This window comes from Pelobates fuscus, chromosome 1 (assembly GCF_036172605.1).
Source record: "Pelobates fuscus isolate aPelFus1 chromosome 1, aPelFus1.pri, whole genome shotgun sequence".
NCBI classification, from domain to species: domain Eukaryota; kingdom Metazoa; phylum Chordata; class Amphibia; order Anura; family Pelobatidae; genus Pelobates; species Pelobates fuscus.
This window is the reverse complement of record NC_086317.1, coordinates 209,679,293-209,751,381: the sequence shown is the minus strand read 5'-3', so window position 1 is coordinate 209,751,381 and position 72,089 is coordinate 209,679,293. Positions and strand designations below refer to the sequence as shown.

General features: G+C 41.9%; 1 protein-coding gene across 1 annotated transcript; it reads left to right on the top strand.

The window, feature by feature from the left end:
• Nucleotides 1-21,383: 21,383 nt before the first annotated feature.
• LOC134609396 (receptor-type tyrosine-protein phosphatase V-like) lies at nucleotides 21,384-69,960 on the top strand. The gene is made up of 8 exons (XM_063453080.1): nucleotides 21,384-21,498; nucleotides 26,970-27,046; nucleotides 27,960-28,094; nucleotides 29,686-29,802; nucleotides 30,862-31,022; nucleotides 62,978-63,113; nucleotides 68,431-68,503; nucleotides 69,896-69,960. Exons 1-8 carry the CDS (start codon nucleotides 21,384-21,386, stop codon nucleotides 69,904-69,906), a joined length of 825 nt encoding a protein of 274 aa, XP_063309150.1. The 3' UTR covers nucleotides 69,907-69,960.
• Nucleotides 69,961-72,089: the final 2,129 nt, after the last annotated feature.

Sequence of the window (72,089 nt, the reverse complement as noted above, 5' to 3'; positions counted from 1 at the left end):
CTCTCACTGTCTCTTACCCTCCTGTGTTATAAGCACCTTTCTATCCTTGAAGTACTATTTCTCTGTCTATTGGTGCACTACATAGCTATTTTGGTAGTTTGTACACAGGAGGCATTCCTTTCTAAAGGAGCAGACTCTTTACTGCAGGAGAGTTCTGAGAATAGATGAATGCACACTACGTTCCCTCCTGTTATCCTGTGTAGCAATTGTTAAATTATGACTTATTAAGTATCTTTTTTTTTTTCCACTACCATTTGCAATATTTACCATTTGAGAGTTTTGAGTTAGCTCTAGCTATACTTCAGGACATTATACAGCCTTGTGCTTTTAGTTTTTAGTATTACACTTCGTATTAATATAGCTATTAAAAGTTACGTTTTATAGTTCATTCTACTGTGACAAATACCCATTTTGAGACATATATTGGTAGTTTTTTATTTTTGTTTTTGTCATGTCCACCAGTTACCGATTTAGGGGTTACCCCCCATTTTCCACTACCACTCTGTCTCATATCTTTATCTAGGCTCCAATTTTTTGTTTCTTTCTACTATTTCCAGACAATGGTTTGTATTGGCCCGAATCTATTTGTATAATGCTATCATATCCCCTCTGAGGTGCTGTTTTTCCAAACTAAAGAGATTTAAATTTGTTAACCTCTCTTCATAACTAAAGTACCTTTTTATCACTTTTGTAGCCTGCCTCTGCCCTTTTGTGTCATAATAGGTGTCCCAAATTGCACATCATATACATATATGTTCTTACCAGTGATTTGCAAAGAGGCAAAATTTAATTTTCATCCTAAGAATTAATGCCCCTATTTTTACATGACAATACCTTACGGACCTTGGCAACTGCCAATTTACATTGCATATTGTTGCCTAGTTTATTGTCTATATTAATTCCCAAATCCTTCTCATTTGTTGTTATCACAAGCAACCTACATTACCATTTAGGGTGTAGGTTGCTTGTGCATATTTACTCCAAAGTGCATAACACTACCTTTTTTTCACATTCAATTTAATCTGCCATTTTAGTGCCCAGTCCCCCAATCTATCTATATCCCTCTGCAGCAAAGCTATATCTTGCTCACATTTTATTACTGTACAAAGTTTTGTGTCATCTGCAAACACTGAAATATGGCTTTCAATGCCTATTTCAAGATCATTTATAAAAATGTTAAATAGAAGCGGCCCCAGAGCAGAACCCTGAGTCACACCACTTACCATTTTTGTCCAGCTTGAAAATTTACCATTTATAACAACTCTCTGTGTTCTTTCTTTAAGCCATTGTTCTACCCAAGAACAAGAATTTTCATCTAGACCAGTTTCTTTTAGTAAGTATACAAAGTGATCTGTGTTAACAGGCGCTTAAAATGATTTCCAAAATAAGGTGCTCTTAGTGCAGCAGCTCACACACAAAAAATAGGAACTCTCCAATCCTATTATAATCCAGTACAATAAATCCACTATATACACAACCAATATGTGATAGTGAGAGTGTGTAGCGCTTAGTAATTAATCACTTACTCCCCGGCAATTTCTCAAGGGTATGTAGGTTATCTGAGTAATATCCAATCCTTTTGTTGTGTGTTCCTCAAGAAAGAACAAAAAGAGAAAACAGGGAAAATTCGCCCTGGTGTTGAAATCCTTATAACTTTAGGTATCAGAAATAAAGGTGGAGGTATTCTTCTCACCTGAATAGGAGCCTGTAACCTGGCTCTGAGTATAATGGCCCGTGAGTCCTTTTTAGGGATGACTCTTTCCCCCTTTCCAGCAGGATAGAAGATATACCAGATGCATGTAACTTGATAAAGGTTTATTCATACGAACATTTAAAACCATTTAAAATACATACAATATCCTGGTAGTTGTCCAAAACGCGTTTCGCCGATCTCACCCGGCTTTCTCAATTGGTGACTTCCATCCTGGTTTGTTATACTTAAATATCCCTCCTTCCGTCCTGATTGGAGGAAACGGACCGCATTCCAACCAATCACGGGCGTTCTTATGGGGGAGTATGAGGAAATTCAGCTGAAGGTACTCTATCCCTTATTGGTGACGTCATCGCGCACGCACGTAAAAACGAGCGCGTGATGTCACTTCCGGGAATCTGAATAGTCTCTATCCATCCCACTACTTGATAATGCCTCCTTCCCGGTCACGTGGGATCCAGCTTCCTCTTCTGTGATGTGGATTCGTATTCAGGTTTCCACACTTGTAGAGGGTGATTTCGCCATTTTATTCGAGGGCAAAGTGTTGGCAAAAGAATGTCCTTAATAATGTCCACATAAAAGTCTATATTCTTCCCTTTATTTGGGTGGTATGCCCATATTGGAGCATTGTAAACACATAGATAAAAAGATACAGAGTATTAGTCAATCCCAAAAGCATTAAAAATAATTTTATCATCTCCACCAAAAAGCAACCCAAAACACTGTGCAAAAAAAGGGAGGGGGGAGGGGGGTCTTTCCATAATGGTTACCATGATGATTTCTCCACCTCAATTTATAACAATAAAATGCACAAAGTTATTATATAGATTAAAAAATAGTAAATAGATAAAAAATATTATTATAAAAATCTGTAGCTAATAATTTTGTTAAATATATATAAAAAATATATATATAAAAAATATAGTAAAAAGGAGTTATAAGAAGTGGCATATTTCAAAATCATCATTAAGACCATAGGGTTGCATAGTGTTTAAATTAAAAATCCATTTCATCTCTGCTTGTCCAATTAGTTTTATGGGATCCCCGCCTCTCCAATTTCCAATTACTTTTTGTATTCCCATAAACTCCATTAGATGTGGATTACTATTATGATAATTTTTAAAATGTAAGGATACACTATGTTTTAAAAACCCATTTTTAATATTTCTGATGTGTTCCTGAATTCTAGTTTTAAGGGTCCTAGTGGTCCTCCCTATATAGGCTAACCCACAGGGGCATGTAATCATATAAATTATCTTTGTAGAGTGACAGGTAATAACTTGTTTTATTTTAAACTTAGTGTTTTTATCTTGTGGGTGGCAAAATTCTCTTACTGCTCTTTTACTGCTTTTAGAATTTCTACAAGCCCCACACATCCCGCATCCATAAAAACCAAACTTTTCTTTAAAGAACTGGTTTGTCAATTTTCTTGTAGGTATATGGTTCTTGACTAAGGTGCTTTTAAGGTTTGGTACCCCTCTATACACTATGTCTGGTGTGTTCGGGAGTATCGAGTTTAAAACTGAATCATTCTTTAGTATTGGCCAATATTTTCGGATAATCTTCTTGAGGCGTCCACCACTATAATTAAAATCGCAGATAAACTTTACGTTTTGTGGTTCTGTACTGTCCTTAGTGTCTTTATACTCTATTAGTTTCATCCTGTCCTCATCCACTACTTCAGAAAGGGCTTTCTCTAGGATACCATCGTTGTACCCTTTTTCTTTAAAATCATTAATGATTTTTACCGCCTGTTCGTGAAATTTATGTTGATCAGTGCAGTTTCTTTTAATTCTAAGCAGTTGTGCCTTTGGGGCGTTTAGTAGCCAAGGGGAGAAGTGGCAACTATTCTCCCCTATGTAACTATTAACGTCAGCCTTTTTAAAATGAGTGCAGGTTTTTAATACATTTTGCTCCACATAAATATTAAGGTCTAAAAATTCCACGGAATTCTTGCTAAAATTACTTGTAAGTTTAATGCCCCATTCGTTTGTATTAAGATGATTTAAAAACACTTTTAGTGATGTCTCGTCTCCATTCCAGATAAAAAATATATCGTCTATATATCGGCGATAGGTCACGAGGTTCGCATCCCATCTACGGTCATTCTGGATAAACTCCAATTCCCAATGTGACATAAATAAATTCGCATAGCTGGGTGCGAACCTCGTGCCCATCGCCGTGCCGCAGATTTGTAAGTAAAATTCCTCCCTATACCAGAAATAATTATTGGTTAAAATCCAGTTTATCCCCTCTACGATAAAATCGATTTGTGATTGATGAAATCTTTTGGAACATTCTAGAAAGTGCTTAGTTGCATTACACCCTCTCGTGTGTGAAATAATTGTGTATAGGGAGTTTACATCGGCAGTTACGAGGTAGTAATTATCATTCCATTCTATATCTTTAATCACTTGTAGAATGTTGATAGTGTCTTTGAGGTAGCTAGGGCATGTGCGAACAATAGGCTGTAAGCATCTGTCAATATATTGAGATAATTTACTAGAAATGGAGCCTATCCCGGAGGCCAATAGAAATGAATGGAGGGAAAGTAGAGATCAGGTGGTAAGGACCCCCGGCTATAGGGGGTATAACCAAAGAGAAAGGTCATCATGGAGAGTTGGGAACTCACCAAGACGTGACAATAGAAGGTGGGAACCAGTGGTTAGGAAAAAGCGGCCTGTGTCCCCAGTGAAGGAGGGGACAAGACCACCCAGATCTGGTCTGACTACTGTGAAAGACCAATCTGAGATTGCTGCGAGAAATAAATCTGGGGCCACACGCAGACCACACCAAAATAACGATAATGAAGTCACCTTACGGAATAGATTTCAGGTTCTCTCCGCACCCTCGGTAGATGAGGATTTTTGGCACAGACAGGTGAGGGGTCGTCACAAGGAATCCCCAATGCCCCGATTATCCCCAGGGAAACGGGGACGCAGTATAGAAGAAGGGGAGCTAGAGGAGGAACATATCTACAAAAAAGAAAAGAGAGAAAGATATCCAAACAGAACGGAATCTTCAATCTCTCACAAAAGGAACTGACTAAATCTCAAATGAGCCTATTGGCGAAGGGTTTGAAATTTGCCCCAACGAAGCCAATAGACAGGTTCAGCGTTTACCTAGACTTAAATCGTTTTAAACGTAAACTTTGTTTAAAAAAATTTTTTTTGAAACATCCTGCCATCCATAACTCTATAGGTGAACATAATTCTAACATTATCCATACAGACCTAAAAGAGAATTCCACCTTTTTCCCTCGCCACTTCATTTCTGAGGAAATGGTGACGTTTGAAAAAATGGTAATGAATGACATTAATAAAATTAATAAACCCAAATCAAGTAATTACAATCTGAATATTCATGAGAGACAGGCTTTGAAGGAACTAAGAGAAGATGAGTCCCTGGTAATTAAACCAGCAGATAAGGGGGGGGGGTTGTCGTTCTAGACTGTGATGATTATAATAAAGAGGCACAGAGACTGTTAGGAGATGAGCAAACATACCGTATTCTAAAAACTGATCCCACTAAAGATTTTAAAAAAAGTTATAACATTTTAATTGAGAAAGGTAAGATTTTAAATATTTTAAATCAGAAAGAATATAAATTTCTAAATATACAACACCCTAAAGTTCCTGTATTTTACTATTTACCTAAGGTACATAAAAATAAAGATCAACCACCCGGAAGACCCATAGTCTCCGGGATAGGCTCCATTTCTAGTAAATTATCTCAATATATTGACAGATGCTTACAGCCTATTGTTCGCACATGCCCTAGCTACCTCAAAGACACTATCAACATTCTACAAGTGATTAAAGATATAGAATGGAATGATAATTACTACCTCGTAACTGCCGATGTAAACTCCCTATACACAATTATTTCACACACGAGAGGGTGTAATGCAACTAAGCACTTTCTAGAATGTTCCAAAAGATTTCATCAATCACAAATCGATTTTATCGTAGAGGGGATAAACTGGATTTTAACCAATAATTATTTCTGGTATAGGGAGGAATTTTACTTACAAATCTGCGGCGCGGCGATGGGCACGAGGTTCGCACCCAGCTATGCGAATTTATTTATGTCACATTGGGAATTGGAGTTTATCCAGAATGACCGTAGATGGGATGCGAACCTCGTGACCTATCGCCGATATATAGACGATATAATTTTTATCTGGAATGGAGACGAGACATCACTAAAAGTGTTTTTAAATCATCTTAATACAAACGAATGGGGCATTAAACTTACAAGTAATTTTAGCAAGAATTCCGTGGAATTTTTAGACCTTAATATTTATGTGGAGCAAAATGTATTAAAAACCTGCACTCATTTTAAAAAGGTTGACGTTAATAGTTACATAGGGGAGAATAGTTGCCACTTCTCCCCTTGGCTACTAAACGCCCCGAAGGCACAACTGCTTAGAATTAAAAGAAACTGCACTGATCAACATAAATTTCACGAACAGGCGGTAAAAATCATTAATGATTTTAAAGAAAAAGGGTACAACGATGGTATCCTAGAGAAAGCCCTTTCTGAAGTAGTGGATGAGGACAGGATGAAACTAATAGAGTATAAAGACACTAAGGACAGTACAGAACCACAAAACGTAAAGTTTATCTGCGATTTTAATTATAGTGGTGGACGCCTCAAGAAGATTATCCGAAAATATTGGCCAATACTAAAGAATGATTCAGTTTTAAACTCGATACTCCCGAACACACCAGACATAGTGTATAGAGGGGTACCAAACCTTAAAAGCACCTTAGTCAAGAACCATATACCTACAAGAAAATTGACAAACCAGTTCTTTAAAGAAAAGTTTGGTTTTTATGGATGCGGGATGTGTGGGGCTTGTAGAAATTCTAAAAGCAGTAAAAGAGCAGTAAGAGAATTTTGCCACCCACAAGATAAAAACACTAAGTTTAAAATAAAACAAGTTATTACCTGTCACTCTACAAAGATAATTTATATGATTACATGCCCCTGTGGGTTAGCCTATATAGGGAGGACCACTAGGACCCTTAAAACTAGAATTCAGGAACACATCAGAAATATTAAAAATGGGTTTTTAAAACATAGTGTATCCTTACATTTTAAAAATTATCATAATAGTAATCCACATCTAATGGAGTTTATGGGAATACAAAAAGTAATTGGAAATTGGAGAGGCGGGGATCCCATAAAACTAATTGGACAAGCAGAGATGAAATGGATTTTTAATTTAAACACTATGCAACCCTATGGTCTTAATGATGATTTTGAAATATGCCACTTCTTATAACTCCTTTTTACTATATTTTTTATATATATATTTTTTATATATATTTAACAAAATTATTAGCTACAGATTTTTATAATAATATTTTTTATCTATTTACTATTTTTTAATCTATATAATAACTTTGTGCATTTTATTGTTATAAATTGAGGTGGAGAAATCATCATGGTAACCATTATGGAAAGACCCCCCTCCCCCCTCCCTTTTTTTGCACAGTGTTTTGGGTTGCTTTTTGGTGGAGATGATAAAATTATTTTTAATGCTTTTGGGATTGACTAATACTCTGTATCTTTTTATCTATGTGTTTACAATGCTCCAATATGGGCATACCACCCAAATAAAGGGAAGAATATAGACTTTTATGTGGACATTATTAAGGACATTCTTTTGCCAACACTTTGCCCTCGAATAAAATGGCGAAATCACCCTCTACAAGTGTGGAAACCTGAATACGAATCCACATCACAGAAGAGGAAGCTGGATCCCACGTGACCGGGAAGGAGGCATTATCAAGTAGTGGGATGGATAGAGACTATTCAGATTCCCGGAAGTGACATCACGCGCTCGTTTTTACGTGCGTGCGCGATGACGTCACCAATAAGGGATAGAGTACCTTCAGCTGAATTTCCTCATACTCCCCCATAAGAACGCCCGTGATTGGTTGGAATGCGGTCCGTTTCCTCCAATCAGGACGGAAGGAGGGATATTTAAGTATAACAAACCAGGATGGAAGTCACCAATTGAGAAAGCCGGGTGAGATCGGCGAAACGCGTTTTGGACAACTACCAGGATATTGTATGTATTTTAAATGGTTTTAAATGTTCGTATGAATAAACCTTTATCAAGTTACATGCATCTGGTATATCTTCTATCCTGCTGGAAAGGGGGAAAGAGTCATCCCTAAAAAGGACTCACGGGCCATTATACTCAGAGCCAGGTTACAGGCTCCTATTCAGGTGAGAAGAATACCTCCACCTTTATTTCTGATACCTAAAGTTATAAGGATTTCAACACCAGGGCGAATTTTCCCTGTTTTCTCTTTTTGTTCTTTCTTGAGGAACACACAACAAAAGGATTGGATATTACTCAGATAACCTACATACCCTTGAGAAATTGCCGGGGAGTAAGTGATTAATTACTAAGCGCTACACACTCTTACTATCACATATTGGTTGTGTATATAGTGGATTTATTGTACCAGTTTCTTTTAGTGCCTGGAATTTGAGATAAGTGCTTCTGTAATTTTGGTCTTAAAATCTCCCTGTCAATCAATTGTAAAGATGCCCACAATCTATTAAAATTGATATTAGTGTTTCCTTATGTCAATGTTTTAAAAATTATTGATTTTTTAAATGATTATTATTACAACCATCATTCTAGATACTGCTACATGAGACGTTATAATTACTGTAAACCTGTGAAAACATGTTCGATTCCTGTCCACTGCACAAAAGAATTAAATGAGAACAAATCTGAAAGGACATAGACAATCTCGTATTACCTAGACACCTAATACACTGTAATCCAAACCTCACTCAGGGCCAGTTTTTTAACCAGTGATGTGTCAGGATCACATTCACACACTGTTACATCATGATGAATACATATAACATGGAATTCTATTATCTTCAGGTATTAAACAACTATATGTTATATACAACTATCAGTCGAATTACTAGCCATCGTCACATTTATACAAATAGTGCCGGGCGGCGTAGACACAATCAACCCGGTTTAACAGACTACCTTATTCAGTGCACGCTAACACTATCGTTAGAATTGATGCTCCTCCTTAGAGCTAATCCCCTGTTACAAAGAGTCCCACAGGTTGCTACAGAAGCACCAATAAAGGTTTTCTTTCCACAGCAAAGAACTGTGGACAATAATTAAGAGCTGGTACCTGCAAAAACCAGTTGTGACTCCATTACTCCAAGAAGAGGGCAAGTAAATCCATTGCAGGTAATCCAAGAATTCTGATGTGGAATATTTAAAATGTACTGCTTGGTAGACTAATATATTATTTTATAGATGCCTGTTTAACAGGGCACTGCCTGTCTGTCTAGGATCCTATGTAAATGTGGTGGAAGCTCGGTAGAAATTAAATTTAGTAGGCCGAGATTTCCACGTGGCATATGTGTATGTAGGTGTATCAGTTAGTCAGTTACACGTAGCTAAGATACAATCAAGAGTGACTGGGACATAGCAATACCAGGGTACTGAGCAAATGCAGGAATGCAGAAACTGAAAACACTTCCCCTCCTCCATTGTTCTGGGTGAGCATGTGGTCTAACAGGTAAGGGAAGTTAGGCTTTGTTCAGCTGATTGGGTAAAGAGTATATGTGGGTAGAGTTAACTATAGGAGGAGCTATAGGTCTATATCATGCATTTACACAGTCAGTTCTGGGTTCAGATCTTGTTGTATTTTGGTGACATTAGTCCCTCTGAGTCCCGGTCGGTGAATGGGCTAAGGAGGTAGGACACTGAAAAAAGGGTACATTGTCACAACAGAAAGTCTTGTTTATTCCAAAAGCATCAAAACAGGTTGGGTAATGCAAAAAACAAGATCAGGAAGGCAAAAAGTCAGTCCGGGTGGCACAGATTACAGTCAAGAGCAAGCAATCAGCACAAAGGAAATCACTGAATGAGCGTTGTCTGTGTCACACAGATTTACACACACGTAATATATTAAAAATAGGACAAGCGCTAATAATCCAACTAACAAGATAAATATAGACAGCAAACACTGATAAAAGGGGTACTCTCAATTCCATGAAGGATAAAGGAGCAAAATATAATGTAACTAGTACAGCTTGTACCAAAATATAATAAAATAGGAAAATTCTGGAAAAAGGACCAAAATGTTCACAGTACTGCCAGGTGGTGGGAGATTACACGCCTACTAAGGGAAATGTCAGAGCATCTATAGTACTGGGGAGTGACAACAAGTCTACGCACTGCCAGCAAATGTACACCATCTGTTTTTACCAACTTGGATATTTAAATGATGGTTGCCACCTTAAAATCCTTTTTAATATGCTAATCCTTTAATCAAGTATTGAAAGGAAATAGATTTGCTTAATTAAATGAAGTATATGTAAAAAAAAAAAAAAAATTAGGAAATCTTGTCCCTGCCTTTAGAGTATGACAGGATCCTTCAGCCATATACATTCACCTTGCGTCAAAAAGTATTTCACAGTTATTCACTAAAGTCTTAGTGGCCATGTACTGAATGGGTAGCTATCTGGACTGCAGTAACTGGATTTTTCAATTCAGACCCCAAGCAGGCCTGATTTTTTCCAGATTTCAGTTGGACTGAACACCTAGTCTGAATGCTTCAAATCTGGTCACAGATTATAAATAATCTGAACTATTAGCAAAAACACACAGTGGCAAGAGGGTCAATTATATGGTGGCTGGCCAGCTCTTGCTAGCCAGCCACCACATTAAATTGTTTACAAAATATTAAATAAATATAAAGCCTATGGAAGTCAATAAGACCCCATAGTAATATAAGGGAGGTATTTCACCTTCCTCTGCCTCCACCTGAAATGTGTGAGTGCTGGGAGGGAATCATAAGGTCCTTCTCCTGAATAATACTATTAGAACCCTCACTGCTAATGAAAGGGGGCTCGGAGGACTAAGCCCGCCTCCTTAATATTATTCATGTGGAATGCCGAATGGGCAAAAAAGCAAGTAAATTATATTTTGCAAATGTGCATCCTGCTGGGTGCATTGTGTTCCGTATTCTGTAAAACCGGTGCTTTGTGAATCTTTTGAATCTTATAATTGCCTCCAGGTAGATCAACCACACCGACCATATTTGGCTTTAGTAACTCTGCAAAATTCCAATGTGATCTAATGCGGTCATTTTCATGTCCATCCAGACAAAATCTGGTGTTTAGTGAACATAGAAGCGGGGAAGACTATAGAGACCAAGTGTTGGCTTTCAAACACTGTCTGACCCAACGTACATGTATATGGCTGAAAAATCCAGTCCAAACTAAAGGTTTGTTAAGTGTACTTATTTTGTTAAAATGTATTTTCTTTCAAAACGTGATGAAAACTGGATTATATTAAAAATAGTTTTGAGTGACAGTTTTCCTTTAATAATCGCAAATCATCAAAGTTAGATTTGCCATTTGGCAGAGTAGTCAGGTACTACAGATGCCTATTTATTAAGGACACCTACCCAGACTACAAATGTGTGCTTTTTTCCTGTTTAATATTGCTACCTGGTAATTGCTTTTTTCATGGTGGGAATAAGAGACACACTTAATGACTCCCTTATGAGTCTTTCAAAACTTTTACTAGGCAACAAATAACTGGATTTTTGCAGGAGAGGTAGAGTGTGCCTCACAATTTTACACCTACAGACACCTGAGATGTAAACCTGGCCCTCTGTGTTGGTGGCAAACAAATGTATTGTATTTTTTAAAATCAATGGGACAGGTGCTGCCTGAGAAACTGAATCTGAATTCAGAACTGAGTTTCACTAAAAGAAATGTCAGTTCATTTGAGCTAGGCCGGCATTACATTTGTTTGTCTAATTTGTTTTGTCATAATTACTTGTTTCCTTTCAAACCCTTAGGACAGTTGCATTATCTATCGGTTCTTTATAAATTGAAAAAAATTATAAATTGGATCTCATCTCTGTCTTGTTTGCTTTCTTGTTGACTAGGGCTACAACTTTACAAATTTTTGGCGTGCTTATGAATACTACATTCTGTGGGAAAAGAGCTTAAAAGTGCTCTCCTGAATAAAAGTCAAATTTATATGCTTTCATTGTGAAATTAGGTAACTCATTTACAGTGATTATTTGGGATTGTAGTTTTGAATAATGAATTAATTTCACGAGAGCATAATAGGTCCACATTCTTTAGTGTGACACTATTATTCCTCACCTTAAAAATGAAGATTTTAAAAGAACCCTTCTCCCTCACCGAACACAATTTAATGGTTACAGCTATAACAATAACACTTATCAGTTTTCACAGAGAACAAAACAAAAAACGAAATTCAGTAGCTTTTTCAGTAAATGTCGAATAGAAAATTCAGTATGCTGCTAGCAAACGACAGGCATATACTGGTTTCTGATCGAACTGGCACATGAAGATGAATGCAAAATAATTTGGTTTCCATTTACAGGAAAAATTATCATTGTTTGATCTCAGTCTCAAGCTTCCAGCTGATATTTGAACAAAAACAAAAAAGCAAGGAATTTCATGAAGAATTTGAGGTGAGATATCAAATGTGTGGAAAAAAAACTTCACTGTGACACTTTGGGTCATATTTACTTGACAAGGTAGAGAATATGCACAGAATTTACATTAGCACTCTAGACACTCTAGTTCTGAGCTGGTGAACGATGCCCCTTAGATGTTGCCACAGATGGAGTTAGTCCAAAGGGATTAAAGTAGTTATGGTGCTTGGAGTATCCCTTTATCATAAATATGGTGTGAAAAATCTAATTAAATGTACAAATCCACACAATCCTATGAATGCTATGCATGCTATCCTTGAACGTAGTGCCTCCATCTTATACATATACTATTAACACAAATTAAAAGTACATTTCAATGTTTTATTTTATGGTGTCAATTTGGAATGTGTGGATTTGGGACATTTCAGCCCACTATTATATGAATTGGAGCCCATACAAGTTTTTTTTCCCATATTTAGGTTTACCAAAAATGGGCTCCTAGATCGTGTCTACCATCAGAGGGGGTGATGCAACGGCCTTTGTCAGGTGCAGGCCTTGCATATCCTTCTCGCTATATTTGGCACTAACATTGATAGTTTTACAGCATTACCATGATAATCTGCATCAATGCTTTGACACTATCAGAGATCTGTAACTCGCAACAAGAATATAAAAGGACCAGAAGAGCTCACCACTGTGCCACAGCAGAACTTTATTGAAATTTTAAATATTAAAAATATAAAAAAATATCTAAACTTGATCACCCACCTACCTCACCCACACACAGCATTAGTGATGTACCGAACTGTTCGCCAGCGAATAGTTCCCGGTGAACATAGCGTGTTCGCGTTCGCCACGGCGGGCGAACACATGCGCGGTTCGATCCGCCCCCTATTCGTCATCATTGAGTAAACTTTGACCCTGTGCCTCACGGTCAGCAGACACATTCCAGCAAACCCTCCCTTCCAGACCCTCCCACATCCTGTACAGCATCCATTTTAGATTCATTTTGAAGCTGCATTCTTAGATAGAGGAGGGAAAGTGTAGCTGCTGCTCATTTGATAGGGAAATTGATAGCTAGGCTAGGGTATTCAGTGTCCACTACAGTCCTGAAGGACTCATCTGATCTCTGCTGTAAGGACAGCACCCCAAAAAGCCCTTTTTAGGGCTAGAACATCAATCTGCTTTTTTTTTTTTGGTGTAATGTAATTGCAGTTGCCTGCCTGCCAGCTTCTGTGCCAGGCTCACAATGGATACTGTGCCCACTTGCCCAGTGCCACCACTCATATCTGGTGTCACAATAGCTTAAGCTTGCATTTAAAAAAAAATAATTTTTCACTGTAATAGATTGAATAGCAGTTAGTTGTCTGCAAGCGTCTGGGTGTCAGGCCTTCAGCGTGTGCTCTGCCAACCTCTGCAAGTGCACTTTGCCACTCATATCTGGTGTCACTATAGCGTGCCTTTAAAAAGATAAAAAGGTTTTCACTGTACGCTAATAGCAGTCAGTGTCCTTAAAGCGGGTGTCAGGCCTTCAGCGTGTGCTCTGCCAACCTCTGCAAGTGCACTTTGCCACTCATATCTGGTGTCACTATAGCGTGCCTTTAAAAAGAAAAAAAGTTTTTCACTGTAAGCTAATAGCAGTCAGTGTCCTTAAAGCGGGTGTCAGGCCTTCAGCGTGTGCTCTGCCAACCTCTGCAAGTGCACTTTGCCACTCATATCTGGTGTCACTATAGCGTGCCTTTAAAAAGAAAAAAGTTTTTCACTGTAAGCTAATAGCAGTCAGTGTCCTTAAAGCGGGTGTCAGGCCTTCAGCGTGTGCTCTGCCAACCTCTGCAAGTACACTTTGCCACTCATATCTGGTGTCACTATAGCGTGCCTTTAAAAAGAAAAAAAGTTTTTCACTGTAAGCTAATAGCAGTCAGTGTCCTTAAAGCGGGTGTCAGGCCTTCAGCGTGTGCTCTGCCAACCTCTGCAAGTGCACTTTGCCACTCATATCTGGTGTCACTATAGCGTGCCTTTAAAAAAAAAATGTTTTTCACTGTAAGCTAATAGCAGTCAGTGTCCTTAAAGCGGGTGTCAGGCCTTCAGCGTGTGCTCTGCCAACCTCTGCAAGTGCACTTTGCCACTCATATCTGGTGTCACTATAGCGTGCCTTTAAAAAGATAAAAAGGTTTTCACTGTAAGCTAATAGCAGTCAGTGTCCTTAAAGCGGGTGTCAGGCCTTCAGCGTGTGCTCTGCCAACCTCTGCAAGTGCACTTTGCCACTCATATCTGGTGTCACTATAGCGTGCCTTTAAAAAGCAAAAAAGTTTTTCACTGTAAGCTAATAGCAGTCAGTGTCCTTAAAGCGTGTGTCAGGCCTTCAGCGTGTGCTCTGCCAACCTCTGCAAGTGCACTTTGCCACTCATATCTGGTGTCACTATAGCGTGCCTTTAAAAAGAAAAAAAGTTTTTCACTGTAAGCTAATAGCAGTCAGTGTCCTTAAAGCGGGTGTCAGGCCTTCAGCGTGTGCTCTGCCAACCTCTGCAAGTACACTTTGCCACTCATATCTGGTGTCACTATAGCGTGCCTTTAAAAAGAAAAAAAGTTTTTCACTGTAAGCTAATAGCAGTCAGTGTCCTTAAAGCGGGTGTCAGGCCTTCAGCGTGTGCTCTGCCAACCTCTGCAAGTGCACTTTGCCACTCATAACTGGTGTCACTATAGCGTGCCTTTAAAAACAAAAAAACGTTTTTCACTGTAAGCTAATAGTAGTCAGTGTCCTTAAAGCGGGTGTCAGGCCTTCAGCGTGTGCTCTGCCAACCTCTGCAAGTGCACTTTGCCACTCATATCTGGTGTCACTATAGCGTGCCTTTAAAAAGAAAAAAGTTTTTCACTGTAAGCTAATAGCAGTCAGTGTCCTTAAAGCGGGTGTCAGGCCTTCAGCGTGTACTCTGCCAACTCTGCAAGTGCACTTTGCCACTCATATCTGCTGTCACTATAGTGTGCCTTTAAAAAGAAAAAAAGTTTTTCACTGTAAGCTAATAGCAGTCAGTGTCCTTAAAGCGGGTGTCAGGCCTTCAGCGTGTACTCTGCCAACCTCTGCAAGTGCATATTGCCACTCATATCTGGTGTCACAATAGCGTTGATTTAAAAACAAAAAATTTTTTTTCACTGTTATAGATTGAATAGCAGTTAGTTGTCTTCAAGCGGGTGTGTCAGGCCTACAGCGTGTACTCTGCCAACCTCTGCCACTGCACAGTGCCACTCATATCTGGTCGCACAGTAGCTTGCACGCATAGTACCACTAATCCTAAAAAAAATGACAGGCAGAGGCAGGCAGGGGCCATCGTGGTCGCGGAGCTGTGATTCCCTTTTGCCCTAGAATAATGCCCAGTTTTCAGAGGCCACGTGCCCTGAACTTGAAAAGTTCTGAGGATATAGTTGACTGGCTGACACAGGACACCCAATCTTCTACAGCTTCCGCTCGGAACCTTGACGCACCATCCTCCTCCAGCTTAGCTTTGGGCACCTCTCAAGATACCACTCACCCGCCTGCCGCCACCAGCAAAACTAGCACCACAGCTGCTTCACTTGGTATGTCAGAGGAGTTATTTACACATCCGTTTGAAGAAATGAGTGATGCGCAACCATTATTGCCAGAGGATGTAGATAACAGGGATATATCTCAGGCAGCATTACACACATGGACGTATGGTGTGATGATGATGATGTTGTACCCGCTGCTGCTTCCTTTGCTGAGTTGTCAGATACAAGTGAAGCGGTTGATGATGACGATGCGTCCATGGATGTCACGTGGGTGCCAGCTCGGCAAGAAGAAGAACAGGGCGAAAGTTCAGATGGGGAGACAGAGAGGAGGAGGAGGAGATGAGTTGGAAGCAGGGGGAGGTCATCGCAAGGAGCTAGTGGCACAGTCAGACAGCATGCATCGGCACCCGGGGTCAGCCCGACAGCACGCCAATCAACGCATGCTGTGTCCACCACCAGAATGCCGTCATTGCAGAGCTCAGCAGCGTGGCATTTTTTTTGTGTGTCTGCCTCTGACAACAGCGATGCCATTTGCAACCTGTGCCAAAAGAAACTGAGTCGTGGGAAGTCCAACACCCACCTAGGTACAACTGCTTTGCGTTTTCACATGATCGCACATCACAAACGCCTATGGGATCAACACATGAGTACAAGCAGCACACAAACTCAAAGCCACCGTCCTCCTCCTGGTCCAGCATCTTCAGCCACGTCAACCACTGCTGTCCTCCTTGCCTCCTCTCAACCATCCGCCACTCCGTCTCTCGCCTTGAGCAGTTCCCGCTCATCTGTCCACAGTCAGGTGTCTGTCAAGGACATGTTTGAGCGTAAGAAGCCAATATCAGAAAGTCACCCCCTTGCCCAGCGTCTGACAGCTGGCTTGTCTGAACTATTAGCCCGCCAGCTTTTACCATACAAGCTGGTGGAGTCTGAGGCATTCAAAAAATTTGTAGCTATTGGGACACCGCAGTGGAAGGTACCCGGACGAAATTTCTTTTCACAAAAGGCAACCCCCAACCTGTACTCGATTGTGCAAAAGGAAGTAATGGCATGTCTGGCACACAGTGTTTCGGCAAGGGTCCATCTGACCACTGATACCTGGTCTGCAAAGCATGGTCAGGGCAGGTATATCACCTACACTGCGCATTGGGTAAACCTGCTGACAGCTGCCAAGCATGGAATGCGTGGCTCTGCAGAGGAGTTGGTGACACCGCCACGACTTGCAGGCAGGCCTGCTGCCACCTCCTCTACTCCTCCTACTCCATCTTCTTCCATAACCTCCTTGGCTGAGTCCTCTTCTGCTGCTGCGTCTTGCTCCACATCAATGGCACCCCCCAGCTCCCCAGGTACTATTCCACGTCCCGGATACGGCAGTGTCACGCCATCTTGGGTTTGACTTGCTTGAAAGCAGAGAGTCACACCGGACAAGCACTCCTGTCCACCCTGAACGCACAGGTGGAAAAGTGGCTGACTCCGCAGCAACTTGATATCGGCAAAGTGGTTTGTGACAATGGAACAAACTTGTTGGCGGCATTGAAGTTGGGCAAGTTGACACATGTGCCGTGCATGGCACATGTGTGTAATCTGATCGTACAATGCTTTGTGCATAAGTACACAGGCTTACAGGACGTCCTGAAGCCAGCAAGGAAGGTGTGTGGCCATTTCAGGTGTTCCTACACGGCCATGGCGCACTTTGCAGATATCCAGCGGCGAAAAAACATGCCAGTGAGGCGCTTGATTTGCGACAGCCCGACACGTTGGAATTCAACACTCCTAATGTTCGACCGCCTGCTCCAACAAGAAAAAGCCGTTAATGAATATTTGTATGACCGGGGTGCTAGGACAGCCTCTGGCGAGCTGGGAATTTTTTTGCCACGCTACTGGACGCTCATGCGCAATGCCTGTAGGCTCATGCGTCCTTTTGAGGAGGTGACAAACCTAGTCAGTCGAACCGAAGGCACCATCAGCGACATCTTACCATTTGTTTTCTTCCTGGAGCGTGCCCTGCGAAGAGTGCTGGATCAGGTCGTAGATGAGCGTGAAGAGGAAGAGGAAGAGTTGTGGTCAACATCACCACCAGAAACAGCCTTATCAGCATCGCTTGCTGGACCTGTGGCAACGCTGGAAGAGGATTGTGAGGAAGAGGAGTCAGAGGAGGAATGTGGCTTTGAGGAGGAGGAGGAAGAGCAACCACAACAGGCATCCCAGGGTGCTCGTTGTCACCTATCTGGTACCCGTGGTGTTGTACGTGGCTGGGGGGAAGAACATACCTTCATTGAGATCACTGAGGAGGAGGAACGGGAAATGAGTAGCTCGGCATCCAACCTTGTGCAAATGGGGTCTTTCATGCTGTCGTGCCTGTTGAGGGACCCTCGTATAAAAAGGCTGAAGGAGAACGACTTGTACTGGGTGTCCACGCTACTAGTCCCCCGGTATAAGCAGAAAGTGGCGGAAATGTTACCAAATTACAACAAGTCGGAAAGGATGCAGCATTTGCAAAATAAATTAAAAAGTATGCTTTACACAGCGTATAAGGGTGATGTCACAGCACAACGGGAATCTAACAGGGGAAGAGGTGAAAGTCATCCTCCTCCTCCCACGACCACGCCGGCAAGGACAGGATGCTTTAAAGACGTGTTGTTGATGGAGGACATGCAGAGCTGTCAGAAAGGACCTTCATTGCAGCAGGAGGTATTGTCACTGAGAAGAGAAGTCGCCTAGGTCAAAAAAGTCTAGATTACCTCACCTTTATTAAGATGAATGAGGGATGGATCCTGAAGGGACTGACAGTGGGCGATACATTCGACTAAAAAAGGCCTGATGAGATGAGGTGCCTCGGGCTAAAAATGGTCCACACGCTGCTAGATTTTAGCTCTGAATGCCGGTTGACTTGCGTGACTTATCCGCCACCAACTAGGGTTCAAGCCGCAATGTTTTAGGGCACTTTCTGCCTGGGAAACAAACATCAATTTTTATGACCGCTGCTACAGCAGTGGCTGCAACAATACCTAATTTTTCAGGTATGTGTACATGCCTCATTTTTAGACCCTCTGGTGCTGCACTGTGGCTTCAAAAACTAAACCAAAAAAAGGCACATAACAGGGATTAAACTGATAGGAATAGTACTACTTAACACACCACTCCTATCTGGTGGCACATTAGATTGCACGCACAGTGCCCCAAATTTGAAGTAGGAGGACCGACCAAGCATCTTTTTCCATCTCACGGTTCCTATAATCGATGCCATATACACGTCCCCTGATAGGGCGCCATCTCGTTATTCTCTTGGGTGCCAGCTCGTTATTCTCTTTTTCACTTCACTAGGGACACTTTACTGCACTATGGGCACTTAGACCCACTCTTTGTCTTGCACACTGTTATTCCTAGCCAGCATCTGTGATGGGAAATCAGGCAGTCATCTAAACGTTTAGATTGAGCTTTAGCTTAGAACACCCTTGAAGGTGTTTAAGGAGATTAGGGCTAGTTTAGAGGATTCTTCTTAGACCTCTCTGTGTCTTTATAGCCCTTCTACCTATCCAGCATTTCTGGAAACTAGCTAAGAGAAAGGGTGGCTGTGTGTCTGTGATACATTTAACTTTATATCACCTTATTGACACTTTATCACATCTATTTAGGTAATAGTATTACCATTATTACACAATTAGCCACTATAGGGGAATGAGTATAGTATCCCTTTGTTATTTATAAATGATACAATAAAGACTTTTGTCCATTACTCAATTTACTTTAACAAAGGGTACTAACCACGGTATTAGGAAGCATTACTCTGCTTTCCCTTTCTCCCTCTATTATACACCTATGCTCACTAGGATTTGTAGGTATCACTTTATTATAGTTGTCTAACCTTTTCCTATGCCAGTTTTAGATCTCCTTCTTGGGAGATTTTTTCTTTTTTCAGTTTATTAGCATACTTTCAGGGCCCCTTTGTGTTGTACGTGGCTGGGTGGAGGAAGAGACCTTCAATGACATCAGTGAGGACAAGGCTAGGCTAGCTTGGTATCCAACCTTGTGCAAAGGGGGAGTTTGCGGTTGTGCAAATGGACTGTTTGCGGTTGTTTGCGGTGCGGTAAACGGGGAGATTGGTCTGTCACTGTGAAGCGGGCGTAACCCTTACACTACCTGATCGATACAACATCATACAGTAGGTCCCCCCCTCATTATTTTTATGGCCCCCACCCACCGCTCACGGGTGGGGGCGGGCGGGAGGACAGTAGGTCCCCCCATTGTGATTTATGGCTCCCACCCACCGAGCAGGGGTGGGCGCCGGGGGGGAGGACAGTAGGTCCCCCCCCCTTATCCTTATTTACTGAATATTCCCCTGTATAACAATGTTTGGCATTTAGTGAATATTCCCTATTCTGCTCTGTGTCAGTGTGTATCAGGGTCCCTGAGGACAGGTGTCAATCCATATCTGCCAAGTGACCCTATGTAGGGGGAACAGTCCCTATTCTGCTCTGTGTCAGTGTGTATCAGGGTCTCTGAGGACAGATGTCAATCCATATGTCAAGGTGTCAATATGTCATATGTCAGGTGTCAATCCATATCCATTGTGATTTAGGAATGTTAGGTGATTTATGCCCTTTATGGATTAAAACCAGACTCTGCATCAACTGTGTAATTTTCCATGTGAGTTTTGCCATGGATCCCTCTCCGGCATGCCACAGTCCAGGTGTTAGTCCCCTTGAAACAACTTTTCCATCACTATTGTGGCCAGAAAGAGTCCCTGTGGGTTTTAAAATTCGCCTGCCCATTGAAGTCTATGGCGGTTCGCCCGGTTCGCCGGTTCGCGAACGTTTGCGGAAGTTCGCGTCCGCCGTTCGCGAACCGAAAATTTTGTGTTCGCGACATCACTACACAGCATATCCTACTTGCAGAATGCATTTGGCAACAGTTCTTTTTTAAATTAGAATCCTATACTTTTTATAGGGTTTGGATGCATAAAGCACTTATTATAATCTGGTCACCAAATCTATCCGTCCAACTGGTGCAGTTTTTTGTCGGTATGCCAAATACTAACGGAGTGAGCAATAGTAAATATAAGAATTGGCATTCTGATTGTAATTCACCCTTTTCAGCAGATTTTATCTGAATTGATAAAATCCTGCATTTAGCAAATAACCCTGTAGATTTTCCATGTCATCTCCAAACAATAAATTGTATTTAGAAAATGTTTGACAACACAATCATTAAATACACACTCTCCATGCTCAGAAATCTGATACTGAAAATAGTGTGTTCTTTAGATTCATGTATAACTTAGAAACAAAACTTTTTTTTTAATTATTCTCAATTCACTCTATTAATATGGTCAATAATAGCACTCTTACTGTTTATGAATTACAACTCTCTATAAATTCAGAATTTTCCAAGAAAACTGGGATTAATACTAACTAGTATTTATATAGCTCCTATCTCCCTGTGGGACTCAGAGTGCTGTTCAGCACCCACTCTTGTAATTAACCAAATCAGCAGCGGAATTGTAATAGATATTATTCTTACCCAATTGAAGGCACTCATTTTATCAACCTTGGAAGGATGAAAGGCTGAATTGACCTTGCCAGGATTTGAACCTGTGACCATGCATTTTTGAACAGGCTTTGTAGTCAGGGAATTGATCTACTGAGATACCTCACTGTCTAATAATGTTTATATTTCTACTTCTGCATGAGTTGAAGGAGGTTGGAAACAGCCATCCAAAGATAGAAGCAGAACTTCCAGTTAATGCACTGAAGAATCGATATCCACACATTCTACCATGTGCGTAATAACTTTTGCATCAACAAAAGTGTATTCTGTAATTAATTGCAAATGCTTAACATTGATTAAAAGGTTACTTCAACAAACACATAGTGTTTTCATAAAACACTGGTTTTGTTAGAGTAACACTTTTTGTGTTTGTCCCCCACTCATTAAAAATAAAAAATTAAATAAAGCTAAAACTCACCTCTATCCAATGATCAAGTGATCCCTGCAGCCAGATCCTCTACAGCTGATGTCACTCCTCCCCACTAGTGGGGGTAGGAGTGCAAGTTGAGGGGAAGTCATGGGTGGCACTGAGGGATGGGCTGTGCCGCCATTGGATATCTGACGCCAGCACACACAGCAAGTTGGTACCAGATACCCAATTTTTTTTTTAATTCTTTATTTTGTTTGTGCATTATTAGGTTTCATGCTTTATATTGACATATACAGGAGATAAAGCAATCCAGGTTATAAGAGTATGCATTTCACAGTATTTAGTCAAGTTGGTCAGCACATATTTTTCTTTTTATACATGTTGCGTAATAATTGCGGATATTAGTGCTTACAAATGTTCCTGGGTTTGTAGCCCTTCATGGAATAGTGAAACAAAGAGAAGAGTCTGCGCTAAATAACAGAAAAAGCTGCAACCCTAATTAGGGAATCCCACAAAACCCTAATAAAACAGACTGGAGATAAAAAACGGGGGGAAGGGCTGCGCTAAAAAAGTTAAATACAGTGAAATACAGTGTATACCAGACCAAATGGTCACAATCCGATAATGACGGAAAACATAAGTCTCTAGAACCAAGTATCTATGAAAAAATATCTTTGAAGAGAGTCTTTGCAGATAGTAAAAAATATATACAATGGAAAAATTAAAAATAAAAATGAATAAAAATAGTCTCACTAATATGACTTGGTGGGATATCTGTACAGTCCTCAGGAGTTGATCCGTCCGGGTAGTAGGATAATCCGTATATGTGGAGACAAAATAGGAGACACGACAAACTGCCAATAGTGAAGAATTGCGGCTCCAAGGATAAAATGAAAAAATAGTATGATTATACACTCACATTTGTAGGAGCTTTGGACCAGCTCTAGACTTATAGGCGTTGCAGCGGTATGATCCCCGCTACCAGGATATACTGGAGGGAACGTCTGTCAATCCAACCTTGGTACTCCGAAATGTATAGAAAACAACAATAGTGCTCTCAGTAGGTAAGGTATGTAGAGTAATAATAAATAAAATATACTTACAAGTATAGAGCAGGAAATACTGCTCTATTAATAAGGCGCTGGTGGAATAATCCCCACCTAGGATTTCTTTGGCTCAGGATCCGAGTATGAGAGGTAAAAATAGTAATATGAATAGGATAAAATAATAATAAATAATATATAGTGGAAATAAAAAAATAAAAAAAATAATATATATATGTAAATAAAAAATATAAAAATGCCAGGAATAATAAAATAGTATATCAAATAAAGTAGGAGTTGGTCCTATGAAAAAGGTAACCAAAATCACTTTTATTATTAAAATACACAATGTAAAACCATTTCATAGATACTTGGTTCTAGAGACTTATGTTTTCCGTCATTATCGGATTGTGACCATTTGGTCTGGTATACACTGTATTTCACTGTATTTAACTTTTTTAGCGCAGCCCTTCATGGAATAGTGTTTGCCCTTATTTCTACTCGTTGTCATTAGGGTCACAAGTTTGTACCATTGGTGAGGCTACGTATTGCTATGTGTAAGTGCACTAGTTTGTGGTGGTCATGAGTAGTCAAGGGTAGTCTACCAGTGGTTTTATATGAGGTGTTAACACCCTTTATGTGCTGGTCGGCTTTGGTGGAGCCTTAGTGTGAGGTCACGTCTGTTACCACGATAGTGGGAGCCCCTAACCTAGGGGAGCTACGGGGGGGTGGGGGGATGTAGGGAGCTTGTTTGGAGTTTCCCTGTGTTAATGAGGTGTTGTGTGATCGTCACCGGGTGTGTGTACCATGTGGATGAAGAACACAGGTTATAACAGTTATAACGAAATAACGAAAACAGCTATACTAAAAGAATAACAGTTCTGTATGCAGGTATAATAGAGTCCCGATTAGCCTGGTTGGCTAGTTTCGCTTGCAGACAGTGTCAGGTTTCCGAGTCTGTGCTTGGGGCTCGGGGGGTAAATGGACTTGTGGTGGCTGGATCCCCCATCTGGGATGTTCCTGTCTGGGCAGTTGTTTGGAGAGCGTCCGATAGTCCCAGGAGTGTGAGGACTGCAAGTATGTCTCTCTCCGATGTGGCTCTGTGGATGGTTCCGTTGTGCGTAATCAGCAGGGTTCGCGGCATGCCCCATCTGTACTGTATGCCTGCGGTTCTCAGGCGGCTTGTTAGGTGCTTTATCGATCTTCTCCAGTGCAGTGTCGCTCGAGTCAGGTCTTGGAAAAAAAACAGGTTGGAATTTTCGAATGGTAGGGGAGTCTTGCCTCTGACTGCTGCCATTATTGCTGCCTTATCGTGTGTTGTGGCACATTTCAGGATAACGTCTCTTGCCTCTGCGGCAGGTGTGTTGTTCCCTGCTGGCAGGTGGAATATGCCCTCTAATGTGAGTTTTCTGGCCATAGCTGGTGGTAGTATAGTGATTAAAAGCCTTCTTATAAAGTGGGGCAGCTCCTCTGAGGTGATTCCTATCGGCACTCCCCTAAGCTTAATATGATTGTGACGCAGGCGGTCCTCCTGGGTGGCCACCTGTGTCGCTAGTGCTTGGTGGGCTGTCTGCAGGGATTGCAGGGCTTCGGTGATATTTGATGCCCCACTGGTTAGTGATTGTATGTCCCCTTCCATGGCACTCACCCGCTCCGAGGTTTGACGTACATCCGTCTTTAGAGTACCAATATCCGTGGCCAGCAAGGATTGAATCTCCTGCATCCATTTTTGCAGGTCTTGTTTTGTTGTCGCTCAGGTCTGTGCAAGCCAGGGGTGAGTTGGGTCGCGTGTCCTCATATTGATATTCACAGGTTAATCGTTGCGAGGTCGGGAGCTGATGGAGATGGCGTCCGTTCAGCTCTGCTCCCAGGCCCCGCCCCCCCAGATACCAAATTTGCGCAGGATTAACATTTGCCACTTTGAATGCTTGTTCCCGGCTGTCTAATGACGCCCCAGTGGAGTTACACCTCCGGCAGCAGAGCATATAAACTCAGTATGTACAGAAATTCATAGCAAAACATTGCACATACAGACTCCAGGAACTATGACCACTTCAAATCAATGAAGTGGTCATGGTGCTTTGAGTAACCCTTAAACAAACAGAACACTCATTGCCATGGCTGTGGTAGAAGAAGAGCCTATAACTAGGTCTTTGAGCCTCCAGTAATATCTGCAAACCAGTGCATTGCATTACAATGCACCTCACAAATGTAAATCTTTTTTTTGTGTGTGAACTAAACAGGATAACGGATAAATACGAAGTTCTACATCTGACATTCCCTGTATTATTATCAACAATCTTTACTCAACTGCAGAACTTTACAAAATACGTTCATGAAAACTAGGGCTATTCAATTAAGTGAGAATTCAAAGTGAATTTCAAATGTAAGGTAAAAATACCAAAACTGGAAAAATTCGATAAGTCATAGAAACACAGAAACATAGAATGTGACGGCAGATAAGAACCATTCGGCCAATCTAGTCTTTCCAATTTTCTAAATAATTTCAGTAACCAGTAATATTTTCAGTTCCGCTACTCTGAAATTTGAAATTTATTTAGAATTCCTACTTTAGTAAATAATGCCGTATGTATTGTTAAAAATATATTTTGTCAGGGGCGGGACCTGACCACTGAGAGCAGAGAACGCAAACCTGTATAGCGAGAAAAAAGACAATATGCTACGGTAGTATCCCTTTAAGGGGGTAACTACCAAGCAAGCTGGTAAGGTGTAAAATAAGAACACTTATTTAAATATATACTGCCTAATACTTGGTTAGAGTAAATAAAATGCAAACGTGCATATTACAATGCTGGTGGTTATAGATATATATGTACACAGGAACCAGAATCTATTGCCGATAAATGCGACACAAAGAACCCTGAATCAACAGTACTACATATAAACTTTAATTACTGTTGCATTGAGGGAATACAAATGCAACTAATGTAGCAGTTTAATAACTATGGTGCAAACTGCTACAAATATTCTATTTGTACACATATATCTGTCCACACAAACCACACAGGATAGAGGAGGGAATAGCTAGGTCACCAAACAGATATGGCTAGTGCCATTATAAGAGCAGTAAAGGGAAAAAGTAACATATGGATACAATAGAGACCAGAGAGCAGCGAGTTAATAATAATCTGAGCGATCTAATAAAAAAGCTGCTCTATGTACAACTGATCTAACTATAACCCTATATTCTGCTAATAAACACCTTCGTGGGTGTTCTGCACTAAGTGGCTAGCTAACCGCTGTAGCTCTAAAATACAACTCTAAACTGAGGCAGCATAAATTGTTAAGTTATAGTAATAACAAGTGCGAGTGAAAAAGAGAGGATTCACATTGTGCTTGGTGATGTGCACAGTGAAGTGACAGAGTGCCGAGGTGTGCTTAATGGGAATCGCGCTGGAAACCCTACGCGCGTTTCAGAGTGCAGTACTCCGAGATCCGTCAGGTGGCAACATGAGCAAAACGACAGCCCTTTGGAAGCGGCAAGTAATCGTGCGGATGCACATCAGCCCGCCATCCCACCAACCTGATAATGAGGGCCCATCACCAAGAGGCCAGAACTACCTAACTTACAGTCCGCCAGCGCAGGCCTGCACCTTACCCATACAAGGCATAGGCTGACCGGCAAAACGGGAAAGAGGATTACCCTAGTGCAGGGATAGGCAACCTTCGGCACCCCAGATGTTGTGGACTACATCTCCCATAATGCTCTTACACCCATAATGCTGGCAAAGCATCATGGGATGTGTAGTCCAAAACATCTGGAGTGCCGAAGGTTGCCTATGCCTGCCCTAGTCGTGTCGACGATACCCACTACCCACAAACTGATCGGACACTCACTCTACTATGCAGCTCCATCCTAGGGGGTTTATTTTTCGAGAACAAGACTGTCATTCCCCACCGCACACCAAAACCCCTCTGGACTGCCCAGTTCTGCCCCTTGCTGCACAGCTTTCCAGTGACCCCCTGGGACATACCACTCCATATGCCCTAACTTAATGACTAAGCCTGCCCACATACACTAAGCGGTGAACCTAATGATTTTGCCTAACACATAAATATAAAATTGTGCATGTACTTTAGAAATCCCAACTGTTATAGCTATGTATTAAACACGCTCGAGTATTGCCGTTGGGGTACCTCACACGCAGATGTTAGACTAATATGCACTGCAAAAATAAAAAATGTCAAAAATATATATATATATATTTTGTCAAGGAAGATTATCTATATCTCAAATATTTCAGGTTTCTCTTATATCTCCTCCCCAGATGATCATTCCCGGGTGAAGCTGACACTTATGAATGGAGATCTGAATTCTGGATATATCAATGCAAATTACATAGCGGTGAGAGCTACTTATTGATATAGTGTGTTTGTGTGATATCCTCGGGAATACTTAAATTGAGTCTTGATTAAATGCATACATTGAGCAGTGCATACTGGGAGATAAAAGTATCCAGAGCCAGATAAGTTGTATTGGCACTATAGAGAGCAAAAAACGGGTCGCAAGAGTATTCTGAGAACGGACAGCAGCTGAAATAGCCTGCCCTTCGGTGGGTCCCCGCTCAGAACTCAAGCTGGTTTTAGCTCATCTTGTGCCATTACAGAGAGAACATATCTGAAGCATATCAGACTGGTCCCACCCATACGGGCAGTCCAGATCCGAAATGCCAGCAAGTTCTCTCTGCACGAGAGATACAGCAACCCCAGACGATCGTTTCAGCCTTGTTAGGCATCATCAGTGAGGCATAGCTGATATCTCTCTAGGCACTGTGAGCAAGGGGTCCACGTCTGGGTTACCCTTTAAACTTATGGAGAGCAAAAAACGGGTCTGATATGCTTCAGATATGTTCTCTCTGTAATGGCACAAGATGAGCTAAAACCAGCTTGAGTTCTGAGCGGGGACCCACCGAAGGGCAGGCTATTTCAGCTGCTGTCCGTTCTCAGAATACTCTTGCAACCCGTTTTTTTCTCTCCGTATTGGCACTATAGCTTAGACCCAGACTTGTTTTGAAAGAGATATCTGTCACATCTGTCTGTGTGCCTCTCTATCTTCTATCTTCATTCCTATAGTTCTTGTTGCCTCATCTTGTGCATTGCAGATCCTGCGAGTTTAGCAGGCAAATTCAGACAAAAATAGTTGGAAAGCAATGTAGTGTACATCTGGCCTGCACACCACCAGCTTTATACATGAGCCTTGTTTTCAAACATATCACACATCTTTCTAATGGCGTAGTTTACAATTGTTATTTATGCAGGGTTTCAACAGAGCCACTGAATATATTGCAACACAAGCCCCCACACCGTTGTCTGTTCATGACTTCTGGCGTATGATCTGGGAACAGAAAGTGAAGAATATAGTGATGCTCACAGTATGTGAGGAGAAAGGGAAGGTATGTCATATAGCTCATCTATATTCATTTGCATGCAGTAATTCCCTTTACACCCAATGTATAACATTGTAGTGATCAATTAAAACAGTGCACAATTAAAGGGACTCTCCAGCCAGGGAAAAAAATCTGTTTTCCTGGCACTGCAGAATCCTTTAGTGCCCCCCTCCTTCCCACCTCCCATCCCATGTTGTGGAAGGGGTTAAAACCCCTTCAGTGACTTACCTGAATCGAGCGCTGAGTCAACGCTGGGTCAGGCTTCGGCCCACGCTCCTCCACCGCTGACGTCACGCAATGGCCGCGCGCGCATATTAGACCTCCCCATAGGAAAGCATTATTCAATGCTTTCCTATGGGGATTCAGGCAACGCTGGAGGTCTTCATGCGTAGCTTGAGGACGTCCAGCGTCGTTTAAAACACTTTTCGTGTTAAGGGTGATGTGAGTTGGCACCCAGACCACTCCATGTGGCAGAAGTGGTCTGGGTCCCTAGAGTGTCCCTTTAAATAGGGTTTTGCACCCCTCCCTGTTTGTGTTCCCCTAACTCATTCCAGGGTCCTATTTAAAGGAAAAAAGGGGAGAAAAGCTCCCTATAATGCCCCACTCCCTCATGGCCCCTCCCCTTAAAAACCCCTTCTGTCACTTACCTTATTCCAGCGCCAATATCCCTCAGCACTGGTTCAGGCTCCACCTCCTCTCGACCTCTATTTACTATGGGGTTTTGGGTGATGCTGGATGCATAGCGTGAGGACGTCCAGCGTCAAGCAACGGAATTCCCTCCAGTGCCCCTTGGTAGGCGGCCAATAGAGGTGGATTTAACCCTGTAATGTAATTAATGCAATAATTACCATTGTAGTGTTAAAGGACCTAGGACACTGCACCCAGACTACTTCAATGAGCTGCTCTGGGTGCCTATATCCAGGGCCACCATCAGGGGGTGACAACCTTGATGTATGTATGTCTGTATGTATGTATGTATGCTTGTATGTATGTATGAATGTATGTATCTATGTATGTGTATGTGTGTCAGTATGTATGTATATGTATGTAGATGTCTGTATGTTTGTGTATGTATGTCAGTATGTATGTCTGTGTGTCTGTATGTCCTTATGCATGTGTGTGTGTGTGTGTGTCTGTATGTATGCTAGTATATGTCTGTGTGTCACTATGTATGTCTGTGTGTCTGTATATATGAGTATTTCTGTTTCAGTATGTATGTGTCAGCATGTATGCCTATATGTGTGTGTGCCTGTTTCAGTATGTATGTTTGTGTGTGTCATTATGTGTATATTTTTGTGTGTGTGTATCTGTGTCCTTCTGAATCAGTGCATGTGTTTGTGTGTGTAGGATTTGGAGGCGGGCCCTGTGGGCTCTTGGAGGCGAACACCCGGAGGCCCAGGCCCTGAGCTGTGTAAGGGGCCCAAAAATTTCTGATGGTGGCCCTCAGTGTCCCTTTAATCTTGCAATGCAGAGAGTCCCAGTTGTAAAGTATTGTCAGATTTGAAGTTCTATATGTTGATGCAAATATAATAAAACACTCTGAATCATCACTTTGATATATCATTTAGTATAAATCAATGGACTCTTTTGTTGGCAGATTCTGTGTGATCAGTACTGGCCGTCAGGCTCTGCTTCATATGGACCCATTACTGTATGCTGCATTAAAGAGCTTCCTGGTAAAGACTGGATCACACGCCATTTCAAACTAAATCATGTAAGGAATGCTGGCAAATGTGTTCTAGAGTTTATACATGAAGTTTATGAAATCCTGATCTTTTTACAATTAAGAAAGACAAAATTATAGATGAGGTATAAATGAGAGATTGGGGACTCAGTGGTGTGTGCTTATAGAGGAGAAGGGTTACAAGCTGTTGTAGTCAATGTTTACAAAACAAATGGGTTTTAGCAAGGTTTCAATTTTCCCAAGGAAGAGCGGGTCATTTTAGTTCAATTATCAAAACAGAGAAGTGCCATTGGGGTTCTTTTTCAATACTTATACGACTATTGTTGGCTGACCTTCACTCAATCATTCATTAGACCTGCAACATCAGGAAACAGGTATTCTTTTTTATTGATACATCACTTTATTTTAATAGAAGGCTTGGAAGTTTGACTTCAGGCCATACCTCCAAGCCCTCTGTATAGGAGAGCTGGAACTATTACTTCCCGGCTCTCATACCCAGGCATCCCATGATCCCATGCGCGCACGAGGTCACGCATTTAGACTGCAAGAAAGGAGATTTAGTCTAAGGCAAAGGAAAGGGTTTTTTACAGTATGAACAATAAGGATGCTAAACTCTCTGGTTTTATTAGAGTTTGCACAGATGTTTAACCCCTTAAGGACACATGACGTGTGTGACATGTCATGATTCCATTTTATTCCAGAAGTTTGGTCCTTAAGGGGTTAAACAGCTATTGGATAAATACTTGCAAAAACACAATATTCAGGAATACCATTTTTAATTAGTGGCTTTATAGCTCAATGATTCAAGGAGATATCTGCTATTCTGGAGTGAAGAAGGAATTTTTTCCTAGGTTATTGCAAAACTGCATATCGCTTCAAACTGGGTTTTTTGCTTTCTTTTAGATCAATAGCAAAAACAGATGTGAGAAAGGCTGAACTTGCTGGACACATGTCTCATTTTCAGCTATGTAACTATGTAACAAGGGTAAGCCTAAAACTAACTAGGGACATGGAGACTTTAGTGCTTAAACATGCATTCTTAACATTATAGTGTATTTTTAAGAACAAACTGTGTGTGTTTTGTTATAGGTTGCAGATTCTCAGGTGAGGCACGTATCTCATTTACATTATACACGTTGGCCTGATAGTGGTATTCCTGAATCTCCAGCGTCCCTGGTAAATTTTGTGTTGATGATAAGGAAGAAGGTGGAGGCTGCAAAATATTGTGGGCCCACGGTATTGCACTGCAGGTAAATTAAATGTCTTTTTAAACATGGGATCCTTTCACAATCCAGTGAGTCTGCACTCCAACCAGTAAATCATTCGGTGAAGAGTTTGTCTAGGCGAGCCTGGCTTATCATTCCACTAATTATTTATGCATATTCCAACAATCTGTGGAAAAATAAGCTGTACTGATTATACATTGCCGCATTGGTCTCCTCCCATTACGGCAGCTACTTAATGTTTTGTTCAATGATCGGTGGTAGTTACTAGACTAACGTTAATCCACTCGGTAATTTACAACTATAAATGTCAATGGGTTATAAAAAGGAGTGCTGCTAAACACTCTCAACGTGGAAACCCATTTTACAGGTTGAGAGGTTGTTGAAAGCATTTTCTGTCTCCATTGCTTGCACAAACTGCAAAAATCCAGCACCAGCAATAATATATCAGTGTGTATCTGTGGTAGGGATTATCTCAGTTCCTTCAATTAATAATACACAAGATCCAGCGCACTCTCCTATCAACTAAACAGCAACCCCAACGTTGACAGATTTTATTAGTTTTTAAAAGGTTTTTTTTAAAAACACCTTATCTAGGCAAAAAATAATGGGGATTTAGTTACATTATATGATCATACATTGCATAAGCCTGCCACAACGTCAATGTACCCCATCTTTGGCAGGTCCTACTCTCACAGTCTAATGTCTGCTCTTATGAGATTAACCCACTTACTTGGGGGGAAAATTCCATCTGAGGCTCTCTGCAGTACAAGGCTAAATAGGGACCTGAGATGAGGCACCTGTAACAGGGAGGGGTGCAAAACCAAGGAGTTGGCTAGACTCCCAAATATATATATATATGAAACATAGGGGATGGTTGCACTCACCTGAACATGCTTAAATGGGGTGTTTAGTAGATAGGAGAGTGCGCTGGATCTTGTGTATTGTTTATTGTATAATATGGCCCCCAGCAGCACCCCATTTAAGCATGTTCAGGTGAGTGCAACCATCCCCTATGTTTCATATATATATATATTTGGGAGTCTAGCCAACTCCTTGGTTTTGCACCCCTCCCTGTTACAGGTGCCTCATCTCAGGTCCCTATTTAGCCTTGTACTGCAGAGAGCCTCAGATGGAATTTTTCCCCCAAGTAAGTGGGTTAATCTCATAAGAGCAGACATTAGACTGTGAGAGTAGGACCTGCCAAAGATGGGGTACATTGACGTTGTGGCAGGCTTATGCAATGTATGATCATATAATGTAACTAAATCCCCATTATTTTTTGCCTAGATAAGGTGTTTTTAAAAAAAAGCTTTTAAAAACGAATAAAATCTGTCAACGTTGGGGTTGCTGTTTAGTTGATAGGAGAGTGCGCTGGATCTTGTGTATTGTTTATTGTATAATATGGCCCCCAGCAGCACCCCATTTAAGCATGTTCAGGTGAGTGCAACCCCCCCCCCCCATCCTTCAATTAATAACCTACATGTAACATATTTCTTAAAAATAACTCATTTAATTGTAACTTTTACAGTTGCAAGAAAAAGTATGGGAACCCTTTGGAATGATATGGATTTCTGCACAAATTGGTCATAAAATGTGATCTGATCATCATCTAAGTCACAACAATAGACAATCACAGTCTGCTTAAACTAATAACACATAAAGAATGACATTTTGCCATGTTTTTATTGAATACACCTTGTAAACATTCACAGTGCAGGTGGAAAAAGTATGTGAACCCTTGGATTTAATAACTGGTAGAACCTCCTTTGGCAGCAATAACTTCAACCAAACGTTTCCTGTAGTTGCAGATCAGACGTGCACAATGGTCAGGAGTAATTCTTGACCATTCCTCTTTACAGAACTGTTTCAGTTCAGCAATATTCTTGGGCTGTCTGGTGTGAATCGCTTTCTTGAGGTCATGCCACAGCATCTTAATCGGGTTGAGGTCAGGACTCTGACTGGGCCACTTCAGAAGGCATATTTTCTTCTGTTTAAGCCATTCTGTTGTTGATTTACTTCTATGCTTTGGGTCATTGTCCTCTTGCAACACCCATCTTCGGTTGAGCTTCAGCTGGTAGACAGATGGCCTTAAGTTCTCCTGCAAAATGTCTTGATAAACTTGGGAATTAATTTTTCCTTCGATGATAGCAATCCGTCCAGGCCCTGACGCAGCAAAGCAGCCCCAAACCATGATACTTCACAGTTGGGATAAGGTTTTGATGTTGGTGTGCTGTGCCTCTTTTTCACCACACATAGTGTTGTGTGTTTCTTCCAAACAACTCAACTTTGGTTCCATCTGTCCACAGAATATTTTGCCAGTACTGCTGTGGAACATCCAGGTGCTCTTGTGCAAACTGTAAACGTGCAGCAATGTTTTGTTTGGACAGCAGTGGCTTCCTCTGTGGTATCCTCCCATGAAATCCATTCTTGTTTAGTGTTTTACGTATTGTAGATTCGCTAACAGGGATGTTAGCATTTGCCAGTGACTTTTGTAAGTCTTTAGCTGACCCTCTAGGATTCTTCTTCACCTCATTGAGAAGTCTGCGCTGTGCTCTTGCAGTCATCTTTACAGGACGGCCACTCCTAGGGAGAGTAGCAGCAGTGCTGAACTTTCTCTATTCATAGACAATTTGTCTTACCGTGGACTGATGAACAGCAAGGCTTTTGGAGATACTTGTATAACCCTTTCCAGCTTTATGTAAGTCAACAATTCTTAATCGTAGGTCTTCTGAGAGCTCTTTTGTGCGAGGCATCATTCACATCAGGCAATGCTTCTTGTGAAAAGCAAACCCAGAACTGGTGTTTTTTTTATAGGGCAGGGCAGCTGTAACCAACACCTCCAATCTCATCTCATTGAATGGACTCCAGTTGACTGACATCTCACTCCAATTAGCTCTTGGAGATGTCATTAGTCTAGGGGTTCACATACTTTTTCCACCTGCACTGTGAATGTTTACATGGTGTGTTCAATAAAAACATGGCAACATTTCATTCTTTGTGTGTTATTAGTTTAAGCAGACTGTGATTGTCTATTGTTGTGACTTAGATGATGATCAGATTAAATTTTATGACCAATTTGTGCAGAAATCCATAGCCCTGCCCTATAAAAAAAGACCGCCGAAAGACTGAGAGCAGTGCCGCAATTCGATACAAGCCCTACATCGGGAAAATATCAAGCCGCTGGGTAAGCCGCTGTGTAAGTAAAAGACAGGAGAGACGACTGAAAGCGTCCAAGGAACTAGCGGTTCAACTACTCACCGCAAGAACACCAAAGAGACCCACAATTATGCAGATTGACATCATGTGAGAGACGCTGCCGAACGAAGGAAAACGGAGCAGTAGCAAAAGAGAGGAAAAAGGAGCAGCAAATTGACAAAGGGAGAGATCAGGGAGGTAGGAGGAGGAAACCCTGACAAAGAATAATATTGCTAGTGGAAAAGAGGAAAAAAATTAAAAGGAAAAAGAAAGAAGCATACGAGAAGCTGGGTAAGATATAACCATGTATTCTTACTTGTATTACTTGTATTATCTGTTGTAATACGGGATATATTCTATAAACATTTGGTGCTTTAAAGAGATACATCTATTAAGATATATACAACAAAGAAGAGCTATCTTACTATTATATCTGAAAGGTAACTAAGCCCAATAAGAGGCAACTCTCAAGGAGAGATATACGGCCAAAGCCTTTGAGGAGCAAGTGGTCCAAAGAGATCCATAATTTATTGCTGAACCTTCGACAATAAGTTTGGGGAAAATGGAGTGGTAGATTGACAAAAGGAGAGACCAGGGAGGTAGGAAAAAGACACCCTGGTGGAGATATCACTCCTAAAAAAAAAAAATCAAAAAGGGAAAAAAATAGAGAAAAAGAAAAGAGAAAAGAGAAAGGGATAGAAGAAAAGAAAGAAAAAATAAAAAAGGAATAAAAAAATAAAAAAAGATTTTAAAAATTACAAAATGGGGAAGAAAAAATGAGAAAGGAAAAAGAATATAGAAAAGACGAAAGAACTGAAGAGGAAAAAGAAAAAAAATATAAAGGAAGCTGGGAGAGATATAAACACTCATTCCCATATTAACACTTGCGGTGCTGCTGGATAAAGTCCATACATTTCATATATTGTGAACATATTGCATTCTGTCTTCCATGCTTGGCATCTTAAAGAGATACCAAACTTATTGAGAAAAAAACACAACAAAGAAGAACTACCCTAACTTTCCTAAGAGGCAATTGAAATATGTCAACTAGAAGGAATCAGGACCAAAAACCTGTCCCTAGTAAAGAAAAGGAGAATAAGGATTAAAAAAGAAAAGAAAGAACAAAAAGTTGAAAAGAGATTTTCTAATTATTTATCAGTTCAAATTGAGAAATCAATATCTGAGATAGTTTTAAATAAAGACAGCCCCAATAGTAAGGGAAAAAAACTGCAATTCAGACGGAGACTTCAAAAGAGATGGAAACCTAACCAGTAACTCTGGACTATCACAAAACATGTTTTGAACAACAACTTCTAGCTATAAAACAAGAAATTATAAATAATAGCTTTGATTTGAAAAAGGAGATAAAAGAAATTGGACAAAAGATTAAAATGGTTGAAGAAAAATTTAAACACGCAAAATTTGAGGCTAAAGAACAACAAGAGAAGCAAGAAAAATTACAGCAGAAAATTCAAGAATTAGAGTTAAAGGTCACAAACCTGGAAGATCAATCTAGAAGAAGAAACTTGAGGATTAGGAATATACCAGAAAATATGTCAAAAAATAAATTGAGGCTTTTTAAAACGTATATTTCTGAACTGGGGATCCAGATGGATGAGAAGACCAACTTCTTGGGAAGATTTCGTAGAATCTCAAAGCCAAGTAACCTGTCCTCAAGGGATGTAATGATGTGTTGCCATACTTTTCATCTTAAAGAAGAAATAAGAAAAGCATCAAGACAAACTAGTCAGAAAACAGAATTTAAGCACATTAAAGTCTTCCCAGACCTATCTTATGAAACTAGGAAAAAAAGACGTTCCTTCACACCAATGACTACGATATTAAGGAAAAATAATGTAAAATATCACTGGGGTTTTCCCTCATAGTGTTACATAGTGGTACATGAAGCAAAAACTGTATATTTTGATAATATACGCGCTGCTAATATGTGGGTGCAAGAAAGGGCTTTGAATTAAGAAATTATACTCAGAAGAGGAGAGAGCTTGGAAATTGAGGAGTAGAGGGGGCGAGGGAGGTAGAGAGAGATAGGGAGAGGGAAGGGGGCTTACATGTAAAGTAGACAAACTTATAAATGTATATAAACATGTTTTTTTTTTTCTTCAATCAATGGATGTTTTACAATAGAGGTATAAAATAAATGAGGTAATACCTCCTTATAAAGAAGAGGTAAACTGGTGGTACAAGAGCCAAATGGAGGGAAGGGGAAAAGGGGGAAGAAAGGGATTTATGTTAAGACGATTAGAAAGACATCTCTCTCCATATTTTGTGATAGATAGGGATAAATAATACAAAATAAAATAGAAAAAGACACAGTTATGGAAAATGCATGGAGACAAATAGAGGGATAAACAAAAACTGGATAAATAACTTTAAAAGAAAAGGGATCAAAATTCACTAAACACTAACATATTAGAAAGGACAAAGAATAAGAATGTCAATAAAATTAAGCAATTGTTACTTAAGATAGATAAAAATTAACACACAATAGATTACTAAATTAAAACACATTAAGGTTATAGGATTGGGAGTTTTTTCTCTCCTGTCTTTTTTTTGTGTTTTTTGTGTGTTTTGGTATTTATTATGATTATTACTTTTTCTTCCTTCCCTTTATTTTTTTATTTCAACCAATAGAGGTTTCACAACAGAGGTAGAACAGAAATGAGGTAATACAAAACAGCTAATTATACCTCCTTATAAAGAAGAGGAAAAGGGTTGGAAAAGAAGCTAAAGGGAGGGAGGGAGAAAAGGGGAAAGGATTTATGAGAACACGATTAGAAAGACAATGAAGGAGGTGAAACCTTTATCTCTTTCTGTCCAACTCTCCCCATATATAGTGACAGACAGGGATGAATAATAGAATCTAAAATAGAAAAAAGAGGGCAAAATGAAAATTATAACACATTAATAAAAAAATTCTGAAAGAAAAGGGATAAAAACTCACTATACACTAATATATTAGAAAGAACACAGAACAAGTAGGCTCAATCAAATTAAGCAAGTTTTCTTTTATAGAAGATTAAGTAAGATAGATAAAAAATTGACACACAATAAATCACTAAATTAGGACACATTAAGGTTATAGGATTGGGTGGGTTTTCTCTCCTATTTTCTCTTTTTTATATCTCTCTCTCTTTCCTTTTATGTTTTGTGGCTTGTCTATACATTTGCACTGAGAAAATTGATATATGGAAATACTTGCTAATAATTAAGGATAATAAGGATTAAGTAGATGGAAAGGGGAAAAGGAAGGAAGGGAAAAGGAATAGGGAAAAGCCTCACAAAGCACTAATAGTGGATTAAGAGGGAGAGGTTTAGGGTTATTAAAAATGATACATATTTTGACAATAGGACATGTGAAATTGCCTAATTTATATTTGTAATATTTTAACTGTATTATTATTATTTTTGTATCTACCTCTCCCCCCCTTCTCTTATAATTGTAACCCTCCCCTCTTCGGGCTCTAGATAAAAAGCGACCTGCTGGTCTAAGCCTAGGGTAAAAATCTCATATACTTTGGTTAGATATAGTTTTGTTTTTACATCTGGGGATATAGGATGTGGAACTCTGTCCCCTACATGGGTGGTTGGAGATGGATTTTCTCATGTGTTTTTTACATGAGGTTATATGTTTTTAAATGTTGTATAGTCTACGTATATGTTTTTGTAAGAATGTGCCGATGAAATGTCATACATAAATGTAGGTTGATATTCAATGGTTAAAGTTTTGATGCTTAATGCTCAGGGGCTAAATAACCCACATAACAGATCTGTGGTATATGATTATATCAAACAAGGAGCTAAAATTATATTTTTGCAAGAAACTCTTTGGTTAAAAAAAGATATAAAACGCTTTATGATTTATCCCAAACTGATTTATTATTACATTATTTTCCTCGTTAGAGTATAAAAAGAAATGTGGAGTTGCTCCTTTAATAACTAATGATTTGGATATACAGATTACTTATCAAGATATATATAAAAACGGAAGGTACATTATAGTAATATGGAAAATACAAAATCAAGAGTTTACACTCCTTAACCCGTATGCACCTAACGTTAACACCACTAGTTTCTTACAAAAGATATTCTACAAAATAGATATTATCAGAAAGGGGAAGGTTCTCATCAGAGGAGACTTCAATTGTATTTTAGATGGTAAGTTGGACAGAAATTCAGTGGGAGGGACTCCCCAAGATAGGAAAGGCAAACATATGACAAATCAATTTAACTCCTTATTACACAAATATGCTCTATTAGACCTATGGAGGATTCACCATCCTCAAGAGACAGATTTCACCTGCTTCTCTAAAGTACATTATACGTATTCTAGGCTAGATTTATTTTTGAGCAATACAGAGATAACATACAAGACTAAGAAGATACAAATTCAGGAGGTCACTTGGTCAGACCATAACCCAGTCATTTTAGACCTTAATATAAGCCCTGTAAATAAGAAATAGTTGGAGGTTAAAATACCTTCTTAAAAAAAAAAAAAACAGGATGTAGAGAACATAAAAGAAATAACAAAGTAATGTAAAATGAAAAAATATAAAAAAAAAAAAGAAAAGAAATAACAAAGCATTTTTTCAAAGATAACAAAAATAAAGGTATATGTATTACAGTAGTATGGTGTGCATACAAAGCAGTCTTTGTATGAAAGGGCACCTTATAAAAATGGGCTCAATTATAAACAGAAATAGTGGTTCTTCTTTGACAGAATTATATTTATCCGTATATGAAATAACAAAATCTAACAAGAGTAACCCCTCTGTAGATACGAGTGGAAACATAGTAAATATAAAGGAAAGCATTAACAAAATACTACTACAGCAAACTATTAAAAAAAACTAGAATCCTTAAAAATAAAATGTTATTACAGAGGTAATCGGGCAAATAATATGCTCACAAATAAAGTTAAATAAATTGACCTCTGTGGTACAGAGAATTATCACGGAAGAAGGATTAGAATTAACTCCAGAAAAGAAGGCAAAGCATTTGATTATTATTATCAAGAGTTATTTTATTTGCCTAATGAATTAGATAATCCAGAAGAATACTTTAAAAATAAAAAGGTGAAGCAACTATTGGAAGATCAAGTAAAAAATATTAATGAGCACTTCTCGGAAATTAATATTAGGAAGGCAATAGACAATTTAAAAAAACAATAAAACCCCAGGCCCAGATGGTTATCCTAATTTATTTTTATAAACAATTTGCAGATGACCTAGTGGTTCATCTTAAGGATTTGTTTAATAACATCTTCAAGGAAAAGAACGCACCCACAGAGATGTTATATGCAAATATTATTCCTATGCCCAAACCGGACAAACCAATGGAACAAGTAAAAAGTTATAGACCTATATCACTATTGAACTGAGAAATAAAGTTATACGCAAGTATTTTAGCTAGCAAAATGCAAAACGTCTTACCATACCTGAATCATTAAGACCAGGTCGGTTTTATTAAAGGGAGACATTCCAGCAATAGTGTAAGAAAGATAGTTAACATAATGGATAGTGTCCATGACTCGGGGTTCCTATTCCTGGTCCTATCGCTGGAAGCAGAGAAGGCGATTGACAGGGTTAGGTAGGACTTCCTGAAAGCATCCTTGGAAGTTTATGGTTTCAAAGGCTGGGCAATGGACGCAATGATGGCTCTGTATACTGGTCCAATGGCCAGAATTATAGGAAGTATTATAACATCTAACTGGTTCAAAATAAGTAACGGCACAAGACAAGGGTGTCCCCTCTCTCTGTTGCTATATCTGTTATATATTGAACCCCTGACATTGTAAATCAGAGAGAATTGTAAGATAAAAGGTGTTCTAATAGGCCAGGAAGAATACAAGATATCTTTATATGCAGACGATGTCCTGTTCACTATCCTAGACCCTGCAAAATCTTTGGAAGAACTGATGAAGATTTTAGATAGATTTGGAAAACATTCAAATTTTTTTGTAAATATATTTTTATTATCATTTTATGTTCACAGTGAGACTCGCAGATCTCTCCAAGCGTATCGTAACTGAAGCATATTTGACATTCACAGTGAGACTCGCAGGTCTCTTCGAGAGCATTGTAAGTGAAGCACAACGTGTGCTAGAACATGTATGTAAAAACAAGTAGGTATTCGGGCACGCAGGCCCACATCAGTGATGGACTTGCAGGTCCCTGTTCAGTAATACAGTGGTTAGGCTTCCATTGTTGTTTTCGCGTGTCACCCCCCGGTTTGACTGTACACTGCCTCCCATCTAGTTCCCGTCAGGGCGTCTAGGTCTAGTGTGTGCGCGGCCTTGTTTTGTTGAGTGAGGGGGGTGACCGATCAGTATTGCGTCAGTGACTCCAAAGTCACCGCAGGCTTCATGTGATGTATGCCTATTGGACTCATGATTCCACTGTCAAGTGGTCAGTTATGTCCTAGGGTCTTCGGAGTATGGGTCTGTGGTCGAAATGAGGTTTGCAGGAGAAAATAAGGGGGGGTGGGGGGGAGGGAGAAGATCGGGGAGAGAGGGGGGGATACGGGTTGTGTGGGGAAATGAGTGGGTAGGTTGGCGGGGTCAGTCGTGGGCGTCAGTTCTGTCAGGTGGGTCCTCTGCGTCTAGGTGGGCGGTGAAGTCTGCCTGTGTGGTGGATACGATCCAGTGTGTCCAGATCTCCATGTATTTTGCGGTGGTGTTAGTCGCCCCGAGTGTAGTTCTTCTATCACCCTGAGTTCTTCCATTTGGTTGAACCATGTCCTAAGAGGAGGGGTATACTGGAGACAAGGAATCTTGTCTCCAGTATTGTGGTATTACCTGTTTGGCCACATTAAGGATCCTAATAGTCATGGACTTCTTGTATCGGGATCTGGGTACGGTCGTGTAGTGTAGTAGCATCGCCGCTGGCTCCAGTGGCGGAGGTGCGTCTGAGAATTTCTCCAGGATGGCATGTATGCCCTTCCAGAATGGTTTAATTCTGTGGCATTCCCACCACAGGTGCAGTGTAGTGCCCTTTGCCTCTCCACACCGCCAGAATAGGTAGGAGTGTGAGGGGTCTTTTGCGTGGAGTTTATATGGGGTACGGTATCAGTAGCTCAGCAGTTTAAATGCCGTCTCTTGTGTCTTGGTGAAGGTAGAACAGTGGTGTGTGAGATAGCATATTTTTTCCCACTCTGTCTCGGTAAATATCTTCCCCAGTGTAGTTTCCCATTTGCCCTTGAAGGCAGGAATCTCTGTCGGAGTCTCCCTTTGTAGTAGCGAGTATATGAATGATATGCCGTGGGGTAGAGGGTCTGAGTGTATACAGTACTCTTCGAAGGTAGTCGGGTTTCTAGCATGGGCTCGTCCCCCGGGTAGGGAGTCTATGTAGTTTGACAGCTGTTTGTATTTAAAGGTTTGTAGGAATGTAGGGGGTGTGTTCTCTGTCAGGTTAGGAAGTGTCTTCCGGACAGTGTGTGTGTATATGTGATGTAGTCTGGGGATGGGTGTGCGAATGATGTCTCTGAAGGCGCTCGGATCGAGGTCAGGGGGGAAGTCATGGTTATGAATTAAGGGCAGCAGGGGTGAAGGGTGTTGGGTTAGTCTGTGTACTCGGGACACCCTGTGCCATACTCGTAGGGTATGTTGTGCTAAGGAGGAGCATCCCCGGCCGAGTCCACCCCCGGAGCACCATGGTAGGACTGATACTGGTCCCGCCGTCTCTGTCTCTTCCACCACCTTCCACAGTTTGTGGACGTTGGTCTTGGTCCATTCCATGACTCTCTGTAAGTGTCCTGCCGTGTAGTATAAGGGGAAGTCAGGGATGGCCAGCCCTCTCCTTGGGTTGTGTAAGGGCCTGGAACTTAATCCTTGGTCTTTTCCCGTTCCATATGTAGCTACCTGTCATCGAGCATTAAGCTGTAAAAAATCTTTTGGGGTCGTTATGGGGAGCGTCTGGAACAGGTAGAGTAGGCGTGGGAGGAGGTTCATTTTAATAACTTGGATCCTTCCCAGCCACGAAATATGTGGGTAGGACCATTCTGCTAGTTCTCTCTTGAATAAGCTTAGCATAGGGGTAAAGTTTTCTCTGTATAGGTCCTCCTTCTGTTTGGTCAGCCCAGGTAGCGTATTTTATGTTCTGCCCACTGGAATGGGAAGCTAGCGCGGAGAAGGGAGGCTCGGCCATTGGGCAGGTCAGCATTCAAGATGTATGATTTGGAGTAATTTATTTTTAGATTGGAGATGACTCCAAATGTCTTGAAGGCTTGAAGTATGTTGGCGAGGGAGATCTCTGGTCTAGTAACAAAAAAAAGGAGGTCGTCTGCATAGGCGGCCACTTTGTGGTGTGTGTGTCCCGTTTGTTTGCCTGTGATGTCGTGGTGCTGTCTGATAGCTGTCAGGAGGGGTTCAAGGGCAAGGACGAAGAGCAGCGGGGATAGTGGGCATCCCTGACGGGTGCCATTATGTATGGGGAACTCATCTGTTAGTGCCCCATTCACTATTACGTGGGCCGTGGGTCTGTCGTACATGGCCTTGACCCAGCTGCGCATGTGGAGTCCCACATGGGTTAGGATCTGGAACAAGTATTCCCATCCCACCCTGTCGAAGGCCTTCTCTGCGTCAGTGGACAGCAGAAGGAGGCCCCCGGCATCTCTGTTCTTGTTGTGCATGAGGGCGAGGGCCCTAATGGTGTTGTCTCTCGCCTCACGGTTTGCTACGAACCCGACCTGGGTGGACCAGTGTGGGGATATGCGGCTGCAAGCGCGTGGCCAAGATCTTTGCCATCAATTTGATATCGCAGTTGATAAGGGAGATGGGTCTGTAGTTCCCACAGTGCTCTGCGTCCTTGCCCTCTTTTGGGATGATGGTTATGTGCCCTGTCAACGCTTGCTTGGGGAAGTGATGACCTTCTCTTACCGCGTTAAACGAGGCCAGCATTGGCTGGTATAGTTTGTCCGCGAAGTGTTTATAATAACAGAGTGGCAGGCCATCTGGGCCCGGACTCTTACCGGGTTTGGTGCGTTTTATTGCAAGTGCCAGTTCCTCTATTGAGATGGGCTCGTCTAGTTGGTCTGTGACCTGCTGATCTAATGTAGGTAATTTGTGTGCTTGCATGTATTGCTGGAACATTCACATTTTAAGTTAAACATAGATAAAACTATTTTATTGGGAAAACAATTAGGTAAGGAAGAAAAAGGGAGGATCAGGGCAGAATACAATTTCGTCTGGGCTAAAAAATGTATTCAATATCTAGGCATAAAAATCTCAAGACACCCAGATAAGATTATGGAAAGTAACACTCTTCCCTTGATGAAACAAATAAATAAACAACTTAAAGATCTAGGAACCACAGAGATATCATGGCTGGGCAGAATAAATGTTGTAAAATCATACTTAATACCTAAATGGAGCTATAGCTTACGCATGCTACCTTTAAAAATTCCGAGACCTTGGCTTTTTACGATCCAGACTGCTTTAGAAAAGTTCAATAGCTGAAGAAAAACCTAGGGTGAATAAAATAATATTAATTTTGAAATCTTAAAAAGGATGGGTTGGCATGCCCAATATAACAGAGATTTGGTTGTTAGCACATTTAGTTATAACCATGAAAGAGAGCTCCAAAGATGAAGGTTGGGCATAGAAGCTTCAAGATCAGAGGTTCCAGCTCTACTAGCTTTATTATGGAGAATACAAAAGTGCAACAAAATAAATATGGGAATCATTTTAAATAATATATTTTCTGCTTGGATAAAATGGAAAAATAAATTTAAGATCTAAGATAAAATTATCAATGATCTCCCAATAAATATTTAATCAGCCAATTTAGAAGATCTAAATTTAAAAATATGGAGGGATAACGGTATTGATAGAATCAGTCAGATAATGCATCAGAATCAGATTATATCATTTGAAAATCAATTTTTCTTCCTTAACCCCTTAAGGACACATGACATGTGTGACATGTCATGATTCCCTTTTATTCCAGAAGTTTGGTCCTTAAGGGGTTAAAGAGAAAATGTTTCATATTTAAGTATAAAGCATTTTATAAACAAACAAAATTAAGGAGATATCAGAAGCACTACAACTTTTCTAAACATATTAAATAAGAAAAACCTAATATCAACATGTGCAAAGTTATATGATTTATAAAAGATATGCCCTCAATTCCCTGCTTTAGAAGCATGGAAAAAGACATACAGATTATCATTGCAAGAGAGGAATGGGTTAACGCAAATAATGCAGTAGCTAAGGTAATACACTGCCTCAATCTAATAGAAAGCATCTATAAGATTGTAAATATATGGCACTATGCCCTTACTAAACTAGACAAAATATATTCCTCCACACATGCTGGATATGCGGCTCCGACAGGGAGATTATGTCCACATATGGTGGTCATGCCCGAAAATAAGACGACTTTGGAATAAAGTAGCGATATTTTGTAAAGATCAAATAGAAGTAAACTTAGACTTCTCGTGTGGGTGGATGGTATTACATATTGGTCGGCCTACGATCTCTATAAATAAAAAAGATTTAGTGATACATATTCTCGTAGAAACCAAAGCAGCAATAGCTAGATACTCCAGACACTCCCTCCTGGGATTTGATTAGGCATCAAGTCTTGAATAACTGTAAAAGGGAGATAGGTATCCTAAGACAGGATAATTATTTTAAACCTAGAATAGAACAATGGAGGAAATGGGCAAGAAAACAAGGTAACACGTGAGGATTGGTGTATTATCTTAAGCTATGAGTCCTGGTCAAATTATTTTATAGATTATTTTCCTCCCTTCGCTTTTTATTATTATTTTTTTCTTTTTTAAATTTATTTATTGATTTATTTTTTAGAAGGGAAGGGAGGAAAGGAAAGAAGATGGAAAATTATGTGTAAGGCTACATGACCAACATAAGATACTACTCAGCACTGAGGAATGGATTAGTGTCATTAATCCTGTTGCCAAGGTAATATAGCGTCCCAACCTAATAGAAAGCCACTATAAGACCGATAGAGATGTCCCGAACAGTTCGCCGGGAACTGTTCGCCGGCGAACATAGCTTGTTCGCGGGCGAACATAGCTTGTTCGCGGGCGAACATAGCTTGTTCGCGGTCGCCGCGGCGGGCGAACAAATGCGATGTTCGGTCCGCCCCCTATTCATCATGGAGGTGGGAGGGTCTGGGAGGGAGGGTCTGCTGCTGATTGGCTGGAATGTGTCTGCTGACTGTGAGGTACAGGGTCAAAGTTTACTCAATGATGATGAATAGGGGGCGGACCGAACATCGCATACGTTCGCCCGCCACGGCGATCGCGAACAAGCTATGTTCGCCGGCGAATGGTTCCCGGCGAACTGTTCGGGACATCTCTAAAGACCAATAATAGAAGGCAATACATCCCCACTAGTCTAGCCAAAACTTATCCTTCAATAGTACCACCAGGCTGGGGTCGCAGTCCCTTTAGGACAGACTATGTCCGTACACGATGGTCATGCCCAAAGAGAAGCCAATTTTTGAAACATTACAAAAAATATAACAAAAAATATACAGTGACTGAGTTTGTGTGGTAGCAAAGATAGCTACAAACCACCTGAGGGGAAACCACTTATACCACTCAAACAAAATATTTATCAATACATACAATTGGTGGGACACACATCTGATGATTCTAGAAAATAAAACAGAATAACATAGTACAATATTGTTTGGCTTAACAGTATAGCAGTATAGTGAATCTGTAGTATTCACAAGCCTGGAGCCAAATTAGCATATGGCTCACATGGAAAGCGCAGAGGGACTATTAGTAGGATGTACCCATCCTTCTTCCTGCTGGTCCTTAAATGGCCTGTGTAGCTTCTTAATAAGGATGAGATGTTGAAGTTTTCTTCCAAGAAAAACTTTATTAGTAAAAAAAAATAAACAAAGTGCACTGTGTGCATAAGAGTAAAATAATTTGGTAAGAAAGTCCAAATGTGACTTTAAAGTTCTGTATGAATATATCCCCACACTGTAGTTCCAACAGTGTATAATAGCCAAACAGGAAAATAAGATAGTAGTCTTGAGCAACTTGAATTTGCAGTGCACCCCCTGGTGCTACACTTTTAATTTCAAAAGGACAAAGTAAAACAAACGTTTTGGGCAATAGCTCTTTATCAATGCTAATGTCCATTGTTTTACTTTGTTTTACTTTGTCCTTCTGAAATTAAAGTTGTAGCACCAGGGGGTGCACTGCAAATTCAAGTTGCACAAGACTCCTATCTTTTTTCCTGTTTGGTAAAATGTAGATGGTATCTTAATATAGGACAATTACTTTAACCTAAGAATGGAAATGTGGGAGAGATCGGTAGCAAATATGGGGAACTAGCAAATAGCCAGTAACCTGTGTTTATTATACATTATCCCCATAGCCAGTAACCTGTGTTTATTATACATTGTCCCCCCATATCCAGTAACCTGTGTTTATTATACATTATCCCCCCATAGCCAGTAACCTGTATTTATTATACATTATCCCCCATAGCCAGTAACCTGTGTTTATTATACATTATCCTCCCATAGCCAGTAACATGTGTTTATTATACATTATCCTCCCATAGCCAGTAACCTGTGTTTCTTATACATTATCCTCCCATAGCCAGTAACCTGTGTTTATTATACATTATCCTCCCATAGCCAGTAACCTGTGTTTCTTATACATTATCCTCCCATAGCCAGTAACCTGTGTTTATTATACATTATCCTCCCATAGCCAGTAACCTGTGTTTATTATACATTATCCTCCCATAGCCAGTAACCTGTGTTTCTTATACATTATCCTCCCATAGCCAGTAACCTGTGTTTATTATACATTATCCTCCCATAGTCAGTAACCTGTGTTTCTTATACATTATCCTCCCATAGCCAGTAACCTGTGTTTATTATACATTATCCCCCCGTAGCCAGTAACCTGTGTTTATTATACATTATCCCCCCGTAGCCAGTAACCTGTGTTTCTTATACATTATCCTCCCATAGCCAGTAACCTGTGTTTATTATACATTACCCCCCCATAGCCAGTAACCTGTGCTTATTATACATTATCTCCCCCATAGCCAGTAACCTGTTTTTATTATACATTATCCCCCCACAACCAGTAACCTGTGTTTATTATACATTATCCCCCCATAGCCAGTAACCTGTGTTTATTAAACATTATCCTCCCCATAGCCAGTAACCTGTGTTTATTATACATTATCCCCCTATAGCCAGTGACCTGTGTTTATTATACATTATCCCCCCATAGCCAGTAACCTGTGCTTATTATACATTATCCTCCCATAGCCAGTAACATGTGTTTATTATACATTATCCCCCCATAGCCAGTAACCTGTGTTTATTATACATTATCCCCCATAGTCATTTATCGTTGGTCCTAGGCAGCATGATGTCTTAGGCCGGCCCAGAGAGTGAGTGAGTGAGTGAATAATATAATATATATGTTCAGAAACATATTAGTAATATATGTAAATCGGGTTCATGCAAAGAGGGTGAAAAGGTATTAAAGAAAAACACACTTATTGCATCAATATTCAAGTTGCACAAGACTCCTATCTTTTTTCCTGTTTGGTAAAATGTAGATGGTATCTTAATATAGGACAATTACTTTAACCTAAGAATGGAAATGTGGGAGAGATCGGTAGCAAATATGGGGAACTAGCAAATAGCCAGTAACCTGTGTTTATTATACATTATCCTCCCATAGCCAGTAACCTGTGTTTATTATACATTATCCCCCCATAGCCAGTAACCTGTGTTTATTATACATTGTCCTCCCATAGCCAGTAACCTGTGTTTATTATACATTATCCCCCCCATAGCCAGTAACCTGTGCTTATTATACATTATCCCCCCACAACCAGTAACCTGTTTTTATTATACATTACCCCCCCCACAACCAGTAACCTATGTTTATTAAACATTATCCTCCCCATAGCCAGTAACCTGTGTTTATTATACATTATCCCCCTATAGCCAGTGACCTGTGTTTATTATACATTATCCCCCCATAGCCAGTAACCTGTGTTTATTATACATTATCCCCCATAGTAATTTATCGTTGGTCCTAGGCAGCATGATGTCTTAGGCCGGCCCAGAGAGTGAGTGAGTGAATAATATAATATATATGTTCAGAAACATATTAGTAATATATGTAAATCGGGTTCATGCAAAGAGGGTGAAAAGGTATTAAAGAAAAACACACTTATTGCATCAAATTTACAAAGCCAAACTTTTAAAAGCTTTCCTCATTTCTTTTTCGTTATGAGGAATATATCGGTTGTAGACTGAGGATTTCCATCTGCCCAATCTTTTAATAATATGCACTGGAGTGTCAGTGTTGAAGGAGACCGAAGCTGCCCCTATTCTAAATGAAAGACCCGAGACATGGATACAACCCAATCTTAGGAGTAGTGTTCTGATGTAGAAGATGAATTTAGCCTTAGTCAGAGGGATTCAGTGAGAGTAGTGGTGAAAGTGGGTAAGTAAGAGTCAAGTATTTTAACTGGGCACTAGTTCTAGGTGGGATAAAGTGGTATAGCGGATGGATGAGTAGTTTGGTTCGTTTTAGAGGTTTGTAGAGAAAGTATTTAGTGATCATGATTTTTAGTGATATCCAATATTTTTAAGGTGGTCTCAAACAAACATAAAATGCTATATAAAATTTGTGGGAATATCGAATAGTCGTGTACAGTAAATCAGAGAGGGCTCAGAATATCGAACCATCAATCGGTAACCTGGATGAAGTAGGGGGTCTATCTGTTTTATTAAATACGCGGTAATATGCTTTTAATGGGATAGGACGTTAGGAAAGGTGTGTGATTGGGATAAGTGGTTGTGGCTGTATTTACCTTATCCTGGGACCGACCTGGCTCCTAAGCTTGAGCCGCGCGTGGCTGGATCACTCCTGCCTCCACACGAGCCGCATGCGGCTTGATCTCCTCTTCTGACTTAGCCGTGTGCACTGACCGCAGTGATCGGTCACGTGGCATGCCTGGCACTAGGAGCACGGCTCGAGTCACAAGCTCGCTCTTAAAGGGGCAGTTGGAGCCAAAATTTGATTCAGGCTCCCATTGGCCCACGTCATTCCAGCACCCCCACACACGAACGCTTTGGGGGTGTAGGCATGACGTGGGCCAATCAAATGTTAAAGGATATTTAAACTTCCCTAGCCCTTTCCACTTTGTCCTATCGTGGTTTCTGTGTCAGTACCCTTTAGTGCGTTCCTTGATCTATTTTGTTTATTTTGGTATTGACCATGGCTTTGTTCTTGACTCTGAATTTATCTTTAACCCTTTCCTGTCTTGTTTGCCCGTGTGACTGATTACCATCTACCTGACTCTGGCTTGTTCTCGTTTTCTTAGTCTCTCTGTTACCATGACCTCGTCTCGTTTCTGATTATGCTTTATCTCTGTCTGACGTTTAGTCTGACGTTTAGTCTGGCCATTCTAAGTCCAGGTAATAAGTTATATCCTAGTCTTGTCCCTTGCTATCCTAAACTCTGCGTGTTGGGGTATTACATCATGACATTATGATAGGACCATGGGCCCTGCAGGTTTAGGACAGCAAATTACCTCCTATGAGGCAAGATTTTAAGAACAGGATCACCGTATGGACCAGATTGCCCAGGCCCATCAGACACTTTTGTCCAGAAATGCTTATTTGGCCCCTGAGACACTGGTATGCGTACCATCTCAACCCGTACCTCCCATTCCAGAGGCATCTATCCTGACTAGAGATGTCCCGAATAGTTCGCTGGCGAATAGTTCCTGGCGAACATAGCTTGTTGCGATGTGCGGTCCGCCCCCTATTCGTCATCATTGAGTAAACTTTTTTTTTTTTATTATTTTTTTTTTTTTTTTAGACAGAAGTGTGTTATATTTGAGCATGCTAGGCTGAACGTGCATATCATGGCTAGTGGCACTGAGGGTATGAGTATATAGCAGTACATTGTTGTGAAAGATGGCTGTCATGTTTAGGGTGTAGCTTGCACGTTATCAACTGTGTATTTATATCAGCAGCTCCACCGCTAGTTATAAATCAAGTGTGAGTCGCCCCATGACATGAGACTAGTGAATAACATAATACATGAACGGTTAAGGTAAAGTCATGTAAGGAACTGCGACAATAAACTCTTTAGGAGGTGAAATAATGACATGTTTAAACGCTTGATACTTTACGATTAGTTAATGTGCAGAGAGCAGTTCATGTGATCAAAGGCATGGTGTGGAGGATCAACTATAGTGGGAGATGCTTGGCAGGCTGCTGTTTACTGCTTGTGCTCATCCGATCCCTTCTGGGCGCCAGGTGCAGACCCTGGGAGTCCCTGATACCTGGAACAACAAAGGCAAGTCTCTGGCTGAGTGCCGGGTTCGGGTTGGGGCTTCCTGCTTGTTATTTGCTTCCAAAATTGATTAAAGAGTCTGTCCAGCTTAGACTCAATACCCTGCCATGCTTTGCTGGTACCAGGAGGACGCGCGGCTGCCGCCATATTGGGAGAGTCGCAGATGAGTATGTCAGCCTGGGCGGCTGTGCTCTGTGCGTCCATTAGCTCCAGACAGCCTCTCAGGGGTGGACCAGGAAAACCCCACCGGTCCGAGGGGGGGGGGTAACGGAGCTCCTGCCAGGAAGTAGCTGCTCCTGGGCATCCCAGGATCGGGAGATCGGCCGCCTGTCCCGCCCGGTGAGCACCAGGCCACACTTGTCACGCAGAGGTAAGTAAGACTCTGTCGAGTTGCTGACCGCTATTAAGCATGTCGGGTCGGTCAGGTAGGAGCAACATTGCTGGGTCATCCCCTTCTGGGGTGAAATTTGCTTGTTGATAGCTGCTTAAAGTGAGATATTGAGGGAGCTCACATGCAGTGCGTCTTTCCTCCATGACAGCTAGGCCCCGCCCCCGGAAACTGCATTCTTAGTGAGAGGAGGGACAGTGTAGCTGCTGCTGATTTAATAGGGAAATTGATAGCTAGGCTAGTGTATTCAGTGTCCACTACAGTCCTGAAGGACTCATCTGATCTCTGCTGTAAGGACAGCACCCCAAAAAGCCCTTTTTAGGGCTAGAACATCAGTCTGCTTTTTTTTGTGTAATCTAATTGCAGTTGCCTGCCTGCTTGCCAGCGTGTGTGTCAGGCTCACAGCGTATACTGTGCCCACTTGCCCAGTGCCACCACTCATATCTGGTGTCACAATAGCTTGCATTTAAAAAAAAAACTAAACTTTTTTTACTGTAATATAATAGCAGTCAGTTTCCTTCACACGTGTGCGTTTCAGGGCCTGCCAGGGCACAGTGTCACACCAGTGCAACTCATATCTGGTGTAACAGTAGTGTACATTTAAAAAAAAATAAAAAATACAGGGGGCTTGTTGTCACCTTTCGGGGACCCTTGGTGTTGTACGTGGTTGGGTGGAGGAAGAGACCTTCAATGACATCAGTGAGGACAAGGAACGGGACATGGCTAGCTTGGTATCAAACCTTGTGCAAATTGGGAGTTTGCGGTTGTGCAAATGGACTGTTTGCGGTTGTTTGCAGTGCGTTAAACAGGGAGTTTGGTCTGTCACTGTGAAGCGGGCGTAACCCTTACACTACCTGATCGATACAACATCATACCTGATGTTTTAAAGCACATTATTCCAAACAATTTAGGAATGTTAGGTGATTTATGCCCTTTATGGATTAAAACCAGACTCTGCATCAACTATGTAATTTTCCATGCGAGTTTTGCCATGGATCCCCCTCCGGCATGCCACAGTCCAGGTGTTAGCATTGGCGGATCCAGGGGGGGGCAACGGGGCAATTGCCCCCCCCGAGATTCCCCCCCTGCCGGCTAGTGCAGGGCTGGCATTGCCCAAGCGCTAGCCCTGCAATGTGCCTGCGGATCGGGGAGAGTGATCAGTGATCTCCCTCCCCGGTCCGCAGGCACTGTGCTGACAGCCGGCAGGGGAGGGAGGGAGAGAGGACACGGGAGCTGTTACCAGCAGCTCCTCCGGGTCCTCCTCTCGCGAGATTTGGAGCGTTGCCGCGGTTACCACGGCAACGCTCCAAATCTCGCGAGAGTGAACTCTAGCCCTGGAGCGCGGGCTAGAGTTCACTGGAACCACTGGACCACCAGGGATTCCCCACTGGGACCACCAGGGATCCAGAAATGTTCCCCCTCCTCCTCAATAAAGGTAAGAAGGGAGGGGGGGGCATAAATATATTTTATTAAATACATTTTTTTTTTCATTAAAAAGCCCCCCTTCCCTCCTCCCCTCCCCCCCATACACACTGCCCCACATACACTGCCCCATACACACACTATACACACTACACACACTGCCCCCATACACACACTGACCCCATACACACACTGACCCCATACACACACTGCCCCCATACACACACTACAAACACTACACACACTGCCCCACATACACACACTGACCCCATACAGACACTACACACACTGACCCCATACACACACTGACCCCATACAGACACTACACACACTGACCCCATACACACACTGACCCCATACACACACTGTCCCCATATACACACTGTCCCCATACACACACTGTCCCCATACACACACTGTCCCCATATACACACTGTCCCCATACACACACTGCCCCACAAACACTGCCCCATACACACTACACACACTTCCCCCTTACACACACTGACCCACAAACACTGCCCCACATACAAACACTACACACACTGACCCCATACACACACTGTCCACATACAAACACTGCCCCCATACACACACTGCCCCCACATACACTGCCCCCATACACACACTGCCCCACAAACACTGTCGTCATACAACACTGTCCCACAAACACTGTCCCCATACAACACTGTCCCACAAACACTGTCCCCATGCACACACTGCCCCACAAACACTGCCCCATACACATACTGCCCCGGACACTGCACACCCATACACACACAGTGCCCTACACAAACTGCTCCCCCCATACACACATTGCCCCAAACACACACACACGACCCCCCCATACACACAGTGCCCCCCATACACACACTGCCCCACACATACATACAGTGCCCCCATACACACACTGTCACCCTTACGCACTCACACTCACTTCACCGCTCACACACACACTGCACCTTTCACACACACTTCACCCCTAACACACACCACTTCTCTTATGCCCTATATCCCAGCAGACCCCAGGTAAGTTGTCAAACTGTTCTTAAACGGTATGACTACTTACTCTGTGTCAGGATCGGGACAGGGATCCAACACGCAAAGTACAAACAGGTACAGGGTACGTATACCGGTCCTTAGAATGGCCGGGCTAACGTACAGAGAGTATAGAGAATGGTCAGAGACAAGCCGAGGTCGAGGGAACGAGAAGACAGGTAAGCGAGGAACAAGCCGGGTCAAGGATAACGGAGGTAAACAGAGTAAGGAAACAAGCCGGGTCGAAACCAAAAGGATAACTGAGAAACACCAGAGCACTGTGTGACTAGACAGGCTAGAACCACGACAGGGCAATGAGCAACAGGGCGAAGTATGTTTAAATACCCTGGCTAGAGAGGATAGACACGCCTCCGACGAAACCTGATTAGTCTGTCTCGGACTGAGTGACAGGTCGTTCCGGATTGGCGTGATGACGTCGGCCTCCGGGCACCATGCTACAAAAGGAAGAGACTCCCTCGCGGCCGGCGTTTGTGTGACCGGGTCGACCGCGAGGAACAGAGGAAACATGGCGTCCGGACGGATGAACGTCTAAGTCTCTACCTCTCTCGGAGGTAGAGACTTCAGGTACCCTGACAGTACCCCCCCCCTCAGATACGCCCACCGGGCGGAAAGAACCGGGACGAGATGGAAAGCGAGAGTGATACGCCCTGCGGAGACGAGGAGCATGAACATCCTCCTGAGGTACCCAACTCCTCTCCTCAGGACCGTATCCCTTCCAATCGACCAGATATTGTACTTTCCCCCGAGAGATACGAGAATCAATAATAGAGTTAACCTCATACTCCTCCTGACCCTCCACCTGAACAGGACAAGGAGGGGCTGTTGTGGAGGAGAACCTGTTACAAATAAGAGGTTTCAGCAACGACACATGAAACGAGTTAGGGATGCGTAAGGTATCAGGAAGAGCTAGACGATACGCAACTGGATTGATACGAGATAACACCCTGTAAGGTCCAATATAACGGGGAGCGAACTTCATGGAGGGCACCTTTAAACGGATGTTCCTCGTGCTCAACCATACCCTATCACCCGGAACAAAGAGCGGAGCCGCCCTTCTACGTTTATCAGCATGTTTCTTAACCAGCATAGAATTGTGCGTAAGGATTTGCCGAGTTTGATCCCACAACTTCCTCAAATTAGCAACATGAACATCAACCGACGGCACCCCCTGGGAAGGAGAAGCCGAAGGAAGAATAGACGGGTGAAAGCCATAATTCATGAAGAAGGGGCTTGAATGAGTAGAATCGCAAACGAGATTGTTGTGTGCAAACTCTGCCCAAGGAATCAAACCGACCCAATCATCCTGGTGTTCGGAAACAAAACATCGCAAATATTGTTCAATTTTCTGGTTGGTACGTTCAGCAGCTCCATTAGACTGAGGGTGATAGGCAGACGAAAAGTTCAATTTGATACCAAGTTGCGAACAGAAGGACCTCCAAAAACGGGAAATAAATTGGGAACCTCTGTCAGACACAATTTGGGAGGGTATCCCATGTAGGCGAAAAATCTCCCTAGCGAATATCTCGGCCAATTCGGGAGAAGATGGAAGTTTAGGCAGAGGAATGAAGTGTGCCATCTTAGTGAATCTGTCAACCACGGTGAGGATAACAGTCTGTTTTTTAGAGATAGGTAGATCGACAATAAAGTCCATGGCCAAGCAGGACCACGGCTTCTCTGGAACTTCTAAGGGGTGCAGGAATCCACAAGGAAGCGTATGAGGTTGTTTGGTCTTAGTACAAACCTCACATGCAGCGATGAAATCTTTAGTATCCCTACGTAAAGCAGGCCACCAGAAATCCTTAGAGATCAACGCAAAAGTCTTGCGAATACCAGGATGTCCCGCCATCTTGCTGTTATGGAAACACTGCAACAGTTCCAGTTGAAGAGCAGGAGGAACGAAATGTCGACCCACAGGAGTCTGTCTAGGTGCTAAATGTTGTAGCTTAACGATCTCGGCCAGTAACGGAGAATGAATCCTGAGATTAGTATTAGCAACAATATTGCATTTCGGAACTATAGAGGAAAGGACCGGCTCAGGTACAGTAGAAGGTTCATACTGGCGAGATAAGGCATCGGCTTTAGAATTTTTTGAACCAGGTCTATAAGTCAGCACATAGTTGAAGTGAGTCAGGAATAAGGACCAACGAGCCTGCCTAGAGGACAGGCGCTTAGCCTCCCCAATGTAGGACAAGTTCTTGTGGTCCGTCAGGATAGTAATAGGGTGTAAGGTTCCCTCTAATAAATGTCTCCATTCCTTTAAGGCTTTAATGACTGCTAAGAGTTCTCTGTCGCCGATGTCATATCTGCTCTCAGGGCCCGAAAGTTTCTTAGAAAAAAAACCACATGGGTGCAATGGTTTATCTACCCCCAATCTTTGTGACAGAACCGCCCCTACTCCTGTCTCAGAGGCATCGACCTCGAGCAGGAACGGTAAGGTCGTATCCGGATGGACTAGTATTGGAGCAGAGGCAAAAAGTTCTTTGAGACTCTTGAAAGCAGCTAGAGCATCAGTAGACCATGTCTTAGTATCCGCCCCTTGTTTGGTCATATTGGTGATGGGCGCAATAATAGACGAGTAGCCCTTAATGAAGCGTCTATAATAATTAGAGAAGCCAATAAATCTCTGAATAGCTTTGAGTCCCTGAGGCAATGGCCAATCTAAAATAGACTGGAGTTTGTCAGGATCCATCTTAAAGCCCTCCCCAGAAATCACGTATCCAAGAAAGTCTATCTGGGTCTGGTCAAAACTGCATTTCTCAAGTTTACAGTACAAACCATGTTGTAAAAGTTTGTGTAATACCTGTCTGACTTGTCGATGGTGGGTCTCAATCTCTTTAGAGTGTATGAGTATGTCATCCAGGTAGACAATAACACAATCATGTTGAAATTCCCTAAGAACTTCGTTAATCAAATCTTGGAAAACTGCAGGTGCGTTACAGAGACCAAAAGGCATGACCGTATACTCATAATGACCATAGCGGGTATTAAACGCTGTCTTCCACTCATGGCCTTGCTGAATTCTCACCAAGTTGTACGCCCCTCTGAGGTCCAACTTGGTGAAAATCTTAGAGCCCTTTAACCGATCAAAGAGTTCTGTAATCAAGGGGATAGGATAGGCATTCCTGATGGTTATTTTATTCAACCCTCGATAATCGATACAAGGTCTGAGTGACCCATCCTTCTTCTTAACAAAAAAGAACCCAGCCCCGGCAGGAGATGAGGATCTCCTGATAAATCCCTTGTCTAAATTCTCCTGAATATACTCCTCTAAAACAGCATTCTCTTTAGTGGATAGAGGGTATACATTGCCCCTAGGAGGCATGGTACCAGGTAATAGGTTAATTTTACAATCAAAAGACCTGTGTGGAGGTAGAGTATCAGCGTTCTTTTTATCGAATACTGCCTTTAAGTCCATGTACAAAGGAGGTATCTGTCTCTCTTTAGGCTGGGTAGTAGTGTCAGGTGTGTAAATTACAGCCAAAGGGGATACCTTCCGTAAACACCTCTCCTGACAACCCTGACCCCACGAGAGTATCTCCCCTAACTCCCAATCGATAGTAGGGTTATGTCTCTTTAACCATGGATACCCCAGGACTATGGGAACGGAAGGGGACGAAATAAGCATAAGAGATATACTCTCCTCGTGTAAGATACCAACAGACAGGCTCATGGATATAGTCTCACGAGTAATAACAGGCTCGAGTAGTGGTCTACCATCAATGGCCTCAACGGCCAAGGGAGTCTCTCTTAACTGGGAAGGAATAGTGTGCTTAGTGGCAAAGGCTTGATCGATAAAATTCTCAGCAGCGCCGGAATCTATCAATGCCACGGTCTTAAGTACTTCCTTCTTCCATGTTAAAGAAACTGGTAGTAAAAGCCTGTGATTTTTGTAATTATGCGTAGAGGACAAAATAGAAACACCCAAGGCCTGTCCTCTAGAGAAACTTAGGTGCGGGCGTTTCCCGAGCGAACAGGACAATTCAGGCGTAAATGACCTCTGACTCCACAATACATACACAATCCCTCCCTTCTCCTGTACAGTCTCTCCTCTTCTGAGAGATGAGTATTGCCTATCTGCATAGGTTCAGGAATTAGTGAGGTATTGGACTCAGGACTTAGAAATGCAGGTGCTAATTTAAAGGCAGGTCTTAGGTTCCTCTCTCGAGTGTTCTGTCTTTCTCTTATACGTTCATCAATACGAGAAATGAACGAAATTAAGTCCTCTAAATTCTCTGGTAGCTCTCTAGTAGCAATTTCGTCAAGGATAACATCTGATAACCCGTTCAAGAATACATCCATATAAGCCTGTTCATTCCACTTAACTTCTGACGCCAGAGACCTGAACTCTAGTGCATAATCCACTAATGTTCGGTTCTCCTGTCTCAGGCGCAACAGTAATCTGGCTGCATTGACCTTTCTACCAGGAGGGTCAAAAGTTCTTCTAAAAGCAGCTACAAAGGCAGTATAATTGTATACCAACGGGTTATCGTTCTCCCATAATGGGTTAGCCCATCTCAGAGCTTTCTCAATGAGTAAGGTGATAATAAACCCAACCTTTGCCCTATCGGTAGGATAGGAGCGAGGTTGCAATTCAAAGTGAATGCTGATCTGGTTTAAAAAACCACGACACTTCTCAGGTGACCCACCATAACGTACAGGTGGAGTAACACGGGAAGAGGCACCTACAGTAGCTACCTCTAGGCCTGAACCTACAGAGGAAATAGGAGTAGGACGCGTCTCCTCTGGAGGATTATTAGCACGAGACAACAATGCCTGTAGTGCTAAGGCCATTTGGTCCATTCTGTGTTCCATGGCGTCAAACCTGGAATCAGAGGAACCAACCTGACTGTTAGTACCTGCAGGATCCATTGGCCCTGTCGTAATGTCAGGATCGGGACAGGGATCCAACACGCAAAGTACAAACAGGTACAGGGTACGTATACCGGTCCTTAGAATGGCCGGGCTAACGTACAGAGAGTATAGAGAATGGTCAGAGACAAGCCGAGGTCGAGGGAACGAGAAGACAGGTAAGCGAGGAACAAGCCGGGTCAAGGATAACGGAGGTAAACAGAGTAAGGAAACAAGCCGGGTCGAAACCAAAAGGATAACTGAGAAACACCAGAGCACTGTGTGACTAGACAGGCTAGAACCACGACAGGGCAATGAGCAACAGGGCGAAGTATGTTTAAATACCCTGGCTAGAGAGGATAGACACGCCTCCGACGAAACCTGATTAGTCTGTCTCGGACTGAGTGACAGGTCGTTCCGGATTGGCGTGATGACGTCGGCCTCCGGGCACCATGCTACAAAAGGAAGAGACTCCCTCGCGGCCGGCGTTTGTGTGACCGGGTCGACCGCGAGGAACAGAGGAAACATGGCGTCCGGACGGATGAACGTCTAAGTCTCTACCTCTCTCGGAGGTAGAGACTTCAGGTACCCTGACACTCTGGGGTGGGATCCTGGCACTACTGGCACCATAACTACTACACTGAGCTGTAGTGGTTATTGTGCCAGGATTATTTTTTTAAAATAATCTACAAGTGCCCCTCCCGAGATCAGGCTCTGGATCCGCCACTGGGTGTTAGTCCCCTTGAAACAACTTTTCCATCACTATTGTGGCCAGAAAGAGTCCCTGTGGGTTTTAAAATTTGCCTGCCTATTGAAGTCTATGGCGGTTCGCCCAGTTCGCCCGTTCGCGAACATTTGCGGAAGTTTGCGTTTGCCGTTCGCGAACGGAAAATTTTATGTTCGCGACATCACTACCCAGCAAGTAAAATATTCCCCAAGCATGAGCCTAGACTTCATGAAGGGTGTAACAGGAATAATGTTTTATTTAGGACCTCCCACAGTAAACAAAGGAAATAACCAATCAAAGTACAGGTTTACAGTAACACACTCCCTCTCTCTGCCTGGGAGATATTGAGATAAGTTAAGGAGTAACCCAATTATCTCCAGGCAGAGAGCACACAATTTCCCCAAAACTTAGAACACCATTTTATACAACAGGTATCCCCACAAACTACATGGCCCCAGATAACACCGATCTGGGGGAACAACATGTTCAAATTTCAAATTTCAAAAAGTATGGAAGTCATAGTATGGAGGCTCCTGCCCAAAACAGTTCCACAAATTCAGCGTGTGTGGTCGGTCAATTCAAAAAATTGCATAAAAACGAATAAAGTCACGAATGGATCCTCCTGGCTCATAGGAGCGATTGCTCCCCTTGTTCGTATGAAGCAAACTACCGAATGGCACTCTCCTGGCTGTTCGGCAACAAAAGGAAGCAGGCGTTCGTATGTTTCGGGGTTGGTTTTTAGTTCCAGACACTCGATGACCAATTCCCGCTACCTCCTTTTCGTGCAAACAAGATGGCCGCCGTTTTCTGTTCCACGTGGCATTCGGCTATACGAACGATGGCCACCCAGAGAGCACTTAATACAGTTCTCTTTGAAGTTAATGAGCCAGGAGGGTGGTCGGTGTTCGGTAGTTTTAAACTGCCGAACCAATAAATCCAATAGAAAACCAAAATGTTGCAGAAAGTCACAAACACAGAAAAAAATGCAGAAACTAAGTCTATTTTCTTCACAATATCTATATATCTATATATGCATCCTATTTTGCTCCCCTCTATCCTTTTCTTTTTTCTTTTTTTATTCTTTAATGTTATTTTATCGGCACAATCTGTAAATGTATTTTTGTTTTGTCTTTTCTGCTTTTTTTTAATAAGATTAAATTAACAGGAAAAGGTTTATAAGAAGCTTAGGCAAGATTTGATATACATGGTGCAAGTAAACATAGAAACATAGAAACATAGAATGTGACGGCAGATAAGAACCATTCGGCCCATCTAGTCTGCCCAGTTTTCTTAATACTTTCATTAGTCCCTGGCCTTATCTTATAGTTAGGATATCCTTATGCCTATCCCAGGCATGCTTAAACTCCTTTACTGTGTTAACCTCTACCACTTCAGCTGGAAGGCTATTCCATGCATCCACTACCCTCTCAGTAAAGTAATACTTCCTGATATTATTTTTAAACCTATTTCCCTCTAATTTAAGACTATGTCCTCTTGCTGTGGTAGTTTTTCTTCTTTTAAATAAAGTCTCCTCCTTTACTGTGTTGATTCCCTTTATGTATTTAAATGTTTCTAACGATAGACAAGATGGATTAAAGAATGGTTTAACAAAAGAAATGAACATATGGATGTATATGCACGATTATACGCTATTTATTAACTTTTTGTCATTTGTGTATGTCAGAATATGTGTATGTAATAATACACAACTTGAAATGATTTGTACTTATTTCTGATACAATAAATAAATAAATAAAAACATTTCTACCCTGTAAAAAGGAGCTTCTTGCTGTACAAAGATTGATAAGTCATGGGTACAAGCTAATCTTAATTTAGGAATTTCAGAAATAGGGGGAGATTTATCAAGATGAAAGATATGCTATATCGGTGCAAAGTGCTAAATGTTGGGGGGCGGGGCCGGGCCGCCAAGCTGAATGGCAGCAGCACCTCATGTCTCCCAGCCTTGAGCCCAGGAAAACGGCTAAAAACAGCACACAAAATACGATAAAGCGGGATCCCTCTGCATATTACTGAAGAGCAACAGATCAGCTACCTGTCGATACCACACTGAACCCGGTGCTGAGATGGGAACATTGAAACTCCTAAAGCGGGCCTACATGCCACATTAAGCCTGGACATGCACGGCACATGTAGTAGCACGGATAACAGCCCAACAGGCTAGGGACATCTAAACCCCGGCAATTCTTCGCTGAGGACAGCAAAAGCCGCAAGGGGGGGCCCGGCCCCGCTCCCCCCCCCCCCCCCGGCCGGTGGGGGTAATCCCGGCCGTATGGGGACGACACACTCCAGGGCGGTAGATACCGCGTGGGGCCCACACGATCCCCTACACAGGCAAAGGCCACCAGACAGGGGCCTGCCTGCAGACCTATCCCACAGGAGAGGGAACACAGGAGACTACTCAAGGGAGGCTGACCGGGACACCTCGTGCGGGCCCTGGAGGTTCCGGGCACCAGACGGACCCCCGAGCTAGGCCCCTGACCGTTAGTGGAGTGGGCGCCTGAGCCTCCGGGTCTGTGGGGTCCCCGGAGAGCTTTTGTCCCTGATGTCGCGAACCCGGTGGGGCAGGACAAACGCTGCCCCTCCCGACGGACCGGTGGTCGGGGGGGATAGCCACCAGCGCCAAATATGTGGCCGTGCTCCAAGTGGACTCACGTGCAGCTGGGGAGGTTTAGGGAGCGGTCGACCCGCGGATTTTGTGGTTGGGTCCAAAGGCCGGTTCGCGCTCCTGAGTGCCCACAGTGCCGCGGGGGACCCGGCTGGCTGGCGGGAGTCGGCCCAGGGACAGTACGATGGTGACACAGTAAGAGACTCCTCACAGACGGTCACACAGGCCGACATGATGTTCCAGTTACCTCACCAAGATTTGCCTTCCCACCTCCATATATGAACATTGCATCAGCTCCCATTTCCGTGGGGAACTAACGGAACATGTAGGATTCTAGTTTAAAAACGTATAAGCTTTGTCTAAGCTCATATCCCTTATTACTGCTTAACGATATACTGCTCCTTAGTATATACATACTTAGCTACAATGTGCTGTACGGGGCGGTACATTAGGAAATAATGTATTTCTGCACAGCAGTTTTATTTACAGCATATTAAACCTGACAAGCAGCATTGCCCTTAGAGGCCAAAGAACGAGAACAATTGCATGTTTAAAGGATGGTTCAGCATACTCTGTTGTATAGTACTAGTGAGGAGAACTATAAAGCATACACTATGCCCTAGTAGGGAAGTCAACGAAACATATACTTAGATATATTAAGTCCGGTCGCCGTACATTAACTGACATGATAGACGTGCCCATGCACAGGTAACAACTGGTCTAGGACAAGGGTTTACGCCGCGCTCATGTTAACATGCTACTAGATATAAAAAGAGCTTTTAAGCTAGGCGCAATGCTATCAGGCGCAATACAGACATAAAATGGGTTTTATCTGAAACAAAAATAACTGTTATGAAGTTTATATACACTTAATTTCATTGTTTGCATGTTTATTAAATTACGCATATGGCTACCCACGCTGAAAGCGCCATACCACGCACAGTTAGACATGGGTATTGCTCAGAGGACTAATAAGCCTGTAAAATGCGTTACTATACCTGTCAAATGCCTTTGATATACCATATGTTGCAAAGTCAATGTACATCTAAGTTATTCTATTGCTTGTATATTCTGATTTATAAGCCTCTGCGCAGGCAACCATATGTTATTTTCAGATTCGTAAAATGTCTGCTCACGCTTTTTTGTTTGCGACATTAATAAACATATTTAAAACAAAGTGCTAAATGTTGACAGACAAATTATAGGTTTCCATGGGGATTGCTCCTCATTTAGGACCATGCCATAGAATAGTACATGTTTTGCCTTGATAAATCTCCTCTTCGTGTTTGTTGTTCTTTCTGTGCACAAATTTACATTTACATCTACATTTGTATTCACCTTCTGTCTTTTAAACTAATCCCTCCTAGTGCTGGTGTTGGGCGCACTGGAACACTCATAGCTCTTGATGTGGCACTGCAGCAGATGAGAGCTGAAAGCTGTGTTGACGTATTTAGCACTGTGTATCAAATGCGACTCAGCAGGTACCTGATGGTGCAGACAGTGGTAAGTGTCAAGACTTACAAGGGGTTATTGCTACCATCCCCATGGCAATTTATAAATGAGATGCCTTTAGTTCTCCCAAGTAAATTAAAAGAACTCCCAAACGATTGCTAGCAAAATATCTATGCAATCAAAAATACTACTAAATAGGTCTCTTCAGTAAACAAATTCTTTACCAAACAAAAGGTAGAACTTAATAAAGAAATATTTATTATGAACAAAATAGTCACAGTGCATACATAAACATTGATGATAGACAAATGATTTACACCAACAAACAGTTAAAAGTAATTCCTGTTCCTGGGGGCTCAAGCAAGGAAAATGACAACTTACTCAAAATTGAATCTTGTCCTCTAATAAGCACATGGCTCATTTATAAGTCACAGCTTTTTTTTTTTTATTGGAAAAAATAAATGTACATTGAACAAAATTATAAACGCAACACTTGTTTTTGCCCCCATTTTTCATAAGCTGAACTCAAAGATCTAAGACTTTTTCTATGTACACAAAAAGCCTATTTCTCTCAAATATTGTTCACAAATCTGTCTAAATCTGTGTTAGTGAGCACTGCTCCTTTCCTGAGATAATCCATCCACCTCACAGGTGTGGCATATCAAGATGCTGATTAGTTTGTGAAGATTCAAGATGGGTCTCTATTCTCCTGATGCCTTCCGGGTCAAACAAAGTCTTAAGTAGTAACCTAATTCTTTATTTCCATGAGGAACAGGGCAGATTACTTATTTTGTCAAGAATGAGGTTGTGAAGAGATGAATAGCATTTGCCCTTTTTAGATCTAGAGGATTCTGGATTACTAGAAACTGGGCATAAAGGATGGTAGAGAATTCCAAAAATAGCCTTTGCTTAGAATTTTTCAAACCCATTTGTCAATGATCAAGTGGGCCGTCCAGGACAATTGAGAACATCCAGGATTATTGCACAGGTGTGCCTTATGCTGGCCACAATAAAAGGCCACTCTAAAAGCTGCAGATTTACTGTATTGGAGGATTCCCAGGGGGGGGGAGGGGGGGGAGGTGTCCGGAAACCAGTCAGTATCTGGTGTGACCACCATTTGCCTCACACAGTGCAACACATCTCCTTCACATAGAGTTGATCAGGTTGTTGATTGTGGCCTGTGGAATGTTGGTCCACTCCTCTTCAATGGCTGAGTGAAGTTTCAGGATATTGGCAGGACCTGCAACACGCTGTCGTATACGCTGATCCAGAGCATCCCAAACATGCTCAATGGGTGACATGTCCGTTTAGAATGCTCACCATGCAAGAACTGGGATGTTTTCAGCTTCCAGGAATTGTGTACAGATCCTTGCAACATGTGGCCGTGCATTATCATGCTGCAACATGATTTGATGGTCGTGGATAAATGGCACAACAATGGGTCTCAGGATCTCATCACGGTATCTCTGTGCATTCAAAATGCCATCAATAAAATGCACCTGTGTTCGTTGTCCATAACATAAGCCTGCCCATACTATAACCCCACCACCACCATGGGCCACATCAGCATGTGTTGCAAAGTGCTCATCCACATGACACCATACACCCTGTCTGCCATCTGCCCTGTACAATGAAAACCAGGATTCATCCATGAAGAGAACACCTCTCTAAAGTGTCAGACACTATCAATGTGAGCATTTGCCCACTCAAGTCGGTGTCGAGACTCCGATGAGGACGACGAGGAAGCAGATGAGCTTCACTGAGACATTTTCTGACAGTTTGTGCAGAAATTCTTTGGTTATGCACACCGATTGTAGTAGCAGCTGTCTGGGTGGCTGGTCTCAGACGATCTTGGAGGTGAAGATGCTGGATGTGGAGGTCCTGGGCTGATGTGCTTACATGTGGTCTGTGGTTGTGAGGCCGGTTGGATGTACTGCCAAATTCTCTGAAACGCCTTTGGAGACAGTTTATGGTAGATAAATGAACATTCAATTCACAGGCAACAGCTCTGGTGGAAATTCCTGCAGTCAGCGTGCCAATTGCACGCTCCCTCAAAACTTGCGACATCTGTGGCATTGTGCTGTGTGACAAAACTGCACATTTTAGAGTGGCCTTTTATTGTGGCCAGCCTAAGGCACACCTTTGCAATAATCATGCTGTCTAATCAGCATCTTGATATGCCACACCTGTGAGGTGGATAGATTATCTCGGCAAAGGAGAAGTGCTCACTAACACAGATTTAGACAGATTTGTGAACAATATTTGATAGGCCTTTTGTATACATAGAAAAAGTCTTAGATCTTTGAGCTCAGCTCATGAAAAAACAAGTGTTGCGTTTGGGGGGCAAAAACAAGTGTTGCGTTTATAATTTTGTTCAGTGTAGTCAGGGCCGGCCTTAAGGGTGTGCGAGCTGTGCGGCCGCACAGGGCGCCGTGGAGTGGGGGCGCCATGTGGCCGACACAGCTCACACATGGCCGGCTACCCGGGTGGAGGATTTCATTATTGTCCACCCGGGCTTAGAAAAAAAAACCTCCCAGCATTGCGGTGGGGGCGGGGCTTACCTTGCGGCGAGGGCGGAGCTAAAATGACAGCGGGATAGAGCTAAAATGATGGCTGCATGGGAAGCAGGAAGGAGTCCCTGCTTCCTTAACAACCAGACCCCAGGAGCTGCACTGCCTCCACTTCTCCTAGACCATAAAGGACAGAGGTAACCATATATGACTGTATGTTTGTGAGTGTGTGTGAGTATGTGCAACTGTCTGCCTTTGTGTGTGTGAGTGTGAGTGTGTGGCTGTATGTGTGTGTGTGTGTGTGTGTGTGCGCGTGACTGTCTGCCTGTGTGTGTGGCTGTATGCCTCTGTGTGTGTGAGTACCTGTGTGTGGCTGTCTGCCTGTGTGTGTGTGTGGCTGTCTGCCTGTGTGTGTGCGTGTGACTGTCTGCCTGTGTGTGAGTACCTGTGTGTGTGGCTGTCTGCCTGTGTGGCTGTCTGTCTGCCTGTGTGTGTGTGTATGTGTGCCTGTGTGACTGTCTGCCTGTGTGTCTGTGGTTGTCTGCCTCTGTGTGTGTGTGTGAGTACCTGTGTGTGTGGCTGTCTGCCTCTGTCTGTGTGTGTTTGACTATCTGCCTCTGTGTGTGTGACTGTCTGCCTCTGTGTATGTGACTGTCTGCATGTAACTGTGTGTGTGTGTGTCTGTATGTATGTGACTGTCTGTACCTGTGTGTGTTTGTCATTGTCTGCCTGTAACTGTGTGTGTACATGTGTGTTACTGTCTGATTGTAATTGTGTGTGGCTGTCTGCCTGTAACTGTGAGTGTGACTGTATGTAACTGTGTGTTACTATCTGCCTGTAACTGTGTGAGTGTGTTTATCTGCCTGTAACTGTTTATGTATGTAACTCCCTGTAACTTTGTTTCTGCCTGATCCTGTGTATTTGACAGTATATATGTATAGCTGTGTGCATCTGACTGTGGGACTGTGTGCATGTGACTCTGCAGTCTGACACATCTGGCATGCACTTCTGTTGGCTGCAGACCATAAGTAGCTGTCTTCCTAGCTCCGGCCAATCAGAGCACTGCCGCAGATTACCACAGGACACTGCAAGTCCCTGAGCTTGCGAGACAGTTACGCATGGTCTGCACCCAGATCAGAATGCCCCTCTCCCAACTAGGTAACAACAGGAAAGGAGGAATTAATATTTGTTTTTAAATCATTATTTATTTAATAAACTATAAAAAGAATGATGGGGGGCGCTGCGAAAAAGTTTCGCACAGGGCGCCTAAGGGCCTAAGGCCGGCCCTGAGTGTAGTTACAATTTATCTCGTACAATTTCAATATGGACAAGGAATAGCAAAAACACATACACATGCAGACATGTATACATATCTTGTAATATTAATGCTAGTAATTTAGTGTTTATTGTATCTCCATCTGTACATCAGATATTACTTAAATATTCGTTTGTCTCTTTTATAAGCAGACTTATATCATAGACAATTACTAACAAAAAAACAATCACACATTGTGCTGAAAGAAAAGTCAAATCTAGAAAATGATCAAGGCGGTCCCAAGAAAGAGAGCAGAGAACCCAGTAACGATAGAATATATAAGTCTTTAATTGTTCCCTAATTTTGTTACCCATATATGTTTTATACCCTCTGTGCCCATTTCGAGTTTCCAAGTCAAAGTTACTGTAAGAACTCTATATTGATTACACCTTCCCTCTCACCTTAAACACCAATCTATATAATAGAGCTTATTTAAAAATGTTTTAATCTCTTGCTGTACACCTAGCACAGAATTTATTTTTACATCTGTCATAATTTATCTTTTCCAAAGATGTATTTTTAGACTCATCTGCAACTTAGAAATCCCACAAATGGCTTAAGGTGCATGGGTCATATTTTTACTTCTTTTGTAAGGAACACCTTCAGCATTCTAATTATGTATAGCAGAATGCATCATAATTCGTCTCAGGATGATTATTCATTTATTTTGAATATGGCTCTAAGCAGAGAATTGTCTCCTGACGGCAAACTGTCGATTAGCATTTCAAATAAAAAGCAAAATGTGCTTAGTTAGTAAGTTTGTGGAAAAGTACGTACATATAAATGCCCTTTGGGTGCAATATTTCACACCTGGCCAAAGGGACAGAGCTGGATGTTTGGCCTCATATGAAAGAATCGAATTTTCAGCTTTTTCTGTGATCTGATACATAGCACATTAAGCAGCCAAATTAAAGAGACACTCCAGGCATCAAAACAACTTCATCTAAATTAAGTTGTTATGGTGCCAGGAGGCCTCTGTTGGCCCTTATGAAGTTGTTATGTTGCCAGGAGGCCCCTGTTGGCACTCTTACCTCAACCGTTTAAACCCGGTTTAACCCCAACAGGGTCAACCTGAACAGTTTAACCCCAAAGTTGCCTCCAGTAGGGATGTCCATTCTCCCTCAGGAGGCATCCAGCTTCTGCATTTTTAGATTCAGGAATTGTGGAGTGCTGCTGGGCTCTCAGACCATCAGTGACTACACATTTATTAAACTGGCTTGGATCAGCAGCCTCCCTGCCCTAGAGCACTCAACACTTCCTGAATCTGAAAATTCAGAAGCCAGATGCTGCCTGGGGGAAGTGGACAATGCTGGAGAAGTGGACAATGCTCCTGGAGACAAGCGAGAATGGTTTAACCCCTTGAGGTAAGAGTGCCTCCGGAGACCTCATGGGGGTTAAACCGTTCTCGGTTGCCTCCAGGAGCATTGTCTACTTCCCCCAGGCGGCAATTAAGTTGTTTGAGTGTCCCATTAACCCTGATAAAACATACACATAAGCATGCTAGCTGGGCATGACAAGACTAATATTACATCTTGGTTTGTAGGAGCAATATATTTTTGTGCATCGCTGTATTCTTGAAAAGATAATGCAAGAGAAGGAATATAGCAACCACAAATGTAAGTAACAAAGTATTAAGTGAGTAATAAATTCTAAACTTGATGGACGCATGTCTCTTTTCAGCTATGTAACTGCAACTAAGTAGCAAACCTTACAATTAGATAATTTGTTACATAAAACTGCATTGCTTTTATATTTTATTCAAAAAGATTATAAGATATACTGATATAACTGTAGATAATAAGGGGAATATATGCGGTTAAGAAGAGAAAACAGGGGGGCTGGTGAGAGATCATTGGGGATAATTTATAACTGTGGTAACTACAGAATTCTACATGTATGTTTTTATATGCTATTGATGGAGAATACATAGTTTTACCTATGCAATGCTTAGTGAATATTCCCCTAGACATACAGAGCTATATATAATATATATTAATATTATGTTACAGAGTGTCAGTCTCATGTCCTGCTTTCTACTTCTGTATTTCTTATTACTAGCTAAAAGTATATACTATATACATGGCTTGAAAGACTGAATGGGCAGTAGGCCTTATTTTAATACAAGATACTAATGCTTTGAAAGGGTTAAATTTGTATTCTTTAACCCTTTGAGGACGCATGACGGATATATTCCGTCATGATTCCATTTTATTTCTGAAGTTGTGTCCTTAAGGGGTTAAACATACCATATTTTTCTGTTCTAATGCCTGACACTAGTTTCCACTATCTTTTATAAAAATCCTGCCGTTGGAAAAAATAACATACTCTCTAAGCACCTGAAAATTTCTAATAGGGTTCCTAAATCAAAGACTGTCATGTACATCAGTTAACAGAAGATGTGAATTTAAAAACATATATTACCCCTGTATCTAAAAATACCTGGACAGGTCTTCCTCTATGGTTTGTTGGTGGGAGGGGGTGCAAGGGAATAGAGGTTAAGCTATTAATTTAAGTCCCCCGGGTGTAATTAGTACATCTGGATATACCTTGCCTAACTCTCACCTGCAGTACCAGAGAAAAGGGGACATGTCATAGATACAGGTAAATAAAGGGTTAACATGCCTTTGCGTTAGTTAAGTCTTTCCACATCTGCAGGGGTTAAAAGCATGAATTTTTCCCCCTGTCTGCTATCTGCTGCAAGCAGCGACTGCCTTTTTATTCTCACAGGACAAACTCAGACTGCATATTTAAGATAAGACGTGCTATACATGCGCAGTAGACTTACAGCAATTCGTAATGTTATATGAATAATGATACTTTTTGCACTGAAATTTCTATGATTGGTTGATTTTGTCTTCTGTTGTATACACCCCTAAGAAAACTGTGTTTCATATATACGATGTACACGCATTAAAAAGCTACTACTCTCTTGAACTTTATCTGACTGGCATGTGCATTGATTGTTCATTTTGAAGCCTAACAGTTATTTACGGTTTTATGTTTTGTAGGCGGTCCATGAAAGAAGTTTGTCCAGGGCCTCATTCATATTAAAGATGACTGTGTTATAGTGTTGGGTTAATGAGCAGACTATTGGGGTGGAAGGGGGAGTTGGAAGCCATTTTATGAAGATATATATTCGTATGCGCTATGTGTATATCTATCTGCATTTTCAAAGTAAGTGTTAGAAGAGGCAGAGTCCCTGAAGGAGACAATTAGTACTCCTCTGGCACTTATATTTTAGCAGTGGAAGATGTGTAATACGGAAATTCATACAATTTTTGTTAAGGTTTGTGAATAGGGTCTACGTTGAACAGACCAGATTTTGTCAATATTCCCACTCGAACAGAACTGGAAAATGCTTAAATCCTGGAATGTTGGTGTGCCTTGGGGCGTCTGTTGGATTGGACCCACTTATTTACACCATTCCTTGTATCCTGCAGTGTAGAGACAGGTGTATTTAATTTGTGACATCCTACTGCAGCCAGTCCACCATGAGGGTTCACTGACAGTTTCTAGCTATATACTGCCCGAACGTAATCTCTATCTTTACCTTTTGTCTCATTCCACATTATCTCCTATAAAGTGATAACTCACAGGAGACCTTTCCATTCCTTTTGTACCAAAGTGTAGAGATATTCACCCATTGTACAGCATTGCAGTACATAATGGTACTTTGTAAGTACACATTATAAATAATCTGTTCCTTTTATACTGGTACTGTATGTTTTAATTGTTATATCTTCTTTACCAACTGTATAGTATTGCGGAATGAGGTAGCACTTTATCAATAAGAAATAATAATCATTCATCACAAAAAAAAGCAGTAGCAGTAATTTTATAATGATATATTTACGTTGTAGCTGTAAAATTTGATTATTTGCTATACAAATTATTGGAAAATCAGATGAATCATACAAAAATAAAATTATTGTTTTAATAAAATATGAAATAAGACACGTGTCTCCATGTTTTCTTTTTAAACAGATTAATAGGATATCAAAAATATAAGACTTCGGGGGGCGGGGCCTGGCCGCCAAGCTGGGTAGACGTGGGGCACCTCGGCTCCCTGATAAACCCGCAATAACCAGCTTAAAAATGTCCCTTCTTGCCTGTAAAACCCTCAGCTGCCGTGAGAGTGCAAAGGAGACCCGACCAACAACCTTCAGGGCAAGTATCAGCCCCTGCTCCGCTGGCGATGTGGTCTGGTGGGCGAGTGGGATTGCGGCCTGCTGTGAGGCCCTGGCGGGAGAAGCGGCCGATCTCCCGTGCTTGGTCCGGCGGGACCTCCCGCTGCCTGCTAAGGGCCCCGTTACCCCCCGCTGTGGGCCGGGGGGTTTATCCCGGACCCCACCGGGGACGCAGCGATAGTTGCGGCAGGAAGACTGACCGGGGACTGCATGGGAAAAACTAAGATGGCTGCCGCGCTCATTGTGAGACGGAGAAGTGAGGGGGAAGTACTAAAGCAACGGCAGACAGACGGAGTGCTCCTTCAACCCACAGGATAACTTTATAAGGGATATACTCCACAAGCAAGCCCAGCTCAGCATTATAACACTCACACCAACAGAGGCATCACCTCTCATTAACACCAGTGGATATAAGGGGACTCTATCTGGACTCTGACCCTGCCTGAGTACAAGGGAACAACGACAATGGGGAATAAGCTTCACTCCACTCCTGACTTTCAAGCCCCCACACACTGAAATAACCAGCTAAAATCCCAGATTTAGCACAGCTGCAGGAGGGATCAAGCGGCTTCTAACCATATATGCCTAAAGTTATAACAGACTATGGTGTACCTCTTAATCTAGCACCTCATCTACAATATTAATGTGTGTCTTTTACAGCAGACTCTCTTCTTACAGTTAGAAAGTAATTAAAATGCCTGAGCTTGCATGTATATCTGACGCTCTGCTGCCCCCTGGTGGATAAACTTAACTAAGCTTGTAGAAATCTGTTCTTGATGATGACCATAGCTCCAGTTTTAACAGAAAAAATAAGCTCACTGTTTTGTTTCTCACACATATGCCTAGCACAAATGCCGATTTAGACAAGTTAAGCATTAATTATTTTGCTGTATTTTATTTAACTTCATGCTAACGATACAACTGTTTAGCCAAGCTTGCTAAAAATATAAAAATGTGCAGACTCTCATGCCACTGCCAAAACTTTTTTTATAAGTTACATACAGCCATCTCATAT

What these genes read in the sequence shown, in the direction of transcription:
- LOC134609396 (XM_063453080.1), top strand. Translation starts at nt 21,384, where the DNA reads ATGTTTATATTTCTACTTCTGCATGAGTTGAAGGAGGTTGGAAACAGC. An exon ending in CCCACGGTATTGCACTGCAG is followed by an intron (nt 31,023 to 62,977) that starts GTAAATTAAATG and finishes AATCCCTCCTAG; the next exon opens with TGCTGGTGTTGGGCGCACTG. An exon ending in ACCTGATGGTGCAGACAGTG is followed by an intron (nt 63,114 to 68,430) that starts GTAAGTGTCAAG and finishes CTTGGTTTGTAG; the next exon opens with GAGCAATATATTTTTGTGCA.